Source organism: Solanum lycopersicum, chromosome 1 (genome assembly GCF_036512215.1).
Source record: "Solanum lycopersicum chromosome 1, SLM_r2.1".
Classification (NCBI taxonomy): Eukaryota; Viridiplantae; Streptophyta; class Magnoliopsida; order Solanales; family Solanaceae; genus Solanum; species Solanum lycopersicum.
In genome coordinates, this window is record NC_090800.1 from 57,711,386 (window position 1) to 57,783,474 (window position 72,089).

Sequence of the window (72,089 nt, forward strand, 5' to 3'; positions counted from 1 at the left end):
TCATGCACGAGAGGGCTTTCAAGGTCACCACTATTTACCCATTTCTGCGCATGGTATTTTCATTTTGCAGGTCCGCATGTGTGCCCATCTTGCACATTGATCAACTCAAGACTCAGGAGGGCAATGTTGATATCGGCCTCATCAGGGATGAGGCCAATGAGTTGGCTCCATGCAGAGGGCCCTGTCCAAAGGTGCCTCCACTTGGTGAGAATCTGGTTGATACTGTAGCGCATGCCCGAACGGCTACGTAGGCTACTTCAGCACCCACTGACACTACCCCGGTCAAGTTTGTCCTGGGTAGTAGCACGATCCCAAGCTCCTCTAGGTCAATCCCTTCCCCCGCTCTAGTCCCGCTTGCTAGGGTCCAGAAACTAGAGGCTCAGATGTCCAGACTTCTGTATCACATCCAACCTTGAATGCAGAGGTCTATTGTTGAGGCGGAGGAGCGCTTGCAGAGTAAGATGGAACAACACACAAATAGTAAGATCGTGGAGGTTCATCGGTGCTTAGACGCTTTTTGGTGCGGGTGCTAGCCCGGACAGACCCTGTGGTGGACGTGTCGACCCTTCAGGCTGCGGTTGAGAGTTTGTGAGCAAATCTTAATATAATCCTAGAGGCTAGGGTTCCTGAGTCTGAGGCCCCTTCTGCAGACCCTGCTGAGGACATAGTGTTGGCTGCTTTATTCGCCACTTTTGAGATTCCACCACCTCCCGCTCGAGAGCATGCCAAGAGGCGCATGGGTCGAGAGGAGGATGAGTCTAGGGCAAGGAAGAAGGAGCGCCATGAGATGGAGGCTGCAAGGAGAGCCTCGATTGCTGATGAGGAGGCACGTAAGATTAGCGCTGTAGAGTCAGCCGCCGGGGCATCTAGCTCCAGAGATGTGGAGACAATGGGAGGCACGACTGATAGTGATGTTGCTGATGAAGACACTATTGAGGGTGTCCATACTACAGAGGTAGTGGGTTTTGGGGAACCGGACCCACCAGCTTGCTGATCGCCGGCGCTTCGCGCCTCAAGTTTGCTTCACCTACAACTCTCGTATTTTTTTTGCATTGGGGACAATTGCATATCTTTTTGTTGGGGGTGGGGTAAATGGAAAGTGAGTTCTAGGGTGAAGTATGAGTAGCCCGATTCACGATCCTCTTTTGGGGTTTTCTTGCATGTGTTCTTTTTTCCCCAAAAGCTGATTACTTTTATAGTTGAACCGACATGTTATATCTTGTATACATAGTATAACTCTGAAGCATGATGGCTAAAACAAAATCATATCCCGATAGGAAAATGATGTATGACTAGGCATAGTAATTGATAATTGTGTGGCTCTAAACATGACATAGAGATACACTACTGCATGACCTTGAATCTAAGACTCGAACTAGGTGTCTAATGATCTGGCAATGTAAAGAATGTCAAGTGAGTGTGAGGAAAATTCGAATGATTCACCATTGAGACTGAGCTAGAACTTGCCTGGTTAGTCTTGCTAAAAGTAATCCCAAATGAATAATTAGGAAAGGATCATAGGCCTTTGTTTGAAATAGTCAATCTTGAGCCCCAAAAAAATAACAGAAAACCAAATGAAGTTAATCCCGTATTGATCCAAATGATTTGAGCCTAAAAGCAAATCTTTCTTTTTTACCCCAACTGATCTTCTCTAGGAACAATGTGTTGGCCCTGGTCCCTCCTTAGACATGTGCATCTGAGTTTTTGCCAAAATCATAAGTTGATGGTGGCTAATACAGAAAACAACCTTGTCCTGACCCTAACCCAACCGTGGGTATTGTGAACCTTGACTCATGGCAAAGTCATGAGATGAGTGTGGCTGTTACAAGGAATACTCCAGAAAGTGGGGTTGAAAGAATGAAGAGAAAGAAAGAACAAAATAGAAGTGACTAAAATATAAGAAAAGTCACTTACATACAAGGATAAGAAAGGGAAAACAACAAAATAAAAAGAAAATTGAGAAATTGGGCGAAATAAAACGATAAAAAGGTGGTTTCACGGTATTTTAAATGTTTTTTTCCTTAAGTTTAGTGTGTGTCCAAAAGCCTTTTTGTATTGATTTTTATGTAAGTTTCTCCTCATTTGCAGGAAATCTGTCCAAAGATGAAGGCGGAAGTTTTTGAGTGAGAAATGCAGAAGAGACCACCTATGGAGCTTATTACGGTTTGTTGAGTCTGTGACGGTCCGTAGGTGGCATCCTAGTGAGGAGAGAAGCTGCTGAAGGAAGATAGGGAAGTCTGACCTAGTGTGGGATTACAGAAGTCCATGACGGACCGTCATAGCCACGACAGTCTGTCTTGCTGGTTCATCGTTATGATCAGAGAGTAGTCCTAGTACCCAAATTCCAAAGAGTTAAAGTATTATGGAACGGAGACCCTCGACAAACCTTCGTCTTGGAATGGTCCGTCATACTTGTTCATTAAGGATAATGAAGAAAGCAGCAAAAGAATTTGTGAAGTAAGGGACGACGGAGGCCATGACGGCCCATCGTGACCATTACGGTCTGTCACGAGGTCCGTCGACTCAGACGCGTTTGGACAGATTTTCAGTAATTAGAATCCTTCTTATATTAGGTTTTTATTTTTGTTAAAAATAGTTCAAAAAACCTCATTTTTGGGGTTAGACTTATCGATAATTTTTAGTTCTCTTGTTCAAGTATTGAAGAATTAATTTCAGTAATTGATACGCTTTTTCTGGAATAGATTATTGGTGTTTTTGTTGATTAATCAAGTGAATTTCTGGATTTTATTTATTCTCATTAAAGTAAGTGCATGAATTCTTATATTAAATATGTGAATAGTGTGATTATTACCATGGGTAACTAAACTCTATAACTAGGGTTGTGGGAACCATGGGTGAATAATGAGGTAAAATCTAACTAATAGCAATTCTAGAATAGTGTCTTGCATGTATTGATAATTCTTACGTTTAGAAGTATTTTTAACGGATGGACAACGTTAGAACTCGCCTAAATGCTACTTGCCGGACCAAGGAGGTAGATAATAGGAAAAGAATTATCAACATAGATTTAGTGTACACTATCTAATAGGCTAGTGTCGATTGGTACGAGGTAATAACTTAGTCAAATATCGAATACAATGCTTAATATGAGGTAAAAGTAAGGGGTAGTATAGCAACACACGTAGCGGGACCAAGGTGCGGAGTGAAATTTTCTAGATGTCAGACCAAGGATTTAGAGATACATAACTTATCACTTTACATGCAAGATAACGGGAAAGAATTGTTATAGTTAGAATTATCAAGTTAGGAACCCGTGGGAAACACTTAAGCCCTAGTTACTTTTATTAATTGATTAAGCTCCGAGATTTGAATCTGTTAGTTGTTTACTTATAAATCTTAAGTATGAAGTCTAAGTATACTTAAAGTTTTTAATTGTCCGCAAAATTTAACTGTATAATTGTGATGAAACCTAAGAAAAGACTTGTCTGTGACCTCTGAGAGGTTAACGACATCGGTCTCATCTGGGTCTAGGATCCGGGTGTGACATATGCCCTATGGCAAGGCAAGTCAGGTTGCCATTCACTAACAACATGACTCATTCTAAGAATATATCGACCTTTTACACATTGATCTATGAGGACCTTATCAGGTTCCTATATATGATGATTACAAATACTTCATTGCTCTGGTGGACGATTACAGTAGGGCTACCTGGACATATATGTTGAGTACCAAAAGCAATGTCATACACATTCTTCAAACCTTTGTAAGCATGATAGAAAATCAGTTCCACACAACCCTGAAATGCATCAGGTCTTGACAAAGTACTAGAGTTCAACAACATTCAAACACACAAATTACTTCAAGCGAAAGGCATAACACATCAGAAAATTTGCCCTTATACACCATAACAAAACAACATAGTGGAATGAAAGCACAAATACTTGCTGAAAACAACCAGAGCTATATTTTTTTAATCCAAATTACCTGTATTGGGGTGATAGTATACTTACAGTCACATACCTTATAAATGGGTTTCCTTTCACGTTCCTCCAAAAGTATTGTCCTTATGAAATTCTTTACAAAGAAAAACCATAATATAACAAATTAAGATCATGTGGATGCCTTTGTTAACCTAAGGTGCCTAAAGTCCATATAGACAAACTAGAACCAAGAACCACACCCCATATGTTTATAGCATACCCCCTTGCTAACCAAAGGATACAAGGTAATGAGTCTTGCCCAAAGAAAATACAAATTTCTAGAGATGTGGTCTTTCATGAGAATATTTGTACATTTGCTCTCTCTTAAAAATATGCACTTTCCTTCTATTCTTAAATCTTGTTCTTGTGATTATACTGAACCTTGATATACATTTTTATACAATAATTTGGATCTAATTGGTTATATTAACTTGTCACTTAGTCCTAAATCGACATTCATGACCACCTCAGTCCACACATTCAACACTACATACTAAAATACCAGCTCCACCACTACCACTGATAAGATCTAAAAGGGAAATAAAGACACCTTCTCATTTAAAGGATGATGTCTTGTCTCTCCCTACTCTAAAAACCTCTACTAGTCCTATTTCCACTACCACTCCCAAAAATAACCAAAATAACATGTTACTTAATGCACTGTTTAATAAACACCATTATATCACTCATGATGTCATTGCTTCTAAAATTCAAGCCTTGGTTGAAATAATTTGTTGTGATAGTAAGCCATATTCTTATGAAGAAGCAACATTAAGTCCTGCCTGGCAGAAGTCTATGGAAAAAGAATTCGATGCATTGCATGCTAATAGAACTTGGGATCTGGTCAACTTACCTACAAATAAAAAAGCTATTAGATGTAAACGGAGTTATATAGTGAAGCACAAAGATGATGGTAGCACAGAGAGGTTCAAGGATAGACTGTTGGTTAAGGGCTACACTCAACATGCTAGAATAGATTACATAGAGACATATTCACCTGTTGTTAAAATAACCACTGTGAGAACCTTGGTGGCATGTGTTTTGAAAAAAGGGTTGGAAAATGTTCCAACTTGATCTCAATAATGCATTTATAGATGGTGATATTTGTGAAGAAGTGTATATGGCAGTGCCTGAAGTTCTTGATGTGAGTGAATTAGACTTAGCTTGTAAGCTTAATAATTCTCTCTATGGACTTAAACAAGCCAGCAAACAATGGTATGCTAAGATTACTAAAATTCTGTCCGTTAGAGGCTATATACATTCACACCATGATTACTCTTTGTTCTACAAGAAATCTGATTCATTGATGGTGTTTGTGGAAGTTTATGTTGATGACATAGTATTGAAAGGCACAGATACAACTAAATTAAACATTTAAAGACCCACCTAGACAAGACATTCAAAATTAAAGACCTTGGCAAACTACATTATTTATTGGGTATGGAAATTCTTGATACTGTAGGACTGGTACTTATTTCACAAAGGAAGTTTGTATTGGACTTATTAAAGAAGTATGCTTGTTTCAATTACACTTCCTTATTATCTCCCCTTGATCCTTATATCTAGCTCAGGGACGAGAAGGGAACTCTACTTTCTGATCCCACTTATTGCAGGAAACTTGTGGGGAAACTAAACTTCCTCACTAACACCAGATTGTACATAGCTTTAATGTTCAATTGTTGAGTCAGTTCATGGAAGACCCCAGAACTCCCCACTTACAGACATATTTTCACTTGCTTAGATACTTAAAACAAGATCCTACAATGGGAATTGACTTGTCAAATGACCCTGATTTTACTATGAAAGCAAATTGTGATTCAAACTGGGCCACATCCCCAGATTCCAGGAAATCTGTAAGTGGATAGTTGGAAGTCTAAGCAACAAAAAAAATATCATTTTCATCTGCAGAGGTAGAGTATATATCACTTGGGAATGTGGTAGGTGAATTGCTTTGGTTGCATAGGTGAATCACTGAGTTAACCATATCTCATTCTTCTCCAATTATTGTGTACCGTGACAGTCAAGCTGCTATACACATAGATCACAATCATGTCTTCTATGAGAGAACTAAGCACATTGAAGTTGATTGTCATTTTGTGCGTAATAAATTGCAGGAGGGGCTCATTTCCATTCACCATGTGACCACCAATGAACAACTGACGGATATTCTCACTAAGTGCCTCACCGGTATCAAACATGCTGCAATTTGAACAAGTTGGCTGTGAGATCATCCCTACCAACTTGAGGAGGGGTTTGAGAATTAAAACTAAACTTAATATCTAGCTTAATTACAATAGTTAGTTAGTTAGTCATGATGTAATAGTTGTTAATATGTCAGTTAGTTAGTTAGAAGTTACTTGCATAGTTGGTTCATCTCAAAAGTTCTTAGTCACATGTATATAATGTAACAGTGATCAATGAAACAATTACAATTTTTCATTCACCCAAAATACGCTTCCTCACAGTTCTCTCCTTCTCCCTTTTAATTGCCATACATGGCTTGCTTGTTATTGTTTGATTGAATACTCACCATTACTGTGAGGTTTGATAGTTATGTACTAGAGTTATCGGAAGCATTAACTTCCTTTAAAAATACAGATGGTCGTGTGTGCAGCTAGGCCATAACTATGCCTAGCGTAAAAGTAGGAAACTTATTGAATCTAATAACTTTTATGTAACAGGTAGGGTATATTCTTTTCATACAATGTTTGCAAAATAGTCTGTTAAATTACTACACTATTATTAGTTTTTTTTTTGTGTGAATGATAATAATAAACAGTCCTCGGATTAAATTATAGTATCTCTTAATTAATTGTTTGTTTGGCAAGTTTGGGATAACTTATATCGAAACTAATAATTAGTATCGGGATAAGTTATCCCTCCCTTTGAATGGTAGAGTAATCTTGGGATAACTTTTTCGGAATAAAATAAGTAAATGACAAAAATGTTTCTTTTTCAATCCTTTTGCTACATAACTTTTTACATTCATGCACATTTTTGTAAACAAAAACATTATTCTTAAAATTTATTATTTTGAATACAACAATTCAACACTCAATTAAAAAAAAGTCCCATAATAACTACTCCCATTACAATTTATTCCAATCATTATTAATCCTATCATAACTCAGAATTTATTAGACAAACAGAGAAACTTTAGAATAGACACCCAAGATCACACCTGTAATACAGAACTTAAACTTCTACTTTTGGCAAGTAATTACGGGATTCTAAAATTCTTTTAAAAACTGTTTACCTATTTAGTAGCATATAGTAGCATACTCCTTTTTTTTTTTTACAAAATCAAGAAAGACGAGTTGAACAAAACATAGAATACGACATAAACAGTACACGTGACATATCCTAACTATGTTCTCTCAAGTTAAAAACCTGCTATATTTTTTTTCTTATAACAGTCGATTATTGAAAATATAGTTTAACAGCTTAGAAAATTATTTATGTCCACTCAAAGCGTGGATATATTACCTAGTATAGAGACCAACTGAAAATCTATGTATGATTTGTATTACTTTGTCGATTACTACAATAAAGTATTAAGTTATGATTTCACGTCTAAACAAAACAAAGAAAAAACAAAAAGCAAAAAATTGAAACAGAGAACAAAAATGTATAGTTAAAAACTTATGTTATCATGTTTGTATGTACGTGTTACTTTATTACATTACAAGTGTTCTTAATGAATAACAGAAGTTAACTAATAAGGCATAAAATAATTGATAATTATAATATTACCTTTCGGCATATTTTAAATCTACTTTCAATAAATAGTTGAATGCATCTTTTTTTTTTTTTAGGGAAAAGGGTGATATACCCCTCAACTTTGTCATTTGGAGCTGATATATCCCTCGTTATAAAAGTGGCTCATATATGCCCTTATCGTTATACAAACGGCTCACATATACCCCTGCCATTACAAAATGGCTCACATATACCCTTCATTTAACGGAAGTTAAAAGATTAGTTTTAAATTTATATTTATTACTTCTAATTTTTATAAAAAATTTATTTAGGGGTATATAAGATTCTTCTATCAAAGTTCAAGGTATATTTTAATTTTTTTCATACATAAATTATTTTTTGACTTCTTTTATTATTATTATTTGAGTTTCTTATTCTTATTTAGTTTTTTTCTTTCATTTCTTAGTTTAAAGAAAAAGGTGTATTGTAATTTAATTTCGTTTTCGAAGAAAAAATTTGGTCATCTATAATAAGTTTTACAAGAATATTTGTGAAACATAAATAAATTTGATTATCAAAATAATAATTATAAATTAGTCATTGAAACAAAAAAAAAGTCAAAAAAATATGTTTGACGAGGATTAAATTTACTCATATGGAATTATATTTTTTAGAAAAAAATAATAAAAATTTAGATTAAAATTATTTTTTTTTCATTTCCGTTAGAGGAAAAGGGTATATGTGAGCCATTTCTTTACAAGTAGGGGTATATATGAGTCACTTTCATAACAAGAGGTATATCAGCTCTAAATAACAAAGTTGAGGGGTATATCAGACTCTTTTTCCTTTTTTTTTTTTTAAAAAAAAGACAAAGTCATTTCAATTTGATGTAAAATATTATTTTTATTGTTATCTGTATCTATATATAAAATGAAAATCATTAACATAAAAAAGTTGAAAGTAATATATTATCTAAATTTCATTTCTTTCATTTTTAAACATTAATTAGGATAAGAAAAGAAGATTTGATCATTGGTTCATATGTAAAATTTTATATTGTGTGACTATTAATACGAATTGAAACGCATGTTTCTCTGCTAAAATAACTATTAGCATTGTTATATACGTGAAATTTATTGTCGTTGTACATTGTTGAAGATTTGCCTTGAATTTAAATTTCATTCATTACTTATGTATATTGATTCTGTTATTACAAAAAATTACTTATATGATAGTCACTTAATTTATTACATTTAATTCATGAATGCAGAATGTTTTCTCTAGCTATCAATGAGCAACCCCCTAAACTAAGCATAATTTTATGAAAGAAAATCAAGTGGTTAATCTACCAGTAGGAATTGACAACAACGTACACCATTAAAATATTTTTCTTAGAGACAATTAATATTAAAATTGAATTGCAAGATTCTTTGCAAAAATAATTATGAACTGTGTTATATATATATATATATATATATATATATATATATATATTCCAGATTAGTGAAGAGATGTATCAAATTTAAATACGAGTTTATTGCTCGTGTATACTGATACTATTATAACAAATTACATATATGCGACTATTTATTTTGTTACAATTTTAGTTTATGAATGTGGAGAGTTTCTCCATCGACGAGGAACCCTCAAATTTAGCATGATTTTATGGGGGAAAAATATGATAGTCGACCTGCTAATAAAAATTGATAACAAGGTTCCGCATCAAAATATTTTTCTTGGAGACACTTAATATGAAAATCGAATTACAGTTTCTCTGCTAAAATAATTACAAATTTGGTTGAATCTGTAAAATATATTGGTGTTCTACTTATTGAAGAATTGCATCAAATTTAGATATCAAGTCACTGTTTATGCTATTGATTTTTTTATTGCACGAATTACACACACCGATCACTTAATTTATTACATTTTGATTGATGAATGTAAGAAGCTTCTTGAACTCGCAAAGTAAGCATAGTTTATGAAGAAAAATATAGTGATGGTAAAAAAATTGACAATGAACCCCATCAGAATGTTTTTCTTGTTGAATGCATAATTTTCTCTCTACCTGCATTAAAAATAATTGAGCAGAAAGCTTGGAAATTTTTGTATAGAATTAATCATATATAACAAAGAAAATTAACAGCTTTACTATTTCAATTACTACTGTCAACTGTTCTACTAATTTTCCTTTTTCTGATAGTATAGATAACCCCCCCCCCCCCCCCCCAACTCAAGAAATGTGGTATTCTGATTAAAAAAAACAAACTTGTTTATTTAAATAAGGGAAAATGCACAGGTACCCCCTCAACATATGCCCGAAATCCCAGACACACACTTATACTATACTAAGGTCCTATTACCCTCCTGAACTTATTTTATATGTAATATTCTACCCCTTTTTAGCTTACGTGGCACTGGTTTGAAAAAAAAAGTCAACCATCGTTGGGTCCACAAGATAGTGCCACGTAGGCTAAAAAGGGGTAAAGAATTATTAATAAAATAAGTTCAGGGGGTAATAGGACCTTAGTATAGTATAAGTGTGTCTCTGAGATTTCGGACATAGGTTGAGGGGGTACTTGAGCATTATCCCTTTAAATAACTCACGCAATGAAAAGTTTATCCCTTTCATCGCTATTCAAATCAATACTAAAAAACTGCCAAAAAGAGACGAATAAAAGCGAATGGTCCGTTGCTTTTTTGGCCAAAAGCGATGCAATTACGTCAGTTGCTTTTTAGCTCGACGCTTTTCCAAAAGCGACGGATTGTGTCGCCACTTGATAAAAAAAAATTTGTGAATTTTTTTTTAACAAAAGCGACGGACTCCGTTTCTATGTTTTAGTTTTCATTTTTTTAAATTTTCATAATGCTGTGCAATTCAACGCTTTTATTCAAATTTGATTTGATAAATCCCAGAACAGTGATGGACAAAAGGAAGTTGTCCGTCACTTATTTGAAAATTTTAATTTTGCGAATCCAGAAAAGCGACGGACTAAACCACGCTATCCGTCACTTTTTTGGATTTTTAAAAAAGAATTAAAACCCAGGAAAGCGATGGACAAAACCACATTGTCCGTCTCTTTGTTTGCAATTTTTTTGACAGTCTACTACCACCTGCAAATTCAATTCAATCCAATTCATATATACTATTCAGTCCAATCAAACACACAATTATATAAACAATCCACACAACATAAAAGAAGAAACTTAAAATAACATTAAAAAATATCTAAATCAAAATTTAATGCCTTATAGAGTCTTTCAAAATTTGATTCAAAATATGTTCAAATTAACAAAAAAAATTATAACTGTCCACAAATGTAAACTAGCCAGGGAGTGACTCCTACAGAATCATCGTCATCATCAGAACCGTCATCGTAGATGTCATCGGGAGCCAATGTAGTAGGTCCACGAGGGAGATTTATCACTTGTTCTTTGATTTGCTAAACGGTCGCACTCATGCATTCTTGCTAAGCTGCTCTTTTCTGCTCCGACGCTGCCAATGCCATTGTAAATTTAACTATTTGATCCGACATAACAGAAATCTGAACATCGTCAAGGACCTCGGCTTGACTAGATGATCCAATTCCTTGAAAGCCTGGCTGGAGTCGTCTTACATCGTTCAGAGAGCCTAGACCATAGACTCTACCCTTTTTGTGTCTCCATATAACTTCTTTTGCCCAATTTGGGTAAAAAGTTGAGGTGTCAATTTGATCTAACTATCTAAATTCTCAGCGATGTAATGCTGAAACTGATTATGTGTGTGTGTGTGGATATATATATATATATATATATATATATATATATATATATATATATATATATATATATATATATATATATATATATATAGACACACACACACATACATATCATAAATATATTCACTATTAGTATATATTATTCATATTAAATAACTTACAAAAGTTTTTTCAGCTCTTTCCTCCACCAAGACATCTGGATCCGACCATTTTCTTTCTTCCTGACACGTGTCTTCTTGAAAACCTCCGATGCAATGGGAGTGCACCCTTTTTCTTTTTCCTCTAAATAAAATACTGAAATTATAGAGATGTATATCAATCAACTAATTATTTACTTAGAAGTTTGAATTAGAACTTACCGTATTTCTTACAATTGTTTCACGTACTTTGCACATCCAGTGTGCAACCAGCCACCTTTAAGATTGCCTCTAGCCTTTTTGGCTTGGTCTGAAAGTGCCTGAATTTTGTCTCTGTTTCAATACAGACCTAGTTCATCATGAACATGTGTCAACATCCAATCCGTACATTCACCATCACCCTGAACTTTCTTTAGCCGGACAGACAGTCTAGAAGATGCCTTTCTCTCAAATGTGGTTAAAATGACTTGATTATGTCTCGACTTTCAAGTACACACAGTATGAATAAAAAAATTTATAACGTTAATTAAATAGTAAAAAAAAAAGCAAAGTATACTAAACTTAACTAAAAATGTATACCTTAAAGTTATTAAACATTATCTGGTATATACTTTTTAGGATCTCAGCCAAGAGTGATAAGAATGTGTATAGAGTATCCTAACACTTTAGCTTAAAGCCCAGACAAATATCTTTGCCAGTTGCCACCTACAAAATGGATAATAAATATGTTAGTTCATAATAATATATTAAAGTATAAGAAACAAATAGAATAAACTAATAAATAGATAACAAAACAAACTTACGATTATCCATCCGGCTCAATCATGACTCTTCCAAGTCTGTCCTTCTAGCCAAGAACTAGAGGAGGACTCTCATCATCTAGAGTAGCACTAAGTGTAGCTGTAGCTGAGACTGACACATACTAATAACGCTGAGTCAATGGAGGCGTACCGACCATAGCATTTGACAACTCTCTACTAAAATCTCTAATCCACATGGAAAAAAACTGAGGAGATGCACCTGTGGGAGATGGAGTACTTGTCAATAAGGGTCGTCGTCGACAAATATCCCATAAAAGTAGGTCCTCGTAGCATACTGAAGGCAATGCCTGTGAAGTAGAGAAAGCACTGACTGATCGACGGAAATTAGGATAATATTTTTGAGGATCTGATGTACCAAACGGAACATCAAGTACATGTGTATCATGACTAATGCACTTTGGCACGAAAGAAATAGATCCTACAATATCCTCAAGATCTATGAGTCTCCTAAACTTCTTCTTTTTAGCGTGTTTAGTCTTGCTAACTCCAAGATGATCGCGATGTCTATCATTGTCACCGCTTGATGACATTTGTATGCAAATTTACATGTATAATATATAACAAAATCATAAATTCAATAAAATTAGGAAAATACATTAGATTACCTATATATACTATTCCTCCCCACTCGTTTCAATTCCACCAGTCTCCCATTCCTCTTTCTCAATTGTTTCATTTATATTTTCATCCCATTCTTTGTCATCAAAGGATTCATTTTCCTCATTCTCATACATTTCTTCCTCAACATTCAATATCTCATCATCATATACTTCTTCTAATATGTGTTGAAGATGTTGTAGTGTGGCTTCCAATTCAACATCAACTTGTTGTTGAACAATTGCAACATCATTTTTGTAAGTCACATCTAAGACATTGTCAATTTCAATTCTTCCCACATGCTTACTTTTCATAACGATCCACCAGTTAGCTTTGTCTCTACGCAATGGATAGAAAGTGTAATACACTTGTTTGACATTTCGCGCAATGTGATGAAAGGATCATAATTTCTGTATTTTCTAGTGTTTTTAACTTCAATTATATTAAAGTTATGGTCCACCTTTGCGCCTCTATGTGATGCATCAAACCACTCACACAAAAACAATAAAATCTTTGTTTTAGGCAAATTTAAATATCTCACTGCAATAATCTCATGAATGACATCATAATATTCAATAGCTTTCCAGTACCATCAATATCACCTTGTATGCATATACCGCTATTATTTGTTTTCTTGTACCTAAAAACTTCTTATGTTTAAAACTTAAACCCATTGACACAGTACTTATTCATTGTTAGTAATTGAGATTGCTATCCAAGTGCTCTTCTTTCACTAATAGCAAATGTTGGACACTTGAGGATTCAATGTAAACCTACGTCATTGTTATTTAAAGTAATATAATTTAGTATAAAATCAATATTATTAAATATTTAGTGATTGCACACTTACATAGTTGTATAGCCATTTGGAAAATTCTATATAGATGACTTCATTGTTCCATGTACTTACGAACAAGCTAATCATTTTGCATTCAAGTATTTAGTTAGTTATTCAACACTTATTATTATGTAATTTGATAACATATTTTTAACACTCACTTGAGATATGGTCGAATCTCTGAATCTAAGCACATATCACCATCCTCCACTGCCCTACGAGTGAAATGGTATCGCCTTCTGATGTGCTTTCTCTTCGAATGATAGAAAGAATTTTTCACCAATTGTATGGCACTCTGGCTATCTGAGTAATGAATATTCTCGCTCTGCTTCTTGCCCAATTCCTCAAGATAATCTGCCAGCCATATCATCTCTTTCCCAGCTTCAGCTATTGCCACATACTCAGCTTCAGTAGATGAAAGAGAAACACACTTCTGAAGCCTGGACATCCAAATCACTGCTGTTCCACCTATGGTGTAAATGTACCCGGATGTACTCTTGCTCGAGCCAACATCCCCACCAAGATCAGCATCCACAAAACTCTATAGAGTCACCTTGCCTTTGCCAAAACAAAGTGAAGTACTGGATGTACCTCTCAGATATCTCAGAAGCCACTTCACAGCTTCCCAATGCTCTTTCCCAAGGTTCGCCATGTACCTGCTAACTACTCCCACTGCATGTGCTATATCAGGTCTAGTACAGACCATAGCATACATCAAACTACCAACTGCTGAAGCATATGGAACAAGTGTCATGTGATCACGCTCATCGACAGTCTTGGGTCACTGCTCCTTTGACAATTTAAAGTGATTTGCCAATGGAGTAGTCCTGGGTTTAGCATCATTAACCCTGAATCTGCTCAGCACCTTCTCAATGTACAACTTCTGAGATAGATTTAAAGTGCCAACAAATCTATCCCGAGAAATCTTCATCCCCAAAATCTGCTTTGCTGGACCCAAATCTTTCATCTAAAATGTTGCAGACAACCTTGTCTTCAGATTGTTAATCTCCCTCATACTAGATCCTGCAATCAACATATCATCCACATACAAGAGTAGAAAGACATATGAATCAGTGTATTTCTTGAAGTAACAACAAAGATCCTTTTCAGCTTTGCACAATCCACTCTTGGTCATGAAGGAGTCAAACTTCTTGTACCACTGCCTTGGTGCTTGCTTTAGTCCATACAAGCTCCTAGTGAGCTTGCACACCATGCGTTCCTTGCCTGGAACCACAAATCCTTCCGGTTGCTGCATATAGATCTCTTTGTCCAGATCTCCATGTAAAAATGCTGTTTTTACATCCATTTGCTCTAGATGCGAATTTTCCGATGCAACAATACTCAATAGAATCCGAATAGAGGTTAACTTCACAACAAGAGAGAATATTTCAACATAATCAATACCTTTTCTTTGTGAATATCCTTTAACCACTAAATGAGCCTTGAACCTTCTTTTGTCATCTGGTTCAGTCTTGATTCTGAACACCCACTTGTTCAACAAAGCTCTCTTCCCTGCAGGTAAATCAGTCAACACCCATGTGTCGTTCTTCTCAAGTGACCTCATCTCATCATCCATGGCTTGCTCCCACTTGATCGAATCCTCCACCTGTAGGGCCTCATCAAAAGACTCTGGTTTCCCCTCATCAGTCAGCAATAGATAGTGTAATGAAGGTGAATACCTATCTGGTGCCCTGATGGATCTGGATGATCTCCTTAAAACCTGCTCATGTGTAACTTGCTCCACTTCAGATTCTTCAGTAGGAGTTTGTTGAGTATCTGCTTCGACATCTCTGGGGTTACTCTTCTCCAACTCAACCTCAACTCCCACTTGCTTTGTAATCTCTAGAACCTTCTGCTCTCTGTCCTTGTACAGGACAGACTCATCAAATGTCACATCACAATGTCTCAGAATCTTTCTGTTCTTGTCATCCCAAAACCTGTAACCAAACAAATCAGAACCATATCCTATGAAGTAACACTTCACAGCCTTGGCATCAAGCTTGTCTCTCTTTTCTGGATCAACATGAACATAAGCAGTGCACCGCCCTACCCTTAAACGCCCATTCCCCTAGAGTTCCGAAGTGATTCTCATTCTCATCGCAGCCTTCTAAAGCTGAAAAAAAGCGCTTAAAAGAATAACTTTAAAGCCACGTTTAGAATGGTCAGCACCTTTTGAGAAGAATTGCTCTTTGGAGAGCTAAATATAAGGGCGATGAAAGTTGTAAGCTGTAGAAAGGAGATTTTTCATATTCATAGACACTTTGCCAAAAGTCCTCAAGTGTGAGTACTTGAGTTCTTTTCCTGTCCACACCTCCTCTGGAATCTTGAACCCTAAAGGAACTGATGGTCCCCTGTTGATCAAGTATGCAATTGTGCTCACAGCATCCGCCCAAAGTGTTTTGGGCAGCCCACAGTGTATCCTCATACTCCTTGCACGCTCATTCAATGTTCTGTTCATCCTCTCAGCAATTTCATTCTATCTTGCCTTACCAGGAACTGTTCTCATCAATCTGATTCCCTCAGCTGCATAGAATGCCTTGAACTCTAATTTGTCATACTCTCCTCCATTGTCAGACCTTAGGCATTTCTTTTAAACCGGTCTGATTCTCAACTTCATCTTTCCACTTCTTGAAAGTTTCAAACACATCTGACTTATGCTTCAAGAAGTAAACCCATACCTTCCTGCTGAAATCATCAATGAAGGTAACATAGAATCTGGATCCTCCAAGTGATGATACTTGAGATGGTCCCCAAACATCTGTATGGACCATTTCCAACCGCACTTTCTTTGGCTCTCTAGGAGTCTTTGTGAAGCTTACTCTTTTCTGTTTGCCCATAACACAGCTCTCGCAAAGACCCATATCAACAGACTTCAGACCCTCTAATGCTCCTTTTGCAACCAGCATCTTCATTCCTTTAGTACTCATGTGTCCAAGTCTGTTATGCCACACACATGAACCAGAAGCACCTTCAGCAACAGCGGCCATGTTTATACACCCTACAGTGGTGTAGAAGGTTCCAGATTTGGTGCCACGAGCTACTACCATAGCACCTTTCACGATCTTCCATGAACCTTTCCCAAACTATGCTGCATATCCCGTGCTATCCAACTGTCCAACAGAGATAAGATTTTTCTTTATCCCAGGAATATATCTGACATACTCCAATGTCCACTGGTTTCCTGAGGTGGTCTTTATGCAAACATCCTCCTTTCCTTCAATCTCTAAGGCTTTATTGTCAGCAAGATATACTTTTCCAAAATTTCCAGATTTGAAGTTTTGGAACAACTCCTTGCTTGGAGACGAATGGAAAGATGCACAGGAATCCAAAATCCATGATTCAACCGGGCTGTTCACACTAAGGATTAGAGCATCTCCAATGTCCTCTGCTGAATTTACAGAATCATTGTCATCTCCAAATTTCTGATTCTGTTTCTTGTTTGGCTTTGTACAGTTCGTCCGAAAGTGCCCTTTTTCTCCACAGTTCCAACAAGTCACGTTTGATCTGTTCAGGGATTTTCCTCGATTCTTTGATTTTGATCGACCATGTTGATTTTGACCTTTCGTCTTACTTCTCCCCCTTCGATCAACGCTGATAGCACTACCCGATGAATCTCCCACTTCTCGTTTACGAATACTTTCGCTAAGAACAACATCACGGATTTCATCAAACTTCAGTTTCTCAGATCCACGGGAACTGCTAATCGCAGCAACAACAATATCCCAAGACTCGGGCAGAGATGACATCAAAATCAACGCCTTAATTTCATCTTCGAAATTAATATCCACAGAGTTGAGTTGACTCACAATCATATTGAACTCGTTTATATGATCAGAAACGGATCCAGTTTCAGACATGTGTAAATTGAACAATCTACGCATCAAATATACCTTGTTCATAGCCGATGGTTTTTCATACATGTTTGACAGTGCCTTCAACAGACCGGACGTAGTCTTCTCCTTCACGATGTTGAATGCCACATTTCTTGACAAAGTCAACCTGATCAACCCTAGAGCCTGGCGATCCTTGAGTTTCCACTTCTCCTCCGTCATGGATTCCGGCTTCACCCTGATCAACGGTTCGTGAAGATCTTTCTGGTACAGATAATCTTCGATCTGCATCTTCCAGAAACTGAAATCGGATCCATCAAACTTCTCGATTCCAAGCTTCGAACTATTCATCTTCTGTGATCGTGTTGAATCTCCTTAGCTCTGATACCAGTTGTTAGGATCGAATTCACGCACACACAGTAGATGAATGAAGAACACAAGAACTTTCAAGAGAAAGAGATGAGAGATCTAGAGAGAGAAAGAGAAAACCCAATATTTCGTGGTAAAACCCCGTGAGTAAACTTCCACGGCGGTGAGGTATATTTATATTAATAAATCAGAGTATTTTTGGTTACAGAGAATAAATAGGAAAACCTAAAATAGAGAATAAATAGGAAAACCTAAAATTAATCAGGCTCCACTACCTAACAAGAAAATCAATTTTGGCATCAATAGGATCAACTAGTGTTTGTACTTGTGCTAAACAAACACATTATTCCTAAATTAAAGCTAAGTATCAACACAAGATGAATGCAAATTGATCTTGCAAGAAAATCAATTTTGTCATTAATAGGATCAACTAGTGTTAGTACTCATAATAAACAAACACATTATTCCGAAATTAATGTTTAAATGTCAACACTATGTGGACACAAATCGATCTTGAAAGAAAATCAATTTTGTCATCAATAGGATCAACTAATGTTGGTACTTATGTTAAACAAACACATTATTCCTAAATTTAAGCTTAAGTGTTAATACTAGATGGACACAAATCGATGTTTCAAAAATGAATTTGTCATGAATAGGATCAACTAGTGTTGGTATTTATTATTTACAAACACTCGATTGACACAAATTAATGAATGGCATAATACATATATTGGACCCTTAACTTGATTTCAAATTTTAAGTTTGACCTCCAACTTTCACAATGCACAAACAGACATTTTAATGATCAAACTAGTCCTAAAAACGATAGAGAGGATGGGGAGAGAATAAGGGTTGATAGAGAGGGGTTAATGAGGAAAATTTGATCTGTCCATCAAATATTTAATAAAAAGCGACAGACTACGTCTCCATGTCCGCCACTTTTATTTTAAAGATATTTGACTAAATTTTTGACCAAAAAGAGATGGACAAAGAGACATTGTCCGACACATTTTAAAAATAATTTACCAGATATTTGACCAAAAAGCGACCGACTTAAAGATGTTATCTGTCACTTATTTAAGAAATAATGAAAATAAATAAAAAGTGACGGACGGCGTGACTTTTTCTTAATTTATAAATAATTATTTTAAATCAAAATCGACAGAATATCTGTATTCAATAATTAATTATTGATTATATATATATGTGTGTGTGTGTGTGTGATATATATATATATACATACATACATACATACATACATACATACATACATACATATATATATATATATATATATATATATATATATATATATATATATATATATATAAATGCGTGTGTGTGCGCGCGCGTGTGTGTATATATATATATTTGGCGCAAAATGTCGTACGCCACTTTTTTTTTAAAAAAAAATATTTTATAGAAAAGCGATAGGCAACACTTTTGTATCCGTTGTTTTTTAGTCGTGAATCATTATAAAATTTATTTAAAAAACTTCTTATATAACGATAACTATATTATAGAAGCGACTGTTGAGGAGCTTAGGGTCAGCCGGTCAATTGACCGATTTTCCCTTCTCCTCAACTTCTTCTATTTATATTTTGTATTTTATTATTCTAATTTATTTTATTTTAATATTTATTTTTTACTTACTATGTATTTATAATAATAGTACTAAGAATTAACTTATAATATTACAAATTTAATGACATCTCAGAATTTCATATATATGACCTAATTAGGATAATTAACAACTTAAAGTATTTGAAAATCATATTAAGATGTGATTAAATCTCAAAATTTCACATGTGGCAAACGATATTATACAAACTAACGTTGAGGAGCTTAGGTTCAGCCGGTCAATTGACCGATTTACCCTTCTCCTCAATTTCTTCTATTTATATTTTGTATTTTATCTATTTTATTTTATTTAATTTTAATATTTTCTTTTTTATATACTATGTATTTATAATAATAGTATTAAAAACTAACTTAAAATATTACAAATTTTTACTATGTATTTATAATAATAGTATTGAAAACTGACTTAAAATATTACAAATTTCATTAACTCTCAAAATTTCACATGTACAACATAATTAGGACTGAGAGAATACCATGTATAATTTGTAAATCACATTAAGAATTCTATAAATCATAATAATTAACAACTTAAAATATTTGAAAATCTTACTAAAATGTGGTTAACTCTCAAAATTTCACATATGCCAAATAAATTGGCACAAAGGGAGTAAAATATATTGTCACGTTAAGATTACTATTAATCACAATTTAAAATATTTAAAAACACATAAAAACTATAGTTAAATCTCACAATTTAATATGTGACATATTAATTCGGACAGGGAAATAACATGTAGTATTTAAAATTACATACTTGAAATACTATTTTAAAAATATAATTAAAATTTAGTTGACTCTTAAAATTTTACATGTGATACATAAATCATAATAGTTTACAACTTAAAATATTTTAAAATTATGTTAAAAATTAATTCACTCTCTAATTATCACATGTGCCAAAGATATTATTTGAAAAGTTCTTAAAAACATAATAAAAATAGTAAACAATAATACTAATTAAAACTATTCTAATTTTATGTGTTTCACAAGAATTAAAATAACTAATATATATATATATATATTGGGCCCTGCCCATACTTTTATATCTAGTTACTATAGAGAGGACGAATAAAATGACTATATTAAACATATTTCTTAAAATAGCATAAACTTGTTCACTAGTAAATGGGCAGAGGCTTTGAGTCAATGGCGGCTGGACAAATTGGTAATTAGTCAAATATTATCATGTATTATTATTTTATTACTATACATATATATTAAGACTAAGTTCTATTTCTTATTTATACCCCTTGAATCTAGGTGTAATGGTAATTTTTCATCGAAAATTGGAATTTTTTTCTTCTTTTGATCGAAGCCAGAAATTGTTATAATCGATTGTGGATTAAGGACTGTGGAATTGAAATGGATTCTGATGATTGGAGAACTCAACTTTTTCCCGAATCGCGTCAAAGGATTGTCAACAAGATGTAAGCTTTTTTCTTCTTTTTGTTTTGCGATGTGTTCTTATTTTTCATTTGTTAAAGGATTTGGAATTTAGAATTTAGGTTTTTTTTGTGCGCGTGTGTTTTATGGATTATCTTAAGAAACCACATTTTGCTAGAGGTATTGATTAATCAATCTGATAGTTGGAGATTTATGTCATAGTTATTTCCAATTTCATATGGGTACAATCTGACCCCATGTGTGGGATTACAGTAAGAATGTTTTTAGTGTTGGGGGTGGGGGTGGAATCAGTCAAGGAACTAAGTCAAAAGGGAAAAGCTAGTTTTACTCGTTGTGCTTTATCTATTGTTTAAGATATGTCGAAATGGTAAGTTGTTGTTGGTGATTTTGAATTTCTTTTAATAGATTTGAGAAGTATATATCTAGATTGTACTTATATCAAGAGTTTATGTTGATATGTTTGTATAGAATGGAGACCTTGAAGAGGCATCTTCCTGTTTCTGGGCAACAAGGAGTAGAGGAGCTTAAGAAAATTGCTGTAAACTTTGAAGAAAAGATCTATTCGGCTGCTACAAGTCAGGTATGCAGTCTAAACTTGTTTCTTATTTGTTCGAATTGTAAAGCTAGCTCATAAACTACCCCTGCCTTTTTTTTATCCGATATGAGGCTTTTAATGCAATGTGTTCTTCAATACCATATAAGGGAACCACTCATCCCTTTTTCTCATTGGATGTGTTTCAATTTGTTCTCCGAGACCATATAAACCAATCAATTTTCATCCGATTAGGAACTTTTGATGTAATTTGTTCTCCAAAACCATTCAAGGTAAGTAGGTAACCATCCATTTATCCAATGTGGGATTTTTCTACGTGAATGATGCAATTTGTTCTCCTCTTCATTGACCTTATTCCTGCCATTATATAATTCTATTCGTCTTTCCAGTAATCTAGACACATTATATTATGGATGGCAAGGGGACCTGTATAAACCTGCGAAGATTTTGATCCCCCACCCGTATCATTATGTCTAAATTTGCTCTCATCAAGGTTCTTATAACAGGGAAATGGAAGAGCCTGATACTATATATCAGTTCATCTTAAGCATGAGATCAGTAATTTATTTAATTGATAATTTGTTTACCTATTTCAGTGGTGTCAAGAACAAAAAAAAACAGGGTTAATTCTGCATATTGACATGTTCTTCTCACACGTAAATACTATAGTATCATAATAATTATTATTCCCCAAGAGTGCTCACTATATAATTGTCAACACAAAATGATTAGAATCAATTTATATGTAATTTAATTATTTTCATATTTGAGTTATACTCTGAACTAATTTTTAAACTGATTGCCAAAGAAAAATAGTTAATTAGATCTAATTTGAACGTCTTATTACGCCTAGAAGGTTTAGTACTGAGAACTTAATTTCTTTGTTTTGCTTGTTCAAACCGCTGCTTGGAGATGCTTTATTTCAACCGAGGCCTGAGGGTCTATCGGAAACAATCTATCTATCTTTATAAAGTAGTCGTAAGATTTGTGTATACTTCTCACCCTCCCCAGACCCACTTGTGGGGTTACAGTGGATCGTTGTTGCTTAAACCCTGCATAGTTTTGCAACCCGACCGACAGTGCATCAATTTTTTTTAGAAAAATATTTGAACTCGCCCCTACCCTCAGTTTACCAACCCTATGTTGTATGTATTTTAACTTACATCTATCTAATGCAGCAAGATTATCTTAGGAAGATATCTTTAAAGATGCTGACCATGGAGACAAAATCTCAAAATTCTGGGAGTAGTGGTCATAATGCCCTTAGTCCAGGTGAACAATGAAGTCTCATGTGCTGTATTTTAATAGGGAAATATCTTGTTTGACAGGATGTTTTGTATAAACTTAATGACTTCATAGATTATGTTTTCGTAGAACTTGATAAATTATGTTTTTATATGATTGATTATAATTTTATGACATTCTATTTATAATATTAATATTTTTGTCAAGCAAACATTTCATGATGTTCATAAAAAATTGTGCTTTTAGTTTTTATGATTTATTTAATTAAAATATACTATATTGAAAAATATAAATTAATTATTTTTATAATATTAATTAAGGACATGACCCCAACTAACAATTTATGGTTGTTTCCACCATAGAATTTATACCAAATCCCTTCCCCATCATTCTTAACCCATTCTATTACGTTCTACCGTTCGAAAACTGAATTAGCTAACCTTTAGCCTCAAGAATGGTGAAAAAAGAGTACTTAGCTCTAAATGTCAAAAAAGTGCCAAATAAGGTCGTTTAGGGGTTTATTAACGAACTTAACTTGCGTCCTTCCTGCCACAGCAGCGGCGCCAGAGCGTCAGAATCCCCCACTAGGGCGTGACTCTTGAACCAGTGAGCTCCTTCAAGAATTTCCAAAATTCCATTACACAATACACCACTAAGCCATGACACTCAGAAAATATCTTTTACGCTAAGTTCGGTTCATGGAGTTCTACTTACTCAAATTCAATTCTGAAAAGTCATACGAGTTCGTGAACATATTATCTAACACCTTATGTGATAAAATTCATCATTAAGTCACCCAATTGCTACCAGCTTTCCCAAAACCTTTAAGAACTCGATTTTCTCTAAATCTGGACAAGGTTGGAAAAAATCAAATACTACTAGAATGTTTGTTGAGCCAAATTTTCGCCTATTGGCATTTCTATAATGATGGTACCATGTCGTTAAATTTTTTCAAGCCTGGTTTATTCAACGCATCACTTTAATAGAACAACTTTAAAATTATGAATTTCGCGGTCTTGGGATTACAGACCAATTAAAACAACACATAATCATTCAGACTACAATAATTAAGTACATAGAAAATATCACAGTATTATCAATGACTATAAATCACTATTAAGAGTCTCTGTCACAAAGAGTAATCTATAACCTACCTCAACCAAAGAACCTAAGTCAAGCAACCTAATTACCCAACAAGTTTCTTCTCTGCAATGCCTTAGAACGTTCTAAATTTATCAAGCATGAATAATGCATAAGTACATGAGTCCATCGACATCAATATTGCTATACCTGTAGCCTAGGTATAAAAAAGAAAAAATTCACCCTACATATATATTTAAAGCGCAATATTATGAATTTTAAATCTACTCTTAAAATAATATTACTTATAACATTTTAATTGCTGGTAATACAATATCATTTTTAATTTATAAATCAATTTGATTTAATTTTATTAAACAATTAAAATTTATAATTATATTTATATTATTAAGTAATATAATTAAAGAATCAATCATAATTATCTTTTACCCGATTTTAGGGATTTTACCTTGATTCATGTTCCTTTTTATTGCCACACGTCAAACAAAAAATGGGTATGACAAATAATGAAAAAAATCATTTTTTCATACCAAAATACAGCATTATACATTTAAAAAAATGTCATGTTAAAATTATTAAACAAGAAATGTGAAATCAGTATACTAATTTAATGCAATTTTTGTGAACACTTTTCATATACATTTCATACTAAAATTATAACTATTTCATCACATAAGCTGTCATTCTCACAAAAGAATCATGTCAATATAATACAAATTTTTACTAACCATAACTATTAATCGTCATTTATTAGATAATGAGTGCATAAAATTCATTCCAATATAATGTCAAAATTGTAACAACATGGTATAACTAGTGTACCAACTTCAAATAAATTTATGTAACTTTTTAAACCATTAACATACAGAAAAAATGAATGTTCATACCAAATCTATACCATTTTCAAACAAATTTTATGTAGTTTCAAAAAATAAACGTTCATTACAATAATGCCATAATTCAACATTATACACAAACAAAATCTGAATATTTTTTTTCCAATATCACTGTGTTTAAGGTTTTTTTATATTTTGTTAGTGTACCAATACAAATAATAAATCGTAAGGAACACTGACATGAAGGATCCCATTTACCACCATATTTTATTAATACCAATAAGAAGTGGTGCATTACAAGAAAATGAAGATTATCGAATGAAAACGAGAAGAGAGAAATGTTTGAAAAAAAGAAGAAATATGTTTTAAACGAATTTAATTATTCTGAGTTAAACATAGAAAACAAATATTTCTTTTTTTATGAATCTCCTATTTTTATGTCACATTCAGTGTTGAATTCAAATCATTTACTGTTGTAACAACCTGAATCGTTATTATTTGAGAGGGAAAAAAATACGTGAAAAACCCGGACTCTATCGTGCTAAAACGGGATAGATGTCGTTGGTGCGGCAGTGCTAGTTGCCGCTGTAGTGGTATTGGCGAGGCATAAACCTTAATTACAATTTTCCATCTATCTAAAAATACCCCATAGGTCATAAATTATGCTAGAAACCTATGAAAAGTTTTTCATAGTTTGGAAAGAAGGAAAAGGAGCTTTCTAGCATGGGGATGACGAAATCTTGCAAATCCATGGACAAATTCATCGTAACAAATTCGAAAAAGCTAGAAATGGAATCAAAACTCCATGCAATTTCTTGGTGCCCATGTATGTTAGGTTTTATGCATTGAGTAGTTGTAAATCTATGCTTACCTTGTAGTATACGGAATCAGGGAGAGATGCGAAGATGTTCATGCACTGAGTAAATTTCGTTGAAAAATTCCTATAATGCAACATATTTGGTTAGTGCTTTATGTAAAGAATTGATGACTAGTTGAGTTGTGTAAAATGTTTTCTTGAGTAGATTTCCTTCATCAAAAAATGATATTCGATAGAACGGAATAAATTTGGTCTATGTTAGGTTCGACCTATCGAAGTAACAAGTTGATGAATGTTAGAAATTTAGGTTTAAAACCCAAATGACGAACCCTTATGAAGAACTAGGGTTGAACTTGGTCGAAAATTCTTAGGTGATGAGTGTGATCTATGCTCGTGCGTTCATCAATTTGATATGTATATATGTATGCATTTTAAGATGTTGTTCACACTTGTCAAAAATGACATGTATGAATTGTTAATACCATGAAATCATGACTTGAATGTATGATCTTGATGATGTGTTGTGATTGTTATTATGGTGTGCGATTGGGATCAGATTCCGGAAAGCTAACTATTGGATCGAGTTGCCACATTCTGGCACATCTATTTGATTGAGTTGTCACATTACGACATAAGCATTGGATTGGGTTACCATGTTCTGGCAAAACTTGGGATTGGATTGCCACGTTCTAACAAGCTAACTATTTGAGTTTGGGTTCTGTAAGAGAACCAACTACTTGTGGCAAGAGTATAGGGTAAATCATGTTATATTTTGGAATTGTGATATGCATATACTTGTGATGATTACTTTCATATCGAATTATGACAGGGTTTAGGTGGAACTATGTGTCGGTATGTGAGTATGTGGTAATGTGTAGATGTTTTATGAGGTGTACTTGTTGGAAAAAAGTGAATTGTCGAATTGTTGTGTGGGTAAGTACCCAAGAGGGATGGAATACGACTATAGATTGGGGTAAGGAAAAAAACTATATGACTTGGGGTAGATAAGGTGACAATAATTTAAGAGTGTGACTTGATCGATTGGTAGGAAGGGATGTTAGTGGTGTTTGGGATTAGCCAATAGGGTTAGAATGTTTAGACTATGATTTAATAGAACTAGAGATGTTAGCGGTTGGGAAAGAAAATTTTTAGTAGTCAGAGAACTGGTGTAACTTGAAGGTGTTCTAAGAAAGGGCAAGGGTGGAGAAATGAGTGGTACATGCATGATCCTATTATTCTTTTCTTATATTATGAGGTGGTCGTCGAGTTTAATGATGATGCCTAACAGTACGTGTGGTTGTACTAATATTACTCTTGGTATGTATTTTTTGACATAGTTTTGATGTAGGACTGGTGATGTTTTAATAGGTGAAGATGAAAAATCCTCCAGCAGCTTCAACTCTTATTTCTGCATTGTAGACGTTGTGTTCTTTTATTATTTATTGTCCAATCGTTACTCTTAGTAGATCTTGTACCTGTAAAACTAGGTCCTTGGGGTTGTTGAATTATTACAAGTTTAGAAGGAATGTATTTGAAAAGTGTTATTTATTAAATCTACTTAACTTTGTTATTCCGTCTTCTTTAATTTCCGCATATTTTCTCTATTAAGATGTGAGGGTTCTCTTAGTTAGGTGTTAGAGTGGGTGCTCGAATGGACCGGTTGGATGAGTCATGACAAATTGGTATCATAGCTTAAGTTATTGGTCTCCTTGTACAAGAGCAAAATTTAAACTAGACTTTGGTGGATTGGTGTGTTGGCATCCACATTAATCTAAAAGAGGCTAGGAATCATTCTAGGAAGTCGTTCCACTCCTTTTGCTACTATCGTGCGAAGCGTCGTTTGTGGCATAAGTTTAGTCCAATCGGTATCACCCGATTCCAATTGGTATCTTGACGATGTAGACTGACATCATGGATATGATCGAAAAACACCAAATAGTTAACTGAAACTGGAGGGTTCCAATTGTTATCTAGTCCTAGGGGCTATAAAGAGCATGGATGACCAGTAATGATCATCTACACAACGAACTAAATAATACATTTAAACTTCGTGTGCTTTGTAAGTGGAAAACTATGAATGTGTGCCTTGTTAATTTAACTTAGCTATAATTGTGTATTGCTTGTTGAATTAATTAATTATGTATGTGGCAATATTCTCAGATGGACTAAATTATTGACGATGGGAAAGAATATAGTAGGTATGGGCAACATCACCAACGATACCGTGTGGAGTGTTTGAAGTCAAGTAAAACTCTGACTGAATTGTTAAAATTGTGCAAGTCGTAATGTCTGGGTGTATCTTGGGGATGTGTACAATAGTGTTGAGTTGTCTTAAAGCATTAGGAAACAAACCTCGTGCATCATAGTTGGATAAATCTAGAAGCCCCATGGGATGGTGAAAATAGAGACCTAGAGAATCGTGGGAAGTGGAAAAAGAACCCTCTAAAATTTTGGCCTTGGTTCTACTCTCTTCAGAGCCGCTACAATGGGATTTATCCCGCTAGAGATGGACAAATGAAGGCACAATCCTCACCAGTTTTTTCCTGAACTCCCTTATTTCAAAATAAAAACTCGTAAGGGATTCAAACCAATCCTTGGAACTTCTATACCAGTGTTCAATAAGAGTAGTAGCGTAATTTAACATAAGATTTAAAAGGCGATGCCTCAGACAACCAAAAACAAGCATCCTTGTGCTACAAAAACATAAAAACTATCGAAAAGGTAAAGACAAAAACAAACTTGTTCTAAAAATCCATAAGCAATAAGAAAAAGGAATACAAGTCAGGGACACTCGGACTGGGTAGTTCAATGTATGAATCAAGGTTCTCCGGAGGTTTCACACCATTCCAAGCCTTATTTAGCATGTAGAAATCCTGAAATGCGGTGGCTCGAGTCTACGAAGAGCCTTTTCAAGAACCACGCAAGTGAATATGGCCTTAACCATTTTCCACATTCTCAACATTAGGCGATCTCTGACCACACCCTTCCTTCTCTCCTTGCACAGCTGACGGCATAGTATCTCAACCTCAAGGGTAGTTCTGTTTGGGGTAGGATTAAAATCAGTGTAAGCACTCCTCGTCCTCTTCCGTACAGTTGCATAGTCCTCCTCAACCCTTGAACGTGAGAGTAGGTCCGCGTCATCAAAACCTGAGGTCGCTCTGCTGCTGCTAGACTTACTCGTCCTCCTCATTTTTACCTTAGAAGTAAAACCTAATCGAATCAAAAGAGGGTGAATATGGTATCCATATGTAATACATGGTCAGTATCCAACGATTGCACTCCTTCCCGCTTGCATAGGGAAGTGATAAGTCAGGGAAGGAAGAATGTCTTCATGTTGCCCCTTAGAACTTCTTGCACTCGGAGATAATCTGCACCCCTATATTTAGTGAAATTACATGTATAGCATACGCCAGCACTAGAGCCCGAGGAAAGATAACATATGTATGGTTGCCCGACGGGCGAAGCTCCTAGACACCAAGTGTATCCATCACTTAGCATCAGGTAACAAACCTTCAATAGTAGTGCCATCCACAATAGCCCAATAAACCTCTCCCGCTGCGAAGGATCCACTAGGGTATAACTTAGTCATCCCAGGTCCATCTCCCTTAGCCCGTCCTCAAATACATGGCTTGGGACCTCTAGAACCACTAGTGACTCATTTATAAAAGCACCAGTCAAAGGGATTCCGACACCTCAAACGCGAATGACCTGATAGGGGTCATCCGAGTCGACGGTAGGAAGATGGCATTGAACTGCCTCACCCAAGTAGAGCGTGCATCTAAGGGAGTCTTAGACAGTAATAACCATCCAAACTCCACCAGACAAGCATAAAAGGCAAGAGCCTCTCCTCCACCTTATGTAATATCTGCCCTCTCGCAGTAGAACCGATGTTGTTATAATGTTGGTGCATGTCCCGACTAGCGGCATCTGGGAACCGGAAAAAGGGTAAGCTCTCGTCATTTTGACCAGCCAATTGAGAGAACCTGCAAGAAAAAAGATAAGTTAGAAAAAACATAGACCAGGCAGGGAAGACTAGACAAAAAGAGAGAATTTTTAGGGTAGGGGAGTCAGGCCATTAGTCTGGATCATCCCGCTATAGCGGTTTCAATCCCGCTTAGTTTGATGATGCAGGCTGCTATAGTGGGATTCATGCCGCTGAAGAGGCCTTCATCTGGGATAAAACATCAGACACAAAAAGGGCGTCTTTCATTCTAAAATCCCCATTTTCATCAATTTTTAGCAGATAAGGGAATATTAACTACCTAGAATACAAATTAACAATTTTTTCAACCGAATAATTCCTAAATAGTGTCCAACTTTTGAGTTCATGGCAAGGTGACATTTGAACTTCCTTCATCAATTTCTGTATTGATTATACCATGTTTTTACGGAATCCTTACGCCTATGACGTAGTACAAACATTGGGGACGTAAGGGAAGTAATCATGCTACGTTTTTCTACCACTTTAGCACCTTGGTAAATTTTCAAAGTAACTAGCCGAAAACTATTCTAATTCGATTATATAGTCATCATGCAACCATTGTAACCAAAGCAATGAAGTAATGGGAGTAAAAAAATGAGAAAACATACCTTAAATTCGACATTTAAGGGAGAGTGATTTGAGAGAGTTTTGGTGTTTCTGGGAAAGAACGATTGCCTAATCTCCCGTTGTAGTGATGTCCTTACAGAGGCAAATTTTCCTCTTCAGCAGGCAGGTCTTGAGGAAAGCTTGAAGTTAATTTGACCTTTGCATGTTGCATGTCAAACACCGCTAGCATAGAAGCCTAGTACTATTTATGAGTTGGTCATTTTAGCCCCTCTGTTCTAGCCTGTATATACCCTTTCATGTTTTTGAATGGTTAGAGATCTCCAACTTTCGTTGTTTTGTGTAATAGTCGTTTGTCTTAAAGGGGGCGTTCTATAGTGAGAGCATGTGATGAACGGGCTCTAGTTGCTGAGGGACAAAATAATGGTAAATTGATATCTATTGTAATGACCCGAACCATCTTTATTTGAGAAGAGCAACAATCTGTGAAATACCTTTACCCTGTCCCGCTACAGCAGATAGATGCCGCTGGCGCGACAACTCTTCAGCGGGCTACGTTGTTGTTGTAGCGATATCGACAAGCATAAACCTTAACTACGAGAAATCCTTATATTTTCATCTTTTTAAAAATACCCATAGGTCCTAAAGACCCTAGAAACCTTAGAAAAGTTTTTTCAAGTTTGAGAAAGAAGACGAAGGAGCATTCTAGAATAGAGATGGCGGGATCGTGTGGATCTTGGCCAAATTCACCGTAGCAAATCCGAAAAAGCTTGAAAAGAAATAAAAATTTTGGGCAATTACTTGGTACCCAGGTTGGTAAGGTTTTATGCATTGAGTAGTTTTAAATCTATGCTTACCATTTAGTATATAGAATCAATCATAGGAGATATGCGTAGACCTTCATGCACCGTTTAAATTTCGTGAAAAAATTCCTATAATGTAATGTATTTGGGTTAGTGATTGATGTAGAGAATTGATGACACGTCGAGTGTTGTTAGTTGTTATCTTGAGTAGATTTCCTTCATTAAACAAAGGTATCCGGTAGAAGGGAACAAGTTTTGGTCTAAGATACCTATCGAAGTAACAAGTTGATGAATGTTAGCAATTTAGGTATAAAACCGTAATGAAGAAATAAGGTTGAACTTGATCTATTGTGTGATAAGAATTGGGGGAAATTCTTAGGTGATGGTTGTGATTCAACGTTGTTTGTGTTATATGCTCGTTCGTTTTTCATTATGATCTGTCTATTTGTATGCATGTTAAATTATTGATCACACTTGTTAAAAATGAGATGTATGAACTTTTATACCATGAAATAGTGGCTCGAATGTATGATCTTGATGATGTGTTGTGATTCTGATTGTGGTATGTGATTAGGGATCAGATTGCCACATTCCTGTAAGCTAACAATTGGCTCGAGTTTCCATGTTTTGGCACAACTATTGGATCGAGGCATTCCAGAAAAACTATTCGATCGGTTTGTCATGTTCCACACAACTTAGGATCGGGTCTTCACGTTACGTCAAGCTAACAGTTTTAGTTTGGGTTCCGTGAGAGAACTAACTACTTGTGACAAGAGTATATGGTAAATCATGTTATATTTTCGTATTGTGATGTGCATATACTTGTAATGATTAAGTTCATATCTAATGATGATAGTATGTAGGTGGATCTATGTGTCGGTATGTGAGTATGGGGTGATGTGTTTATTTTATGAGGTATACTTTTCAGGAAAGAGTAAATTGTTGAAGTGTTGTTTGGGTAAGTACCCAAGGAGGATGGAATAGGGCTAAAATTTGTGGTAAAGAGAAACTATATGCCGTGGGGTAGATAAGGTGACAATAATTTAAGAGTATGATATGATCGATTGATAGGAAGGGATGTTAGTGATGTTTGGGATTATCCAATGGGGTTAGCATGTTTAGGCTATGATTTAATAAAATTAGAGATGTTAGGGGTTGGGAAAAAATAGTTATTAGCCAGAGAAATTGTGTAACTTGAAGGTGTTATAAGAAAGGGCAATGGTGGTGGAAGAGTGGTACATGCATGATCCTATTATTTTTTTCTTCTATTATGAGGTGGGTGTCAGGTTACTCGATGATGCCCATCAATGCGTGTGGTTGAACTAATACTACTCTTGCTATGTCTTTTTTGACATAGTTTGGATGCAGGATTGGTGATGTTTCATTCGGTAAAGACGAAGAAATACTCCAGCAGATTTAACTCTTCGTTCTACACGGTGGAAGTTGTGTTCTTCTATTATTTATTGTGCAATCGCTACTCTTAGTAGCTCTTCTACCTGTTAGACTAGGTCCTTGGGGTTGTTAAATTATTTAACAAGTTTAGCAAGGAGTGTATTTTGAAAGTATTATCTATTAAATCTCCTTAACTTTCTTATTTAATTATTTTAATTTCCGCATGTTTTCTCTATTAAAATATGAGGGATCTCCTATTTAGGTGTTATAGTGGGTGCCTGCACAGCCCGATGGGCTGGGTCGTTACAACTACTAATATATCTGTTTTTTCCTTATTTACATTTTCACACTAATTAATTTTTACTGTTATTTCAAATCATTTTTTTAATTTTAATAAAATGTTACAACCTGCAATTTCCTATTGTTATAACTTGAAAGAAAAAAATATTGTCCTAACTTATAATTATTAGTTCTATGTATGTTAATTATAAGATTATTCATTCTAAAAAGTTACCCAAAATTGTAGAACAGAAATTTGAAATCATCTTCGTAATCCTGAGGTCATTGCATATGCAAAATCTCATATTTCCTAAATTTCAAAATTAGGATTAAATCTCACTTCCTCAATTTGACATAACCATAATGGAATTCCTAATATTTAGTTATCTATCTCAATACACCAAAATATAAATGATGATAATATAATGAGATAAAATTATTTTAAAATGAAGCCACTAATTACGAAACCAGTGGCAACAACCATGTGAATAATCGCAATCAATGTCTACCCTTTTAAATCCTACACTCAGTTATTACTGGTTGCACATATAATAAAGTTGAAAAAACATATGTTATTTGATACAAAAGCTTAACCACGTCTTTATCTATTTTTTCCTATTCCTCTTATCTCCAAATAATTGAAAGTATATTAACAACTGGGAACCTAAATAATTAATCCGTAATCATAGACATATAACAAACCTTCCATTAACTCTTTTCTAATCATAACACCACCAACATATACTGAACCACTATTCAAGCTTCTACACATAATACAATAAATTAATATTACTTGTAGACATTTTTGAGTTATATCTCAATGTAATAATCCTAGTTATTATTCATTAAGTTTTACTCATGGGTCAAGTGACATAGGGTAATGAATAATAAATTATGGGTTTGACCCATGAACTATCAATTAATAAAAATTAATTATTTAGTAAATACCCGTCAACTAAATAATCAAAGTTAATGAATATTCAAAATACTTAGTTAGAATTTATTTAAAGAGTCTTTTATGAAATAAGATGCTCTTGTAACCAAAATGACCTAATGGGCTGTTACAACAGGTCATACCTCCCCTACATATTGCAATTGACTGAACCTACAGCTATACACAAATTTTCATGGACACCAACTTATCTTTACATGTGTCCTATTACCCCCAAATTTTTTATTCAAACCATGCTAAGTGTTGATGTGGTTTAGAGAAATAAATTATTGGTAGGTAGAGAAATATATGCACTACCACATGTTATGTCACATTTTCTTAAGGTCCATTTCATTTATTCATTTTTTTTGTTTGATTCAAAATATCATGAACCAAAACCTAAGGTCATGATAACACCTAGTAACACCCCATCAGTATGTAAGGCGATCAAATAGCCTAAAAGTAGAAGTAACAAGCTATCACGCAGAAGAGAAACATATAGAAAGTGAAGTGTGTATCTTCTCTTATACAAAAGTGAATTACTATTTTATTCTACAGTAAAACAAAAAAAACATATAATTTCAAGACATGTCATCATGACGAGATGTTTACTATAATTACAAAACAAAAGTGAGAACAAACATAGTCAAACCAAAAAAGGCACATATTTGTTTTTTCTTTTACGTTTATCAATACATATCTATAACAACTCTTTATATTCTTCATTTTTCATTCTACCTCTATTAGAAAACATCAGAGATAAATTTATCAAAAATATTTTGGTTTTATTTCGTCAATACAATCATATCAATCTTCAAAATCAGGTAAACTTATCTTTTTTTCTCTATTACTTATGCATTCTTTCACAAGTTGTGATGTACACAAATTTTCCTTTATAACTTGGACATAAAATGTTAGTCAACTACACTTCATCATCTTATGATTCTTATGTAATTTTTTAATCATAGGTTATTATTCTTTCTTATTCTGATTAATATAATGCTTTGTTTAACCTTTTTCTTTATGCATATGATGACATGTATATATATATTTCTTAAATTTTGGATTGATATTACAAATGTTTTCCATATATGAGTAAGGTCTATATAAATTTTATATAATAATAAAGGTCAAACGTGAGTTATGCAAAACTTCAATGCATGAATTCTGTCATTGCCTTTTTCTATCTGAGAAAAGGGGAGCAATAAAATTGAAAATACAACATTTCAGGAAGTAAATTCCAAACATTGGGGTTGAAGAAACTGAATTTTTTGAATTGGAATTATAGTTTCTTTTTTTTCATATGGAATTTTTCTCACTTTCTTTAAACATAACCTATATTTTTATTACTATCAAAATAGTTAAGAATCATTGATCTCAAAAATCATATACAACTTAGATCATTGGATTTTTAACCTTTGATAAATTATCTTAATTTATCTTGCTCTTGATGTTGATACTAAAATTTTTAAGGTTCACTTCTAAGTAAAATTCAGTACAAAGTATATTTTATTAATTAGGAAACTAACATTGTACGCTACATGTATGCAATCGATCTTTCATCAAATCAATTAAGTGATTAAATTCTTATTAGGCTTGGAAACGTAATTGTTATATAAGTTTAATCTTTTACATGATAACCTCATTGGAAAATTTTCAAAATGTTAATTAATTTATATGAAATTGAATGCATTTATTTCCTACATTAAAGATCCTATAACGACTTTCATAGTTCCTCCTTCATATATGTACTTGTAGCCTTATTGCCCAGGGAGATCAAATTCTTCTTCATAAAAGAAACATGATGAACTTGTGTAATAGTTCTCACAGTGCCATCATGCCACCGAGCCCGGACTAAACCAATGCCAACTATTCTACAAGTTCTATTATTGCCCATTAATACGGTTCCTCCCCTTGTCTCATAACTGTTGACCAATCTCTTTGAATGTCATATGCAAAGTACAACTAGAGTCTAACTCTTGATACCTGTTGACCGACTCTTAGTGCTTTACTGGATCAATGAGGTTCTGGATGATGATGATCCTGCTTACCTGTACTTTATCATAAGACGATGCATGTCAACTGATATCATTACATTGAGTGTATTGAGTATGCAAGTTGGAATTCTAACAAAAACTTAATCTTGAAAAAGAGTAAGAAGGAACACTTACTTTAGATCTGCACAACTCATGAATAATTTGACTTAATTAAATCAATAAGACAAATGCAATATGTAAAAGCTTATAAAACAATAAAAACACTTAGTTCATTAAAGAAATGCAATAACACACCCAACTTTACATATTATGAAGTAATATAGTTTCTGTAAGAGATTCTCTAACTAACAACCATCACTATGAGCGTAAGTGATGGTACAACATCTTACCTCACGTTGCAAGAAGGCCGTCCTATGCCTTGCCGTCGGTATAGAACCTAAACTATTAAGTGGATCGACTAGTCTATTCTAAAAAACACTGAGTAATCATCTAAAAAGTATGACCCTTCTTAGCTCAGTAGTAATCCCAACAATACTTATCTCATATGTGTTTAAAACAACTACATCTGTAGTTTGAGGAAATCGCTCAAACTTAGATGTAAAAGATCTCTTGGAATTTTCTCTTTACTAAAACTAGCCCAAAGGCTCTGTTGAAAGTTCAACTTCCTTTCTTACTTAAAATGCGGAAACATGTGTAAATCTTTAAGGAATTCTTAATTCCCTTATAACTTTTGAGAAATGAACTCTACTCTTTACTTTTTGCTTAATTTGCAACTTGAGCCTTAAAAAGAAGTAAAAATGTTTCTGAAAGACTCTTGAAAACTTTAAGAACTTACTCTAACTTGCTTCTTAGGTTTTAGACTTTACTCTTAACTCATTTGACTTTGATCTTAACTTTCGTTGAGTTGAAATATGGATTCAAGGTTATGACTTCATGTTTATGGATGTTTAGATGTACCTTAGAGTGTTGCAATCAACAAAGAAACATGGGTACATCAATTAAGAACTAGAACAAAAAGGTGTGGGGGGGGGGGGATGGGGAGAACTGGAGTCCCTGACACTCTGAGATGAGTGGGGCACCAACCTTCAAAGTTTAGAGTGAAAGTGAAAGAAGGGGGAGAATTGCTGTTTTTTCGTCTTTCTTTGAGTAGTCGACATAATGTGTATCTTATTCGATCGTAGCTAGCAGAGAATAATAAGTAAAAACTGGAAAGTAAACTTTATACGAAAAAGTTTTTATACTTGCTAGGATCCAATATGGCTCTTATGTCTAGTCCCCTTGGGTTGCAAGGGTGTTCTCTTCAAGCCTTCGTAACCTTTGGTGTGAATACGTAGATCAGTGTAGACAGATTACACTCAGTTATTAGTTTTACTCTTTTTGTTTGATACAAAAGTTTTATCAACAATATTTTTCTCTTCTCTCGTTTTGTTTACACAAAAAAAATAAGTAATACAATGTTTGTTAAAAATAGAGTAGAGAATGTAAGATGATTCAGGCTTCGTATACACTTTCTTCTGTCAATCGAGCCTCCATTTATAGTTTTTGAAGTCTTGAAACTTTTCTTTGAAGAGATAGCAAGCCAAGAGATTTGATCCTTGAAAAAAAGGCAAATGATCCTAGATCTTGATTGCCTGTTTGATTATAGCAGTTGTATCTTCCTTAATTGATTATAGTTTGTAGCGGTTGTGTTGTTCAGTTTCGTAGATAGAGTGTAAGCTTGATATATTCAGATTTCTTGAATATTTATTTGAATATAGTTGATGTATTTTACATTGCTAGCTAGTTGTCAAGATATTCTGCTTCTTAATTTTTTGTGATTTTTGTCTTCTGAAAATCTCTTCGTGAATTTTTGATTGATTGCATTTAAATCAGAATCTATTGATTGGTAATCTTCTCTTGATTTGTGGGAATGCAAGATTGATCCTACTGTGATCTTTCTTAATTTGATGTTTTTGATATCTTTCTTGGTTTGAGCTTTCTGATATTATTCATTTGAGTCAAGGTCATTCATTCACACTCTTTAATTTTCCTTGATTCTTTCGTTTTTGATGACGATTATTTTTCAGAAGAGATGGGTTGTTTAGTATTAAAACTTTACACTAACAATCTCCCCTTTTTTGACGATAACAATATGTATTAGAAATACTTCCCTGTTATAGTCGGCTTAGATAGTTGATTTTGGATTTGCTCCACCTGAATGCAGTGCATGGTGGTTGACTAGTGGGGTTGATTTTTAATTTCTCCCCTCAACATATGCAAGACTGTTCTCTTCTATGTAGAGAGATCTAGTTGCATAACAATATCTCAATAGAGAGATAATGAAATCAAGCACGATAGAAAACATTTAGAACCATTTAAACAATAGTTCTCCCCCTTTTGCATTAGCAAAAAGGAAATAACATGGATTTTAACAAAGATTAACCACAATAAAGAGTCAACGGAAACCCAAACACACCAACGTAGAAATCCAAAAGAAGAGATAACAAAGATATTAACGAGGACACATGAAAAATTTGAACGTAGAAAGATAATTAAAGCAGGCACTAATATCAACAATTTATGGATTCTCAATAATAACCAAAGATTTACGAAGAGAACAAAACCTTCGTCTAAAAGAAGTTTTGTAAAAATATTAGCTAGATGAAAATCAGTACTAATAAAGGATACTTCACTATCACTTTTTAAAACATGATCTCTAATAAAATAATGTTTGATATCAATATGCTTAGATCGAGAATGATGCACAAAAATTTTTTACAAAAAAATAGTACTAGAATTATCACACATAATTTTAACAGGTTTAGCAGAAAAGGCATAATCACTTAATTGATGAACCATCCATTGTATTTGCGCAAATCATTGACTGATGGCAATATATTCATCCTCTGTAGTAGAGAGATACACAACCCTGTTTTTTGTTGTTCCATTAAATCAATGATTCTCCCAGAATCTGACATATACCACTAGTACTTTTCCATTTGTCAAGAGATATTATCATCTTTGTCATGAGAACAAGTGGAATTCATGGGAGTGCCTAATGACTTGGAGTTTTCTCTGCCAAATTTTTGAATGATCTCTTTGCATTACTTTATTTGAGAAAGGAATGTACTTTTCCCACATTGATATATTTGTAGTCCGAGAAAAAAAGTTAACTCGCCCATCATTACTCATTTCAAATTTCACTTTGCATAAGTACGAAAATTCTTCAAATAAGGAGATATTATCACTTCCAAAACTAATGTCATCAACATAAATCTGAATAATAAGATTCTCAAAAGAAGATCTTTTCATAAAAAAGAGTTGTATAAACTTTTCTACGAGTAAATCATGATTTAAAAGAAAGTTGCTGAGACGATCATGCAAAGCTTTTAAGAGCTTTAAAACATGATAGGGAAAATTTGGGTTTTTAAACCCAGGAGGTTGTTTTACAAAAACTTCTTCTCCAATAAAACCATTTAGGAAAGCACTTTTCACTTCCATTTGAAACAATTTAAAACCTTTTTGGGTAGCAAAAGCTAGAAGTAAGAGAATTGATACTAACCTTTCTACAGGAGTAAATTTTTCATCCTAGTCGATTCCTTCTTGTTGAGAATAACCTTGAACCACTAAACGGGCTATGTTGCAGATCACTTCTCCAGATTCATTCAATTTATTTCTGTAAACCAATTATGTTCCAATAATGGACTTATCATCGGGTTTAGGGACTAGAGTTCAAACTTGAATTTTGTCGAAATAGATCTAATTTCTCTTTCATGTCCTTGAACCAATGTTCATATGAGAGATCATCTTTTAGTTTCTTTGGTTCTACTTGAGAGATGAGTGCGACATGTGTCTCATTTATTCTTTATGCTCGAGTATTCATACCTTCACTTGGATTTTCAATAATAAATTTTTTTTGGATAATTTGATTTGCTTCTTTATTCATTTGGAACATATTTGAGTAATGGATTGATTGAAGGTTCTATTGCACTCGACTAATCAATATTACTTATCCCCTTTTGAATTGATACACACGGTTTATCATCTTCATCATCTATGTTTACTCTTACCTCAAAAGATTTGTTAGAATCATCAAAAACAACATGAATAGATTTTTCAATATTTAAAGTATGCTTGTTAAAAACTCGATAAGATCTACTATATATTGAGTAGCCAAGAAATATATCTTCATCTTTCATGCATAAAACTTACATATATTATCCTTGCATTGTTATGAATTAAACATTTCCATCCAACTGGATGAAAGTAACCAATATTAGGTCTCTTACAATTCCACAATTCACAGGATGTCTTTTTCTGAATGGTCTGATTTAGAGTCATTCAACACAGGAAAAGTTCTACTTATAGCTTCTGCGCAAAATTTGTGCGGAAGAAAGTATTCAATGATCATCTTTCTTGCCATATCTTTGCAATGTCCTATTCTTTTGTTCCATAACTCCACTTTTTTGAGGTGATCGAGGTGAAGAGAAGGTCGGAGTATAGCCTTTCTCATAACAATACCTTTCAAACAAATTATTCTCGAATTCTCCTCCATGGTCTCTTCTTATAGATGAAATGTAATAACTTTTTTATCTTTAAATTGTCTCATAGAAAATCTCATTTTTTTTCAAAGTATCATCCATGTTAGATAAAATCACAACCGAAGTAAAACAAGAATAATAATCAACTGTTACAAAAGTGTACCTTTTACCTCTGATGTTGGTTGTTCTTGTAGGTCCAAATAAGTCCATGTGTATGAGTTGTAGGAGTTTATTTGTGGGGACAGTATCCTTGCAAAAAAATGAGTTTCTTTTTTGCTTATCAATTTGACACGCGTCGTAGATGTGATATTTTGAATAGTTTAGCTTGGGTAATCCAATTGCAAGCTCATTTTTAGCCAGCTTCTCTATCAGCCTCATGCTTGCATGACCAAGTTTCTTATAACAAATCCAGGGATCATCACTAATTAAAGATAGACTTATATGTTCTCCATTGTCTTTTACAGAGTCAAGAATGTATATATTCTCTTCTCTGCTTCCTTGTAGTAAATTATTTCCAGATTAAATTTTTAACAAGCATCAATTCTTTTGAAAATGGATATCTAGATATGAGTTTCATAGTTGACTAATACTCAAGATATTGTATTTAAGTCCAGTCACTAAATAAACATTTGAGATATCACATGAACCATTAAAAGAAACTATACCAATAACAATTACCGTTTATTTAAGTTATCACCAAAACAAATGTTTCCTCCCTTGTATTCAACAACAAATTTAAACAGATTTTTATCTCATGTCATGTGATTTGAACATCCGCTATACAGGTACTATTTTCTTTTTGTTTTCTTGCGGTGTTCCTGTAAAACAAGATTATTATATCTTCTTAGGTACCCAAACCTTTTTGGGTCTTTCAAGGCTAAGGTTATCTGGAGTTCAATTGGGTCTCCAAACCAATTTAAATGATTTGTGATTTCGAAACAAGAAGTTATATGACACTTGTCTAGACTTCCACAATAATTGCAACATTTACAAGTATATTCTTTTGAAATGGAATCATTACTGTTAGTTCTTGAACCATTCGACTTATAGGCCTGGTTGCAGCTAAAGTAATTTCCGTTAAATGAATTTTTGCTTCTAGAGACCTTTTTAGAGAAATTTTGGAAAAGTTTTATTTGTTTAGGAAATTCTCAAGAGCAATTTTTAATTCGTGAATTTCTTCATAAAGGAGATCCATTTCAACTTCACCAATTTCTAGTTTTATTTCCAAATAATTTTTTTTCAGTTTGAAGATTTCGGAAGTCAGAAAAAATTCTATTAAGATATGTCACAAAACGATCTAGAAAATTTTTAAATAATTATAATTATTACATACCTCTGTGCTTGGTTCTCGAATAGCCATGAAGCAAATATTACCGATTTCTTCATGTTCATTTTCAGAGCTGTCTTCATAACTCCAGCTGCTGAGTTCTTTGTTATTTTTATTTCCTTTAGAGTAGATCTTCTTTGCTTCTAGACATTCACTGGCAATGAGACCATATTCTCCACATTCATAACATTTTCAATCATTTCTAGACTGATCGCTGAATACACTTTCCCTTTCCAAAGTTTCTTCCTCTTCTGTTGTTTGTGGATTTTCTAAAGGAATCCATCACTGATTTGGTAATTAAGGCAATTTCCTCTTTTGCTAGTTCTTCTTGTCCTTTGTCTTCTTGATTTTCTTTGAATGCCACAACCTTCTTTTTGGACTCTTCTTGGCCTTTTTTAAAAGTGAATTTTATCAAAATCTATTTAATCTCCTCTCACCTCATCATATGTTAGGGTGTTTAAATTCATGATTTCAAGAGCAACTACTTTGGCGTGCCATTGTGGTGGCAAGCTTCGTAGAACTCTTCATATATGTTCTATGAGAGGATATATTTTTCTTGAAGCTTTTACTTCTATAATGATCTTACTCAGTCGAACAAACATGCTCTCGATTGTTTCTCCTTCCTTCATTTGAAAGAGTTCATATTCATATACTAGAAAGTTGATAATGGTTTCTTTGACTTTATCGGTTCCTTTCGCAGTGTTACAACAAGATACTTTTTCATATTCCTTACTGATGATAGCATTATATAGAACATTTTTTGCTTTTGAGTGTATTTGAATAATCTCAATTTGTTCATTTGAGTAGTTCTCCAAGCTTGGAATAGTGGATGATTGACTTTCGTCTTAAATTTTAGTGATAGGAATAGGAACATCACCTAGCTTAATCAATCTCCAAACTTTCACATCATAGGATTTCATGAAGGTTTCCATTCTCACTTTTCAATGAGAAAAGTGTTTTCTATTAAAGTAGGGAGGCCTTGTTTGAGAGGTTTCTTCTTGAAATAGTGCGCCCATGATTTGTTGTGAAATGAACTTTTTCTCAAATGTTGTTAGACAGATTTTTGTGAGACGAGACTCTACTACCAATTGAAAGTGCAAAGGGGGAGGGGGGAGAATTGTTGTTTTTTTTTTATAATTTTTCTTTTAATAGTCTACTTAAGGTGTCTCTTAGTCGATGTAGCTAGTAGAAAAGAATAAGTAACATTGGAAAGTAAACTTGACACAAAGAGTTCTTATACTGGTTTGGATCCAATGTTGATCTTACGTCCAGTCCCCTTGGGTTGAAAGGGTGTTCTCTTCAAGCCTTTGTAACCTTTGGTGTGAGTATATAGATGAGTGTAGACATATTACACTTAGTGATTAGGGCTTGTTTGGATGTGCTTAATAAAAGTAGCTTTAAAAAAGTACTTTTGAAAGTGCTGAAACTTATTTTTAAAATAAGCAGTTATGTGTTTGGATAAAAGTGCTGAAGTTGCTATGCCAAACGTGAAAAGGGAAAAATGGAAGAAAGAGATGTTAGGGTTATGTGGGTAATTTGGAGATTGTATAAAAGTATTAAGGGCAAAAAGATAAAAATGTGGTCAACTTAAAACAGCTTATAAGCTAAAAATAAAAAAGCACCCCTACCCCAGCTTTTAACTTTTGGATTAAAATAAGTTTTTTTTAACTTAAAATAAGTTATTTTGAGTATTGCCAAACAGCTAAATAAGTCAAAAATCAGCTTTTAAGTCAGTTTGACCAGCTTTTAAGCTGAGCCAAACAGGCTCTTAGTTTCACTCTTTTTGTTTTGTTACAAAAGCCTTACAAACAATATTTTTATCTTCTCTCTTTTTTACACAGTAAAACTAAGTAATATAATGTTTGTTAAAAGTAGAGTAGCGAATGTAAGATGATTCATAATTCTCGTACACTTTCTTCTATCAATCGAGCCTCCATTTATAGAGTTTGACCTCTTTAAATTTTTCTTTGAAGAGATAGGATTCCAAGACATTTGATCTTTGGAAAAGAAGGCAAGTGATCCTAATCTTCTTTCTATAAAGCTCAACGCTAGTTTCCAATCTTGGTTCTTGATTGCCTGTTTGATTACAGTTGTTGTATCTTCCTTAATTGATTGTAGTTTGTAGCCGTTGTGTTTGTTAGTTGTCTTTCAAATATTCAGTTTCCTTGATCGAGTGTAATATTGATATCTTCAGCTTTCCTTGAATATTTATTTGAATATAGCCGTTGTATTTTTCATTGCTAGTTGTCAAGATATTCTGGTTTTTTATTTTTGTGATTTAAGTCTTCTGAAAATCTTAACTTGAATCCTTGATTGATTGCGTCTCAATCAGGATCCTTTGATTGATAATCTTCTCTTGATTTGCGGGGATCCAAGATTGATCATTTTGTGATCTTTTTTTTATTCGATATTTCTGATATTCTCCTTGATTTGAGATTTGTGGCTCGTGGTAACAAACGTCATGATCTATAATGGCCTACGACCTCTACTTGTGTTGATATGGTGAATGCGCTTGAGAGTGATAGCTCTTCAACGTTATGACACAAGAGACTTAGCCACATCAGCGAGAAAGGACTTAATGTTCTAACTAAGAAGAATTTTTTGTCAAATTTCAAAAGTGCTAAATTAGAAAAGTGTGAGAAGTGCTTGGCTGGTAAACAAAATAGACTTTCCTTTAAGTCATACCCTCCTTCAAGAAAGACAGAGTTTCTTGAGTTGGTGCATTCTGATTTATGTGGTCCAATGAAGACAAACACATTAGGTGGTGCACTCTACTTTGTCACCTTCATTGATGATTGCTTGAGAAAACTTTGGGTCTATGTCTTGAAGACTAAAGGTCAAGTGTTAGTTGTCTTCAAGCAGTTTCAGGCTTCAGTTGAAAGAGAAACAGGAAAGAAACTGAAATATATTTGTACTGATAATGATGGTGAATATTGTGGACCATTTGACGAATACTGCAAGTATCATGGTATTATACACCAGAAGACTCCTCCCAAGACTCCTTGGCTGAGAGAATAAACATGACCTTGATAGAAAGATTTAGATGTTTGCTTTCTCAAGCAAAGTTGCCGAACTCATTTTGGGGTGAGGCTTTATTGACTGCTACACATGTTATTAATCTATTTATGGTTTTTGATTTGCAAAGTGATGTACCAAATAGTGTTTGGTACAGAAAGAATGTTTTCTATGACCATTTGAGAGTATTGGTTGAAAAGCTTTTGACATGTGCCAAAAGATGAGAGGTCAAAGTTAGATGCCAATACAAGGCAGTGCATCTTCATTGGATATGGACTTGATGAATTCGGTTACAGGCTATATGATCCTATTGAAAAGAAACTTGTGAGAAGCCGTGATATTATTTTCATGGAGAATCAAACAATTGAAGATATCGACAAAGCAGAGAAGCTAGAATCTTCAACTTTTGATGGTATAGTTCATCATGATGAAGTTCCTCACACAAGTGTGCGTGATATTGTTGGGTTTGATAATCATCGTGATGCCCAAAATCATGTATGGAATCAACCTATTGATGTTGGTAATACCAATGATATTGTTATTGATGGTCCTGTTACTTATGAAGTTGTGGACAAATCAAACATTCCGCTTCGAAGGTCCACAAGACAACGGTTTCCTTCCTCCCGTTATTCATCCAATGAGTATGTGTTACTCACTGACGGGGGAGAACCAGAATTTTATGAGGAGGCCATTGAAGATAAGCATAAGAATCAATGGATTGAAGTCATGCAAGATGAGATGAAGTCTCTGCATGAGAACCACACTTATGAGTTGATAAAATTGCCTAAGGGCATGAGAGCTTTGAAGAACAAGTGAGTGTTCAAAGTTAAAGTTGAAGAACACAACTTGAAGCCCAGGTACAAAGCTAGATTGTTTGTTAATGGATTTGGTCAAAGAAAAGGTACTGACTTTGACGAAATATTTGTAAAAATGTTCTCGATTCGCACAGTTTTAGGTTTGGTTGCTAGTATTAATTTATAGATTGAGCAGATGGATGTGAAGACGACTTTCCTTCACGGTAAACTAGAAGAAGAGATTTATATGGAACAACCTGAGGGCTTCAAAGTAGATGGTAAAGAAAATTTTGTGTGCAAACTCAGAAAGAATCTATATGGCCTAAATGAAGCTCCTAGACAGTGGTACAAGAAGTTTTAATTTGTTATGGGGGAGCAAGGCTATAAGAAGACTTCTTCACATCATTGTGTATTTGTACAAAAAATTTCTAACAATGATTTTATCATCCTTTTGTTGTATGTGGATGATATGTTGGTTGTGGGCAAGAATATTTCCAAGATTGAGGAGCTGAAAAAAGAGTTATTTAAGTCTTTTTCTATGAAAGACTTGGGTCATGCCAAGAAAATTTTGAGCATGAGAATTACTCTTCTCAGAGATGAAATGAAGATTTATTTGTCCCAGAAGAAGTACATTGAACGTGTACAGGAGAACATTAATATGAAGAATGCTAAGCTTGTTAGTACACCTCTTGCTGGTCATATGAAGTAGAGCAAGAAGATGTGTCCTACAGCTAGGGAGGAAAAAGAGAACATGGCCAAAGTTCCATATTCCTCCATCGTCGGAAGTCTAATGTATGTAATGGTGTGCACTAAACCTGATGTTGCTCATGCAGTTGGCGTTGTCAGAAGATTTCTCGACAATTCGGGAAAAGAGCATTGAAAAGCTGTGAAGTGGATACTCAGGTATTTTAGAGGAAGCTCAGATGAATGCTTGTGTTTTGGAGCATCAAATCCAATCTTGAAAGGATATACAGATTCTGATACGGCATGTGACCTTGATAATAGAAAATCCATTATTGGATATTTGTTTACTTTTTCAGGGGGAGCTATATCATGGCAGTTGAAGTTGCAGAAGTTTGTTGCACTATCTACAACTGAAGCTCAGTATATTGCGGCTAATGAATACGGCAAGGAGACAATAATTTCTTCAAGAGCTTGGTTTGAATCAGATGGAGTATATTATCTATTGTTACAGCCAGAGTGCAATAGACTTGAGTAAGAACTACATGTACCATTCTAGAACAAAAAACATTGACGTCAGATATCATTTGATTCGTGAGGAACTGGAGAGTGAATCATTTCACATAAAAAGATCCACACAAGTAAACATCCAACAGATACACTGACCAAGACGATAGCGAAAGACAAGTTCTAGTTATGCAAAGAACATGTGGGCATGATCTCTCTCTAAAGAAAATGAAGATACCTCTCTCTAGTGAATGGGACTGGAGGGGGACATTTATTGATTCCATCCCATTTTTTGGTCAACTTTTGTTATTCAATTGATACAAGTAATTGTTAAAAAGGTATAGTGATAAGAGTTGAAAATTAAGATTTGATAGTTGGCAAATGGGTAAGATTTCCAACCTATTTTTGACTTTGCTATATTTGCCTATGTCATTAGTGGCATAGGCATGATTTTATCCTTTTATAAATAGAGCACTCTTTCTCATTTGTAGAACACACCAATTTAGAGAGAAAATACCATTTTGAGAGCAAAGTGAGGTATTCTATAGACTATACAAGAAAAATAGTTTGTGAGCGATATTTTAGTAAGGTGGAAACCAAAAGAGTGTTGTTACTTTTGAGTGTATAGTAGTCACTTTGAGTATTGTATTCGTAACTACACAGTGTTTGTAAAATTCCTTATTATAGAAATACCAGTTGCTCCTCTTGGCCCGTGGTTTTTCCCTTATTTAGAAGGGTTTTCATGTAAAATACTTGTCGTTATTTTTCCATTTTATTCCCATTTCATTTACCATATATATTTTGTGTTTATACGCATTTTACCTACATATATATCATTATAAACCAAGTTGTAGCCTAATAAAAATATATAAGGAAGTGAGTTGTTGTCACTGTCACCACATTTCAAAAGTCAACCAAGTTAGGGAGGTAGGGCATGTATGGGAAGTAATAGGGAAGAACAGTGATAAGGTAAACAGGAGATAATAGTGTAATAAAACATAAGACATTTGTTCCGCAACCGTTTTTAATTAGCTCATGATGGTTCTTGCAGGTTTGTGGAATGAATAAAGGCCATTATGTGGGCGTCTTACCTCCGCTTTACGATTTAATGGGTGATGAAACTTAGGGGAAGGGTGTGAGAATGAGACATCCAACGAATGATGAAAGGGATAAACTTATGTATGTATACGAGAATTGGACGGGTTTTTTGGAATCCTCTGTTGGGTCCATAGCAGTCAGTTGATTTGCGTCCATAACGGGCGTTCAGTTGAGCGACAAAGTGGAATACTGCTGTTGTTAAAAATTGGTCAAAATATCATATCCGTCGGCCAGCCACCCATAGTGGTTGGTAAACATCCCTCTAACCAACTTCGTTCCCTTGTTGAGCACTGATACCAGCGTTGAATCCAAAACACTTGAATTATGTTCTTACTTCTGCATTTTCCTTTGTAGTGGGTTGATTAAGTTGACATGTCCAGGTGGGATAAGACATGTGTCATTACTTTTGATGTTTGGATCGTGATACTAGTTATAAAAAAATGAATTTTATTAATCTTCTTTGAAGATATTAAATTTATAATTAAAATTGTAAGGGAGCGATTGAGAGAAATTATACTATATATTATCAATAATTATTTACAAATTGTGTAATAAATTAATTGAATACCAATTATTTTTTTGTCATGACTCCCTAATTGAGTTTTCTCTCTTCATTTAAAGGAGATATGTTTTGTATATAATCCATGAAATATAATAACTTAGTCTCATAAGAAGTGAATCAAAACTAAGAGGCTAAACATTTCCAAATCGTCGTTTGTGGTGCTTTGGGGGTTGGGCGGAGTTGTAAGCGGTTATGAAATCTAGTGTTTTAGTTTTTTTTCCATGAATTAATGCATCACAAATCAAATATACATTTTATATATATACTATTTTAAAATAAATTTGGTCAACTTTTATACTTTTCGACAAACTTTAATAATAAGAATTTGATATACTTTATGCCATAAATATCCATATATTCTATTGTATGTTCATACTATGGCACAATAACTAGAAAATTTATAATTAATTTACCATATTTATCATGCAATGTTTTTGATTTGTTAGACTTAATGTTTAGATTAGATCGTCTTATATTTAATTTAAGACATTGATTAATAACTATGTCTTCTATAGTATTTTATTAATAATTAATATATATATATATATATATATGAAAACCTTCAATCCGGTGATGTAGCGCAACCACAAGCCTGAATTCCCTTCAATTTATTTATCACCATAAATACCCGTGCTCTCGAAACAGTCGTATCTCTAACTAAGCAACATTTCCTTTGCCTTACCATCACGCCTCTTCCTGTACCATCACCGCTGTATTACAAATAGCGCCTTAACCAAAACTCCTTCCTTACATTGTTGCGTTGCGTCATGCACACAACATTCAATTCTCTCCTTTGCTTCCAACACCCATCTGCAAATATACAAGCACTTTCACTGCGTGTCTTTATGTACCCAAAGGATATCAACGAAAACCCCCGTCAAACCAGGTAATCATTCTTACTTTTTTAATTATCACGTTACGTTCCCCTTAACGTTGCATAATATTTTCAACCCCTATTGTTTAACTAAACAACTGTATTGTTCTAATTGTCTCTAGCCTTTGATGTTGTAATAAGCAAATTCCTTTTCCATTCTATTTATCTCCTGCCAGGGCTGCTTATATGGATGAAAATGTAGACACTGATTATATGGACACAAATGATTTAACACAAGCCCATGCCCATGCAGGTTTGCATTCATGCATTTTCCACTTACCTTTACGGATGGGATATCGTTCCTCTGTACAAATTATTTGTGATGCATAAAAATTGAGGGCATGTAGAGAGTGGTTGGCCGGGTTGGTAGTGATTGTATTTGGTAACTTATCTATGAGTTAGAATTGTCAAGTTATGAATAAAGAGTAGAGCGAGCAAGATATGGAGTTAGAGTCAAGGGTATTATATGCTTAAGGTGTATAGAAAAGAGAAAGGCAAGTGGATAAAGGTTGAGGAGTGTACTTTCTTATTGCATATTTTGTGCTAGTTTGATTTAGTTATATTATGTGGTGGGTATTGGGTTGATCGATGATGCTTGCCAGTACGTGTGATTTGTACTAATACTTCTCTTTCTATGTCTTTTGGCATAGTCTGATTGCAAGGTCACTGATGTTTCATAGGTGAAGACCAAGACAATCTCCAACAACTTTTACTCTTCCTTCTTTGTGGTGGAAGCTGTGTCATTGGTTACTGTATTTTATACCTTGTAATCTTAGAATCTCTTGTACCTGTTTAGACTAGATCGCCAGGGGAATTATTTATTTTACAAATTTAACTTTGGATTGTTGAAACTCTTTATAATATAAAAATCTCATGGATTTCCTTTTATCTCTAGTTTTCTTAATCTTCTACATGTTTTTAACCATATGGGGATCAAGGGTCCTCTACTTCGGTGTTAGAGTAAATGTGCGCACGGTCCGCTGGTTTGGGTCTTGATCAGGAGCGTGATACCAACATATCCATGCTACTAAAAAAGATGGTAGTAAACCGTCACTTAAGATAGCTACAAGTCATCATTTCAAAAAACCTACAATCCTTATCAGATAGGTGCATCTCAATGTATCTCAATCTCAATCTATTAAGAACTCTTATTACATTATGCTCAATACCCCTTGCCATCACCAAAAAGTCAACCTTATCATCAACATGACACCTCAAACCCATTATAACAACCAAATCCAAAGGACTAACTCAATTTTATACGCATTTCTTACTAAAATCCTCAATGGCCATCACACAAATGTTGTCACAACCCAAAAACGGATATGATGGTACTCATCTTATTCCACCAAGTCAAGTTAGCCTAAGACCAAATATCTAACAAAGCAATCCAACAATAATTTCTAATATGAAAACAATTCCACTTAATTTAATCCCCAAAAACAGGTTGTCACGTGCACAAGCCTCTAATGTAAATATTAGAATTGAAATAAAATACGAGTCTAAAATGAAGTTGTCTTCCAAGTAAAAATAAAATCATAAACTGGAGTAGGAAAGTTCGCTGAGATGACAAACAACTACCTCATAATCCTCCACAAGATGCCTCGGAAACGAAGAGAATGGAAGGTATCACCAAAATCAGGGCTCGTAACCTACAAAAATTGTAGAAGCAAGGGGTGAATACCAAACCAGCGGTACCCAACAAGCAAACCTCTAAACACAAGTTAAGGGAACAAAATACAGGTACTCCTTACCCCCTATCTGAACCTCCACGCTATAAACAACTCACAGTTTACAAAACACACAACTCAATAACCACACTTTATTAGTTTACATATTCTCAATAACAGCTCAATATTCAACAATCACAATTTTCACAGAGAAACACTACTAAGATCAGCAAAACACGTATTCAAGTTCATCAATAATAAAAATGTGTTATGTCATGAGATGCAATGTCAAGTATAGTGATTCATGTCTTCCCTAATGATACACACATGTTGTCTCTCAGTCTGGGACCCATGGGGGACATATCTTTCCATGCATCTGTCGCGGCACACGACACGATCCTCGATTATTGTAAACGTCGCGGTGTGCGATACATCCCTAAAAATATAATATCCATCGCGGCACACGATACAACCCTCGAAATGGTACATCCTCTTATCATCTAACTTTTATTAAAACCATGTCTCAGATGCAAAATGACATGCTCAAATGAAAATGAGGAGATAACCATTTTGATATCAAAACACAATTTACAACAAGGAATACAATACCAACAAATAAGCAACAAGTCTCCAAATCATTCTCGACACCACACAAGGAAATACATGAATTTCATATGCTTAACAAGAGTTTAGAAATCCACTTGCCTTAGTCAATCAAATAATTATTCTTGGACTTGAGCCTTCCCTGTCCTTTGAGCTTCCGAATCTATGGAATCTATTCAAGTATATATTCACAATAAGGTTTCAGAACTAACAACACTCACACTTTTATGTGTTTAATCTTAACCTTAAAAATCCACCCAAATTTATAATCAGGTTTGTAGTTCTTGATGCCAATTAACATTTCAACTATCAAAACCCCAAATGATATTTATATAATACTATAGATCTAATATTTAATTTCCGATCTCAATATATTAAAACTTAACTCATAATGTGATAAGATTAAGAAATTAAATTAAATTATCTATCATCCACGGAAAAACACCGCCTTGAGCCTAAGACTACTTCTGTCCTCACTGTACTAACCACACATAATGTAGCAATCACTACCAAAGTATTTGCATTAAATTTAGTCATAAAATTTTCCCAGGAGACACGTTCATGAACAAACCATTATTTTCCTCACATTATAGCATGTATGACATTTTTTTTTTCTTTGATTGTTTTTTTTCTTTGTTCAGCAATACACACTAAATTATCTATATAATCAAAGAAACCAAATGATCACAATTAAGCATTAAATACCTATTAACAACTGATTCAAATATTTTCAAAATTTTCAACTATTCACGTGATTTGTTATTCAATTTTTTAGACTCAAATATGCAATCTATCACTTGTTATTATACACATATATATAATTACCTATATAACATTGCTATATACACACATATATGTGCGGCAATCAAGGAACTAGAAGCAAAGGAAACTTACATGAAGTAGTTCGTAAGCTGCAAGTGCAGAAACCCTTCGCCCTTTTTTTCCCTATTTATTTCTGAATTATTTATGTACTAAAAGTGGTGAATTTTACCCACTTATTTTATTAAATATAGGCTAAAGGGTATAAGGTCTTGAAAAAATTATCACTTTAGCCCATAAACTATTAATTTAATCATTTATCTATAATTATTCATCCATTAATTAACTCAAGTTAAACAAATATTCAAAATTTCCAAAAATGACCTTCTGGGTCATTACATTATCCACCACTAAAAATCATGTTCGTCCTCGAACATAAAGTAAAAGAAAGTACCTAAAGCTTCAAAAAGTTGAGGATATCTGGAATGCATGTCAGACTCTGTCTCCCAAGTTGCTTCCCTTACTGAACGGTGCTTCCATTGCACCTTCACTAAAACAAGCTCCTTGGTCCTAAGCTTTCGGGCATGCCTATCCAATATAGCTATATGCTCCTCCTCATATGTCAAGTCTAGATCCAACTCTACAGAGTCAAGTGAAAGCACATGAGATTCATCCGGAATATACTTCCAAAGCATAGAGACATGGAAAACAGGATGAACTCCCAACAAACTAGGTGGAAAGGCCAACTTATAGGCCACCTCTCCCACTCGGCTCAAAATCTCAAAAGGTCCAATGCACCTAGATCTAAGCTTGCCTTCTTTCCAATCCTCATCACACCCTTCATGGGTGATACTCGGAGCCAAACATGATCACCCTCCATAAACACTAAGGCTCTAACTCTCCGGTCTGCGTAACTCTTCTGTCGACTCTGAGCTGTCAATAATCTATACTGAATCATACAGACTTGCTCCATAGCATCTCTAAGAAAGTCTGTATCCAAAAAGTCCATCTCCACCGAATCAAACCAACCAATCGGAGACCTACACTGTCTTCCATACAACGCCTCAAATGGGGACATCTGGATACTAGAGTGATAATTGTTATCATAGGTAAACTCCGCTAAGGGTAAATGTCGATCCCATCTATCTGCGATGTCGATCCCATCTATCTCTGAAATCGATCACACACGCTTGGAGAATATCTTCCAAAACCTGAATCATCCGCTCAGACTGACCAACTGTCTGAGCGTGAAAGTCTATACTCATATCTAACTGAGTACCCAGACCATGTTGTAATGCCTTCCAAAAGTGAGAAGTAAATAGTGAATCTCGATCTGATATGATAGAAATAGGAACTCCATGTAGTCGCACAATTTGACTGATATATAGCTCGACTAACTTTTCTGTCGTATACTTCATCCGAACCGGAATGAAGTGGGCATACTTGGTCAACCTATCAACAACAACCCAAATAGAGTCATAACCACCCACTGTGGTAGGCAAACCCACAACAAAGTTCATAGTAATCCGCTCCCACTTCCAAGTAGGAATAGGCATCCTCTGAGATACACCCCCGGGCCGCTGGTGCTCACACTTAACCTGCTGGCAAGTCAAACACCTAGAAACAAAGTTTGAAATATCTCTCGTCATCCCACACAACCAGTAATGCTGACTCAAATCATGATACATTTTCGCCGCCCTCGGATGGATGGAAAATCGAGAACAATGGGCCTCCTCAAGAATTAATCTAATCAAATCGCCTGTTTTAGGCACACAAATCCTGCCTCCGATCCTTAAGACGCCATTAGGATCAAGGACAACCTCCTTGGCTTCCCATCTCAATACTTTGTCTCGAATGATACATAACTTCTCATCATCAAAATGGTGTGCACGGATCTGCTCGACTAAAGAAGATCGAGCCTCAATAAAAACAATCATCCCATCACTGTCCTCTGAAATCTGCAATCGGACAAGACTGTTAGCTAACATCAGAACATCTCTAGCCAATGGTCTCTCCTTAATACTAAGAGATGCAAGACTCCCCATGCTATGAGTCTTCCTACTCAAAGCATAGGCCACAACATTGGCCTTCCCCGGATGATACAAAATGGTCACATCATAGTCCTTCAGCAACTCAATTATATGTTGCTTTATCTCGAGCTAAAAAATCTAACTCCGTCAAAGTATTGATCAGACCGACTACGGTTCAAGACGAAGACCATACAACTTATAATATTGTTTACAATGAAATTATGCAAAAAGCCTTCTCATGACATCCAAGTATGTTGCATACATTTTTAATATTCTCTATCTTCTCATACCTTAGATATTAGGTCTTTCTCTGATGACTTATACGAATATATATAATTCTATTCTTATTTAATTTTTTGGTCATTACAGATTATTCCCATATGGCACATAGACTTACCATAAACTCTATCACTCCAAATACACAAGATTGGCTATGCAAAATCCAGGTTGTTGATAAATTTCCTCCCAGGGACACCAAAGATAAAATGAAGAAATATCAGCTGCTTCTCTTACAGGATGAAAAGGTTAATTCTATCATGTGTACCTCTTTGTTTAATCAACATTCTTTACTATTTTGGCTGCCTATAATGTTTAACTAATGTTTATCTGTATGTGGTTTCTATTGAAATACAAGATAAAATGTCATTTACTAATTTACTTCGATGTTATCTGTACAGAATCTGATAGTTTTTGTTTGACATTTGCTTATGTATGTGCACATAACCTCTGCTTCTTTAACCTGTCATAACCTTCACGTTCTACCAACTGTTTCACCCTTCTGTATTTCTGTTTACCAGTGAACATCAGCATATACAAAACTCCCATTTTTACATATCTCCAATCCATCTGTGCTTCTGTATGCACACTATTTACATATTCTTACAAAAGTTTGTTTCTATATGTAGCAGTTATCGTACCATTCTTAATTGATATTGTCCCTATGCGATATTGTAATGAAAAAAAAAACCTTGACGTCGCTAAAATTTCAGACAAGGATATGTACATACTACACCTGTTATTGGCAAAACTGATTGAAATTTGTGGAGGCATTTCGCATTACATTTTCTGTATTAATATAAAATATGTATTATTGTTGTTAAAATACGTAAACAAAGAGAATAGTTTTTGGTTAATTTTCTGTGTATTGCTCTTGTGAAATAACTTTTACATTTATACAGGTAAGATGGAAAGAAATACGGAACCAGATAAGGAAAATGGTTGTATTCAATTTGCTGAAATACACCTCTATTGTGTCTATCCCTTGTTTCATAGAGGTTGCTTTTGTGTTCAGATCATAGATCTGCAATTCATCTCTGCCGCTACTGAGTAGAGTTTCGATGCCTTTCCATAAGTCTCGGGCAGTTTTGTAGTCCAAGAATTGATTCACGAGGTCTCCGTCAATATTCTCGATGATCCATGAAATGACCATCGAATCTTTTTGAGCCCATTGCTGGTATTCTGGATTATCTGGTGAAATGGGGTTGACGATGATGTGATTGAGTCTTCCCCGGCCACCAATTGCTATCTGCATCAGTTTACACCATTTGGTGTAGTTGGTGAAGTTCAATTTTTCCGCGACTCGCACTGTTTGTGAAGTCCCTGGTTCGATGTTGGTTGAATTTTTGTTGAGTGTTTGGAACATTTGAAACAGTTGCTGCATATGTTCCATAGAAATAAGCTGGTTTGGATTTTCCGGTGGGTTTTCCGATGGGTCTTCCATTTCGGTAGATCCCGGTAGATGATGAGTACGGAAAAAAAAACGTCGAAGATCGACCTTATGGCTCTGATACCATGTTAAAATACGTAAACAAAGAGAATAGTTTTTGGTTAATTTTCTGTGTATTGCTCTTGTGAAATAACTTTTACATTTATACAGGTAAGATGGAAAGAAATACGGAACCAGATAAGGAAAATGGTTGTACCGAATATATTACTAACATAATTAGTCTATTTTGTTTCTATAATTATTTTGCTAAATATGGATATTTTCTACAATTGTTTCTGTTGAAATTTAGTCATACGAATAGCTGAATGGTCTGTTATCTTAATAGAGATGGTTGTACTTCATCTGATATTTATTGTCTTATCTGCCACAAAATAGCACAAAAAGAAAACTATTCTCTTAATATCAGTCGTATATTAGGTAAGACGTCATTATCTGTCTAAACATATTTTAAAATCCCCTTTATATTTTAACGTAAAAAAAAACTCCCCTAGCAAGTACAGCTCCTGGATGTAGTCATCCTTTCTTTTCATTACTTATCAATTTTCATTAGTTAAATTATTTTGACCTTTTGCAAAGCATTAATTGAATAAAAACTCTTCATGCAGGAACATCAAATTTTGGCAACCATATGGAATGCTGATATAACACAATTTGCAAATCATTTTAAGCCCTTCCAAACGTACTTGCTGTCAGTGGTACGTGTTAAAGAGTCAACTTACGAATATGCTGCTTCTTTCAACAATTCACCTGGACAATCGATAAAAATGCTATTCTTGAACCAATTGAAAAAGTCAGCCCCCCCAGAAAGTCCACTGCCTCCTCCTGCTCGATTAGTTGTCACACCTTTTGATGCTTTTGATCAACAAGCAAAAGACGCTGAATTCGGTACTTACAAAATTGTCATCACTATATTTTCTGCAATCATGCTCAACTCATTAATTACAATCTCTAATTATATGCAGATGTTCTTGCGCTACTGATCAATGCCGCCCTCCAAGTTTTGCGGCCAATGGACAGAGAATCCTAGAATTTATCATCATGGATAGTCTGTAAGTTCATACATTCAAATGTACACAATTGTAATGTTGTTAACAAAATCAATCCTGCGAATCTTATAACAAAATTTGAACAGGCGGAAGATAGAAGGCTTTTGTTCTTTTTTTTTCCGTAGTGCATGTCATCAATTTTGATATCTCTGTTCCGCTTTCTATCAACCCATTAATTATGCTGTAAACGTGAGAACAGAGATTGTTTTGGCCTAAAATCTTTAGCAGGAGTAAAAGATGTTCATGACCTGCATGTTTGGGCCATCAATACAGGGAAAATTGTTTTATCCTGTCACGTTGTAACTGAGCCAGGAGTCAACCAGTATGAAACTATTCAGAATGTTAGGGAATATTGTGACACCACATACAGAATTAACCGTTCAAGTTGAACAGGTTCATTGTAGATTGTATATATTGCCCGCTTAATCTCTCTTTCCTCTATATCTCTCTCTTGTGAGTATAGCATAGATGTGAATGTACTTTGTAGTCTTTGTTTTCTTGATAGCATAATTATTTTAGTAAACCTTTAGCTAGAGTGCTGACTGCCAAAACATAATTTGAGAATTTAGATGTTTTTTTACCCCAGATTTCTGCTATGCTTTCGAGTTTTCTAAGGTCCAAGACATTAAAGTTCTAATTTTTTCCCATATCATTTCCATTTTAAGGATGACTCTATAGTGCCTTTTGCAATTTTGAGAGGCCACACCTTTTAACCAAGTTGTCAGCCGTCCACTATGTGACTTTCAACTTCTCCCTCGTAGGGGAATATTTTTGTTTCTGCTTTCTTTCTTCAATTTTTTTAATCGGACAAAATACCCATTGGTATTACCTGGTTGTCCACTTTACAAATTAGTGCTTTAGTTCTACTGTATGTACTAAGCTTAGAAAATGTCTTCTATAGATGTTTGTTTCCGAGCAAGCTCCCTCATATTACTCTTACCACTCCGATGTTAGCACGTCCATGATAAGCATTGTGAATCATTCGAAGCCTAGAGTTACAAATCAATTCAGCGTTTTAAAAAAATATAAAATTAAGCTCTCCATATGATGAATGCTGTGAGGAAATGGCGCCTACAAACTCCAGATACAATAGGTGCTAAGACAGAGAATTAGTTATCACATAAATCCATCAACACCTTAATGAACTTATCATCCATTCTATAAGTTTTCCTCTTCATGATGTTGGAGTTTTTGCTGTCAATTCTCTAACTAAGCTTGAAACCACTCAGTTAATATTTCCCTGTATAGGGTAAGGTGTAACACATGAATCATAATATTTAATTTGCTCTGTTTTTTCCAGCCAAGTGTTTCCCCGAGTAATCTAACAGTGTTGGACATAAAGTTCCGTGCTTCCTGCTTTTCCTTCCGATTAAAGTATTTGCAGGAGAATCACAGATTTAACTTAGATGTCAACTAAGGAATATGTTAAAGTAAAATAAAACAATTTAACATTTTTTTTCTTATCAAAAGATGTTGAAGTAATTTATTTTAGGAATTTCCCTCATGGATGGGCTTGACAGAAGAACTGGGAGCTATTCTTTTTTATTGAAGAGAGCACTTCATATAGTACTTACAGAAAAATTGAGAGATGGCCAGTAGTAGACAAGTACTTCTTGTCTATCCAGGAAAAATGGAACGAGAGGTTTTTTTCTCGATAGAAGGATGAATTTCCTAAGCTATTACTACTTGTCTTTTGTTTGATTGGGATGTACTATCTATTTACTGATTAACATTGTAATCATTTAAAATTTATTAAATATAAATTTATAAAATGATTCAGATAATATTGAATTCATAAATATATTAATCCAAATAAATATTATGGATTGATATAATTGACTTAAATATTTAAGTCCAATAAATATGAATTTAATTAAAGTCTAAAGTAATTGATTTGGGCTACAATGGATGAACCCAATTTGTTAAACTCAATCTCATCTCATTCTAGAGCCCATCTTGGCGCCACGTGTGCAGATGATGTGGCATGCCAAGTCAAATAAGAAAACCAATAGAATCATGACATGTGTCAAAGATGACAAGCCCGCTCCATAAAGCCCAAATGTCATGTCACTTCAATCTGATTGGCTGAACGGAATCCTATTCTAATCGCAACTCCTCTATTCTAAAACTATAAATAAGGGTCCTCATAATTCAAAAAAGGGACAGAAAATTCTAAACAAGAAGCTAGAGAAACTCTGTGGTACAAACGCCATTTAATTCTCTACAAAGCTACAAGTTTAAGAATTCAAGCATTCAAGTTCAAGAACGATCAAGATCAAGACCACCGAATTCAAGAACAAGCTCGAAGCCCTTGAGTTCAAATAAAAGTCAAGATCAAGATAAAGTTCAAGTTCAAGTTCATCATAGATTCAAGAACAAGCTTTAAAGCCCTTGAATTTATATTTGAAAAGGCGAATTCAGAGGAATTATAGAGATTGTAACACTCGCATTTGAAATAATAAAATCGATTGTTGCTATAATTTTCCGTTCTTGATTATTGTTTTCTCGACGCGAATTTTATTGTCTACAAACATGGCCGAGCTCTTTTCCTCTTAAGCTCTTTTATTTTGTGAATATGTTTCAGATGTTCGAAGCCTATCTTTGATCTTAATTTCATTTTATCTATTCTACATCCGCAAGTACTTATTTGAATACCCCTCCTTCCATACTTTTGCTTTCACTTTGATTTGCAACAATTGTGATACTGCCATCTTTTTTCCACTTAAAACAGAAAAAAAAAAAAAAACTCACACTTTGGGAAGAGTATGTTCTGTATTAATGGAAACAGCCTCATAGAAACACTCGATGACTATCCAGTCATTTTAGCTAAAAGGATAGTTAAATCTACAACAGGTAAAAAAACAGTAATACTCTTCTCAACATATATACTCCTAAATATAAGTAATTACCCAATTAACTTCTTCTTATCTACACAGGCTTGTCAAATAGATACAATACATTGACGGTCAACTCACACTAGCAAATCAGGACCAACTTTTCCGCACCATGGCCTGCCTGGGTTGCAACATTACATTCCCAAGAAGTACTTCCTCGAGACCATTCTGCTGCATACATTGCGATAGATCTTCTATGCTCATCCCAAGGTATAATCAACATTTACACTTTTAAGCTATTATCATCTGCACCTACTCTTTTACGGTATTCTCAAAATAATAACCATCACCCTCCCCTTCTACACATAGAGTGCAATTTGACATCACAGTTACCGACAATACTGGTTCGGCAACGGCTTGCATTTCTGATAAAATCGCTGAAAAAATGTTATCTCTCAACAGAAGAGATTTACAAAATTTGTCAGGCGAAGATATTTCTCAAATTGCACTTAAATCTGATAAACCAATCATATAATTAATCACTCACTTTTTCCTTACAGAACCACCTGTTGAATCCATCCCATTTTTTAGTCAACTTTAGCTATTCAATTGGTACAAACAATTGTTAAAAAGGAATATTAATTAGAGTTGAAAAGAAAAGATTTGGTAGTTGGCAAATTGATAAGATTTGCAACCATTCTTGACTTTGCTATATTTACATATGTCATTAGTGACATAGGCATGGTTTTATCCTTTTATAAATAGAGCATTTTTGCTCATTTGTAAAACACACCAAGTTAGAGAGAAAAACCATTTTGAGAGCAACGTGAGGTATTCCATAGACTACATAAGAAAATAGTCTGTGAAGAAAAATAGAGTGTAAGCGATATTTTAATAAGATGGAAACCAAAAGAGTGTTGTTCCTTTTGAGTATGTAGTAGTCACTTTGAGTATTATATTCGTGACTACACAGTGTAAAATTCCTTACTATAGTAATATCAATTGCTCCTCTTGGCCCGTGGATTTTTCCCTTATTCAGAACGGTTTCCACGTAAAATTTTTGGTGTCGTTATTTTCTCATTTTATTTTTATTACTTTTACCATATATATTTTTGCGCTCGTCCGCGTTTTCCCAACACCACCAACAGCTTCACCAACAGTTGTGCAACAACCTAGGAGAACTGACATACAGAATTCAAATGAAAAAACTGTTCTCCAGAAATCGCGAAACATCAGCTGCAAAATTGACTGTTCTCAATTATGAAGAAAAATGCAACCCCACTCAATCAGCACCAACGGTCATAGCCGAAGCAACAAAGCGCAAACCGATGGAAACGAGCACCAAACCGTCCAGCAGTAAACAGAAGACCGCCATCGCAGCCCCTTCAAAAAGGGACTTAAAGATAAAGCTCTCTTCCTCAACTTGCCACTCTTCACCTTCTCTTCTTCTTCTTCCTTCTACTAAAACAACTACTCTCACACATGCTTTTGCAGGAAGTTTTTGCATCAAAGTGAACTTAAGCTTTTATCAATGCACTGCTTTCACATGAAGTTTTGGTCAATGCACTGCCAAAAAAGCAACAAACTACTTCCAACACAAAGGTAATCTACTATGTCACTATCTAAATGTGCTTTATACTTTCTTGTCACTTCTTATACAATCTGCTTTCAACATTTTTCACCCCACCTATTCATACAGTACATATTTACATTATTTTTTTTAGTATTCATTTGCACTTATTTGAAGCTTTCCAGCTCCATTCTTATTAAAACCTCCACAATCGAAACCCCTCTTCTTCGCAATTGCAGATATTTTGTGAACTACGACGCATCAACATCACTTGCTAAGTATGACACACAGCTGAATCGTGCACAGGGTTCCCTTTTTCTTCGCAAATATGTAAATAACTATGAAACATGGCCGAATCGTGCACAGGAAGTGCAATAACAAGTATGATAATGCTTATATATGTATTGCCAATCCATGATATAAACTACCTTCAGCAACAGTCCCCTGTACAGCCCGTGCTCGCACGGGCATCACCATCTAGTATATATATATAAGAAGAGTAAATAGCACACTACTTTCCATCAACACGTGTGCTTAATTGAAATTACGTAAAATTTTGAAGGGTACTTTTGTCCTTCTCTCTTTGTCTTCACACGTGGTTCCTTATCTTCTCTCCATCAATAGTAACGTCACCGCCAAACTTTACCATCTAGCTCTTCGTCTCCAAACGTTTATGCTCGCTTCATACTTTCTTCTTCTCGAAGTTACTTCGGTGGAGCTTATAACTACCCATTACCTCAGGCAAGCATACTCTACAATGATTTTATTTTGCAATCCTTTTTAATGTGTTTGTATCCCACAATTTTTTTGGGTTTTTTCACCCCTTCCGCTTCAGAGATTTGAATTGTTAAGGGCCTCTAGGATTAGTTGAGCTTTCCAGTTGAAGTACTGAACATCACACGCCGCCTCAAGCCGTTAATTGTACTTTCGCCGCCAAACTTTACCTTATTGATTAGGTGCTCCGCTGAAGTTTGCAGCTATCTATTACCTTACGTAAGCATATTCCACAATGTTTTTCCATTATTTTGGTTCCTTAGCTATACTTCAGCGATTTCGTTTTCTCATCCTTTTTTGATTTGTTTATATTCACGGGTTTTGTGGGTTTTTTCACTCTTCCTGTTTCAGTCGCTATTTGTTGTTGTTTGTATCACTGCCCTTTGCCTCATCTTAGCGAGCGTGGTATGCAAGATTTTAACTGCTATATTTGCCATGATCAACTGATTTTCTCAGAGTAGTTCTCCCTCTGAAAAATTCTGTTTAAGACTGAATTCATAATGTTCAGTTCTTTCTCATCCCTTCGACCATGATTTGAGCCATAATTGTAAAGTGATTTTTGCTTGTCTGTATAGGTAGTACCAGAGTTCTATTCACATTCACAAAAATGGATAAGTAAAGAAGGAACTTCAACTCGCTGAAAACTGTATTTATGCTTACCAGTTCCCCTAAGATAAAGTGATTTTATGTAGCATTCTCACTCACATTTCAAAAGAAGAAAAAAGTGTTCCTTTGCCTCCTCTATTCTAACCCTCCTGCCATTATACATGGTGAAAAGTTTGAGTGCTGTCACACTTTCACCTAAACCACCAATATAGATTCTTATGGTTTCGGTGATGCATTGCCTCCTTCGTCCGTCGCCATCTCTTCCGGTGCTGTTATGTTCAACTCAATGAAGCTCTTTGGTTGAAGTTATGCTGCCAGCGAATTGATGTCCACTAATCGGGGTAGCAATTGGGTGTGAAATAGAAATGTTATGAGATTTCTTCAAGAATCTGAAATTTTATATACTTCAATATATTGTCGATTCAAATTCATTGTCTGCCTTTTAGTATTTTAAATGCAGATAATTTCCTACAAAAAGCTTGCGGAGAAATGTCTCCAACAAACCAAATAAACTATCTACATACAGAAGAACAAATTTATCAAATGAAACTCAAAAGGCGTGATGCTTATATAAAGATAAAAGCTGATAAAAAAAACAGGCGATATTAGCAGAGAGGCGCACCAGAGAATTACGAAAAAGGTAAATCACGTGTTCTCCGTCCAACTGAAGAAACAAAGCGTTATTGCGCCCCTATATTATCAAGGCAAACTGGTCTTACTATAAAAGAGCCCTCTTCTATTAATATCAAGGTTGGAATGAAAAATTTCTGCTTGTTCACTTTTACTAATATCAAATTACAAAGATCCAATTATGTGCTAACCTAATCGATAATGTTTTTTATATACCGTCCAGAAAAAGGATGCTATGAAATTAGTTCTTCTAACAAAAGAGAACAAGTCCTCCCATCTTTCTATGTATTTGAAAAAGGTAAATATATAATTTCTATCTTTTAGCTTTTTAGTTGCATCATGTGTTAGATATGCATCTAAATTTTTCCGATTTATATGTTATGCTCAATATCCGGCACATGTAGGGAACAACAAAATGTCACTCCTGAGGTCATTTCTATCTCAAACTCAACATCCAACGCATGTACAGAACAACAAAATGTCTCTTCTAAAAAGTCGCTACAGAGAAAGGTTGGTATTCATTTTATATGGAAGTAATTTCTCCTATTACTTTATTAGAATGTCAGATTATACTCAGTTTTGACAGTACTTGTGACATACAGGTAATAGGCTAAAAGCAGACTCCCATAAAAAATTAATGATAATCGATCTGCTTATACATGCTTAAAAGATGTTCCCAACTGTAAGTTTTGTCAGGCAAAAAGATTTCAGTATGAATCGCCTGACTTTTGTTGTGGTAATGACTCAATTAAATTAGTTTCATACCAACTACCTGATGACTTATCTGATCTGTATATGGAAAAAACTGAAGAATCTATGCACTTCCGAACTTACATTAGAACATATAATAATATGTTTGCCTTCACATCACTTGGCGTAACTTATTACAAAGTTTTAGCTAAGAGATATCATGGTATATACAAATTTGGCGTGCAAGGACAAATGTATCATTTTATACCTGATTTACTCTCCTCCGATGACAAACCAAAGAACCTCCAACTATATGTTTATGATAATGAAAGTGAACTAGCAAAAAGAATGGCCTATTCAACACATATGAGTGAATCAATTGTCAGGAAACTTATGAACATGCTGTCAAAAAATCCATATTCTATCTTTATAAAATCCTTGATGAACATCCCAACAATATCTGATTTTTGTATTGCACTTAAATGTGATTTAGGTTTAGATCAACGTGTTTATAATTTACCGTCTGCATCTGAGGTTGCTAGAATATTGGGTTGAACATGATTCACCTGAAATTGTTTCTGTGCCGGCACATATTCGTATATACACGCATAGTAATAGTAGTAAATTATTATTATGGTTGTTATGATCATTTACAGTATCCGTTATTATTTTCATATGGTCAAAATGGATGGCATTGTGGTATAAAAAAAATTTCCCGGCGGAATCAATCTTACTGTGAACACGAAGAATTACCAAGTGTAAATAATATATGCTCTATTTGATGAAGTTCTTCATATGGGGGTCGAAGTCTTTAATAAAAAAAAATGAAAAAGAGATATGGTTTCTTGCCGTGAATATTACTGTTACAAAATTCAGATAAGAGAAGATGATAAAAATGGAGTATTACATTGTGGTAGATTATTTCAACAATTTATATTAGATGTTTTCATTAAACTTGAAACACAAAGATTGGATTTTTTTCACTTAAACCAGACTTATTTAGAATAGATGTGTTAAAAAGGAATTATAGATTTTTTGAGAGTTGGTGAAACAGAGGCTTCCACAATTGGGAAAAAACATTCCTTCCTGTTACTTTCATAGGCGGACCAAGAGATATGCATCGTAGGCATATGGATGCTTTCGACTTGGTATAACATTTTGCAAAACCTGATCTTTTTGTGACTATGACATGTAATCCATCTTGGCCAGAAATAAAACATCATATGTTATCGACTGATGAAGCTCAAAATAGACCTGATTTGGTGTCCCATGTATTCCGAGCTAAAATAGAAGAACTAAAAGTGGATATTTTGAAAAGATACATATTTGGAAAAGTTGCTGCTTTTATGTACGCTATAGAACTCATTTCCTTATTATTCTTACTAATGAATACAAATTGTTGACACCTGAATCATATGATAAATTTTTTTCTGCTGAATTACCCGATTCTAATGAGCAATATCTTTATTCACGTGTCCCCAACATATGGTGCAGGGTCTATGTGGTGATATAAACCCTACAAATTCATGTATGGGAAAAAAGGGCTTTTGTAAATTTCAATATCCAAAAGACTATTGAACAAACATCAAATGGAAAGAATTCATATCCACTTTATAAGAGGCGTAATACTGGGAAAACTGTATACATGAGAAAACATCATATGGACAATTCGTGGGTTGTCCCATATAACCCAATACTTACTTTGTAAATTTGATTGTCATATAAATGTTGAAGTTTGTTCTGATATTAAAGTTGTGAAATATATTTGCAAATATTTTTGCAAAGGCCATGATAAAATTGCATATTCTATACATGACAATGTAGAAATAGACGAAATAAAAGAATATCGGTATGCAAGATAGGTTTCCCCACCCAAAGCAGCATGGCGTTTAATTGGTTTTCCTATTAGTGAAATGACTTCAAGTGTGTATCATCTTCAATTTCATTTAGAAGGACAACAATTTGTCTCGTTTAGAAGTACTGAAAGCGTTAATATAATCTTAAATAATCCACTAATAAAAAGAACCATGTTGACCGAATTTTTCTCTATGAATAGAACAAATGAGCATGCTATGAATATGAAATTATTATACAAGGAATTCTCGCAGCACTTTGTTTGGTGTCCAAGAGACAAAATGTGGACACGTAGAAAAGAACGTGATGTAATTGGACGTGTTGCCACATGTCATGTGACTGAAGGGGAAAGATATTACCTCAGGCTGTTGTTAATGAACGTAAGAGGACCAAAATCATATAGAGATCTTCTCACTGTTAATGGAGTACCTTGTAGCACATTTCGTGAATCTGCAGAAAAAAGAGGACTACTCTATTGCAACAGTAGTCTAATTGAATGTATGTTAGAGGCTGTGAATTATCAGATGCCATATAGTTTAAGGTGTTTATTCGCTACATATTATGGGAAATGTTTGAGGATTCACTATCAGAAGACTTCAAAAAGCTTCTCCAATACTGAACCAAAATGTATTCAATACAAAGTTTTAAATCACATCAATCATATCTTACATTCCATGAGACACGACACAAATGAGTGCGGACTTATCTTAGAGAATATTAAATCTTCTGAAACTACTAAGGACACAAAAGACATCCATTTTGAGAAAAACATAATTGTCAGTGAAGACGACTTGCTCTTGCCAAAAAGATAAAATGTCAAACAACTTATTTCATATAATACAATTATTGATAGAATTTCTTGCAAGAATCCAGGAGCTCTTTTTATTGATGGTCCCGGAGGAACAGGTAAAACTTTCTTATACCGTGCTTTATTAGCAACTGTTCGATCTCACGGACAAATAGCTTTAGCAACTGCAACTTCAGGAGTAGCAACTTCTGTTCTTCCTGGAGGACGGACTGTTCATTCACATTTTAAAATGCCTATTGACATAGATGATAATTTTTGTTGTAATATAAGTAAACAGAGTCCACTTGCTTGCTTGTTTCAAGAAGCAAAATTAATTGTATGGGATGAAGCATCCATGGCCAAAAAACATGATTGAAGCTCTTGATGTACTTTAAGAGATATTATGGATGTGAAGACACTTTTTGGTGGTAAAGTTATTGTATTTGGAGGTGACTTTCGACAGACTCTTTCAGTAGTGCGAAACGGCAAAAACTAAGATTTTATTCATCAAAGCTTATTATATTCCAATATTTGAAATGATCTTAAGAAATTGAATCTATCTGAAAATATCGTGCAAGAACAGATCCATTCTTTTGTGAATATCTACTTAGAATTGGAAATGGAAATGAAACACCTAATTGTGAAAACAAAATTGAGATTCCTGATTCTCTTATTATACCTTTTACAACTGAAGAACATTCGTTAGATGCTTTATTTAACATAACATATCCTAATTTATATGTGTTTTCTTCTGAATCAACTGCAATATCTTCTCATGTTATTCTAACAACAAAAAATTACTTTGTAGATGAAATAAATGATATGTTAATTGTAAAATTTCCAGAAAGAGCTAGAACATATGTCGCAACGGACGAAACTGTTGAACCAAATGATCAAAGCCAATTTGAAGATTTCCTACATACTCTACACACTCCTGGATTACCTCCTTATAGGTTAACATTAAAGGAGAACTTTCCAGTTATATTATTACGAAATTTGAATCCTTCAGAAGGTTTATGTAATGGCACAAGGTTAACATGTTGAAGCTTTAAAACACATATCATAAGTGCTAAAATTGAAAGTGGCGACTTCAAAAATACACATGTATTTATTCCAAGAATTCCATTACTAACATCTCAAGATGAGAAAATCCCAGTACAATTTAAAAGAACAAAGTTTCCTCTGCGATTGTGTTATGCTATGACTATAAATAAAGCTCAAGGTCAAACATTAGATTTTGTTGGAATTTACTTACGAGAACTTGTTTTTTCACATAGTCAACTATATGTGGCTTTATCAAGAGCAAAAAGTTCAAAGTGTTTAAAAATATTAATCCGTCCACCTACAGCAGACAGTACTGATGATCATTCAACATATAATATAGTCTATGATGAAATTATTCACAGAGCTTTCCCATTAATGAGGTAACAATCGACTCTAATTCTGTCAATTTCATCAAACTTCTCGCTGTAATTTTTAGTTGCCTGCATATACTTCTGAAAATATTTGTTATACAAATTCATACTTTGTTTCTTGTTATGAAATACTACTGATTGACTTGAGTAGCTGAACGAGTAAGGTTTACCAAGATGTCTGCTATGACCCTCAGCCACCTGATTTGCTGCTCAGAATTGAAGAATCGTAAGTCGGACTACCTCTTCTAACTTCAACATATCTCTAATGAATCATTTTAATTTACACATTCATTTTGCATGCATACTGTATGTTTTTCCTTTTTCCTTCCGCTTTTCCTTTACCAAAATACTTTGGTTGATATAGTGGCGTATCCATGTTGTTTCACAGGTTATTTCACCGACATAACAAACTCCATGAATGACCTCTAACCACTCAGCAGCAACAGTGAACTTGACTACGCAATGATCTGAGAAAAATCAAATGAGGCACAAAAAAAAAAAACTCTTTCTGATTATTCTGTATTTATTTTGATTCTAAGAGTCATAATCAATCTGCTCTATAGTGCAGACATTGATAGTTCAGCAAACTCAAATCCTCAACAAACATTGCTCCCAAAAGCGTCCCAGTGAGTATTATTCTTCATTCCTGTATTTTTCATAGGAAAAACTCTGATGTAACTGCCGTACTTCTTTGCGCCTACATGCATCCAACACATTCATAATTCGATAATGAATTGGGCGGTTCTAAGATTTGGATGATTGAGATATTAGACAATGGAAACTGATCTGTTATGTGCACTCAAGAAACCCCAGTTGTTGGCAATTTTTAAACGAGCAAAACATTAGCTCAAACTTTTAGACTACTAAAATTTAATGGCGTTAATCCCATTAGCTTCTTCCCTATTTCTATCTATTTTTGGCTTTAGATATTCAATCAATTATTTCATTTACTTTATTTTCTTTAGATTGTGCTGTCTTTCTGACTGTAACGCGTGCTACTCCTTTCTAACCCAGTAAGTTGCTCCAGGATTTCATAGCTCTCAAAGTTCCTGTGCATTTTCTCTGTTGTTCTTCGGTTGTGCAGATTGTCTCTACGTTATTAGGTGAGTTTTTGATGTAGTTCATCCAGATTCGCTTGGGTTTGGCAATTTCTGCCTTTTAAAATGTTCTCTGGGTTATTTCAACCCCAAATTTGGTCAATTCTTCAAATGGATATGTGAGATCTGACAAAATTAATGCTTATGTTGTTATGTGGAGCCCTTTTTGTAATTTGTTTGTACACAACAACTCTGGTTCCTCTAATTCTTCCTCTCTTTTGATTTCAACTCTTCCTATATTTAAACCAGGGTTTTTTGTGTGTGTGTGTTTTTGGATTTCTAACTTTCCGCTTTTTTAAAGTAAATGAACCAACGAAATGAATTATGCATTGGAGTTGTTCAGGGAAATGCAGATGGCGGGTGTAAAGCCTAATGAAGTTACGGTTGTCTATAATTTTATCTGCTTTTGTGCAGTTGGGAGCATTAGAGGCTCGGTAAATGGGTTCATTTGTACGTGGAGAAGTACAACATTGAAATTAATCATATAGTTGGTTCAGCTTTGGTGAATATGTATTTGACGTATGGAGATATTGATATCCCCTTTAATGTAATCTCTCTCTTCCACTCATACAGATTATGCCATAAACTTCAACAAGAAGTGCAACGTAAACATTACAAATTTCAACAAGAAGGAATGCCTGAATCATTCAACATACTCAGAATTTCTCCTTCTTGCATAAAGTCAACATTGTAATACTGTTGTTTCCGCTTAGTTACAGACAAACTTTCTGGTTAATCTTAAATTTAAGTAATTCATTGTTCGGCCCCGGCAACGCCCGGGCTACCTTTACTAATATATATATATATATATATTATTTTTCAACGAAGTGGGTTCATATGAACCCACTTGACACACTATATGACTTTAGACGTACAAAACCTCATGAATATGACTTTGTAAATCGTAATATCTATTTACCGATGATCCTGACATTTCTATCTTTTTATGAAATAGTTTAGACTTTAGTGCTCCTAATTTCTAATTTAAATTAATGATATACCTTGATTTTTTTTATGATGTAACAAATTTGCTCTTGAACAGAGTTAGTCTGCTGATAAGAAAATGGCAATTAGTTTTAGCCAAGAGTAACCTTGAAAAGCTTCTACTTTACGAAGAAAGATAGAGAATAAACACTTTAAACCAAATTCAGAACTTGTCTCTGTATGGCAGGAAGCTCTCAATTTTTTTCATACATTACTTTCTTCTAAAGGTTCGATGCTTGAATATGAGATCCTTGAGAGACCATCCCATCTCTAGTCACACAGAAAGATTATAAGAACCCTCCTTATATAGAAGAAATTCAAAAGGTAATTTTAGCAATGTCGACGAGCACTAACCCAAAAAAAGGTCTCCCCAATCCTTTAAAATCATCAGGCTTTCTAGATTCTTTTTATATAGAAAATATTGTTGAGATTTCAAAAATTTCCAATTGATCCTTATTTCTTCACTGAAGATGCGATCTCACATTCCATCAATGCTACTTTCCTTACCTTGACCTCTATTTAAATCTAAAAAAAATATTCTCATCTTTTAGAGAAAATATAAAATAAATTGATAGAAGATGAACTCATTGTTATCTAGTGGATTTAAGTGGTAAAAGTATACCACCAAATCAAATACTTATTTAAGTTCAATACTTTTAACTTTTGTGTGTCAGCTAGAATGACACGGAGAATATTATTGGACACATAAAATAGAAGTCGAACCATTTCGTTAAAAAACAATTTGCAATTAAACAATCACATTTAATATAATAAATTTACTTGCGTCTTTTAACAAACATATGTAACAAACATATGTAATTTCCCTATAGGTTTTTCTTAATTAGACACCTTAGATTCTTTGACCATCTTAATTAAGCACATAAATTTATTTGTTAACAATATTAATCAGTTTTATTTATTTTTGGATCACCATAAGGTAATAAATTGTTATGTTACACGTTTCATTCAAGGAAAGCATATTATATAGGAAAGTTTAAGGTAAAATTGGAAAACAAATTGTATAATTGATAACCCTCAAAATCTGCCTTCTTTTTTCAATTGAACATTGAACAACATAAAAGTTAAATATATTCTACAAACGTTGATGTGGAACCCTCAAATATTCAACACTTACAATTATCTATTTTTACCTATTTATTTTTTGACTTTTAAAATTTATTTTATGCTTTTAAGTTTATACTTTAAAAAATGAAAGTGTTTAAATGCATTACTCAGTTAATAACATTTAAGTAAATAGAAGATGAAAAGGTTAAAAAAAAATTGTTTTCCATAAGTGTTTATATTTAGCCTATAAAATAGAAAAATTTGATCATCCATAAGCAACAACCATAGACTCCTCTGCCTTTTCTTCTTCTTCACATCAATCAATTTTCGTTTTTATAAATGAAAGGTCATGCATGCCACAAGTGTACGTACCTCTGCAAAATAAAGACTTTTTGAGAAAATGTTGCACTTGTTATAAATCTATTGTGTTATGTGGATGATCCATTAGAGTTATCCAACAATTAATTGAATTCATGTATTAGTGTTTCAAATGTGATAAGATTCCAAGGTGATATGAACCTTGATGATAACTACGTATAATTCCAAGGTGATCTTTGACTATGATATCTCAAAACTATAAATAGAGATATCATTCACCATTGTATGAAACACTTGAATAAGAAGAAAGTTTTCTCCTACATCTACTTCTCTTATCTTCTTTCTTTTATACTTATATTATTCTGAGCTTAGATTTTATAACACGTTTTCAGCACGAGTATGCTCTAAAGGTTGTAGCACTTCGCAAAAGTGTTATAGTTGAAAAACTTGTGAGCAGGAACATGTTTTATTTATTTTTTCTTGTTACATATTTATATTTTCAAAAGTTCCTCTTATACTAATAATTTATTTTAGTATATATGTATGATATGAAAACGTAGAACATATTGGTTCGTTTTACTTTAATAATTTTATTATAGTATATATGTATTATATGAAAACGTAGAACATATTGATTTGTTTCAGAAAAGAATTGAAGGATAAAAAAGTAATTTTTCATGTTGATTTTCTAAATGTTAATTATGAA

The 72,089-nt window shown here is 34.2% G+C and overlaps 2 protein-coding genes and 4 long non-coding RNA genes across 11 annotated transcripts; 5 read left to right on the forward strand and 1 right to left on the reverse strand.

Moving 5' to 3' along the window:
- Positions 1–20,745: 20,745 nt before the first annotated feature.
- LOC101250919 (mediator of RNA polymerase II transcription subunit 15a) lies at positions 20,746–23,056 on the forward strand. The gene is made up of 3 exons (XM_010321080.3): positions 20,746–21,070; positions 21,516–21,627; positions 22,779–23,056. Exons 1-3 carry the CDS (start codon positions 21,006–21,008, stop codon positions 22,881–22,883), a joined length of 282 nt encoding a protein of 93 aa, XP_010319382.2. The 5' UTR covers positions 20,746–21,005; the 3' UTR covers positions 22,884–23,056.
- A 25,615-nt stretch (positions 23,057–48,671) lies between these two features.
- LOC109120539 (uncharacterized) lies at positions 48,672–49,813 on the forward strand. 2 transcript variants are annotated; one of them, XR_002028036.3, is made up of 3 exons: positions 48,673–48,937; positions 49,102–49,178; positions 49,576–49,813. It is a non-coding gene; the product is annotated as an uncharacterized lncRNA (long non-coding RNA). The 2 variants fall into 2 exon arrangements; XR_002028035.3 differs by having other exon boundaries at positions 48,672–48,937; positions 49,102–49,813.
- A 2,554-nt stretch (positions 49,814–52,367) lies between these two features.
- On the reverse strand, positions 52,368–53,035 carry LOC138343230 (uncharacterized). Its single transcript, XM_069294689.1, has 2 exons — positions 52,918–53,035; positions 52,368–52,795 (listed from the first exon to the last, which is right to left on the reverse strand). The coding sequence occupies exons 1-2, from the start codon at positions 53,033–53,035 to the stop codon at positions 52,368–52,370; spliced, it is 546 nt and encodes a 181-aa protein (XP_069150790.1).
- Positions 53,036–61,062: 8,027 nt separating this feature from the next.
- Positions 61,063–61,729, forward strand: LOC138348501 (uncharacterized). The gene is made up of 2 exons (XR_011221133.1): positions 61,063–61,195; positions 61,403–61,729. It is a non-coding gene; the product is annotated as an uncharacterized lncRNA (long non-coding RNA).
- A 62-nt stretch (positions 61,730–61,791) lies between these two features.
- LOC101250727 (uncharacterized) lies at positions 61,792–65,614 on the forward strand. 4 transcript variants are annotated; one of them, XR_011221127.1, is made up of 5 exons: positions 61,792–61,904; positions 62,513–63,293; positions 63,397–63,471; positions 63,578–63,683; positions 65,358–65,614. It is a non-coding gene; the product is annotated as an uncharacterized lncRNA (long non-coding RNA). The 4 variants fall into 4 exon arrangements; XR_011221129.1 differs by having other exon boundaries at positions 62,990–63,293; XR_003246205.2 differs by having other exon boundaries at positions 61,798–62,156.
- A 2,795-nt stretch (positions 65,615–68,409) lies between these two features.
- Positions 68,410–69,812, forward strand: LOC138348500 (uncharacterized). 2 transcript variants are annotated; one of them, XR_011221130.1, is made up of 3 exons: positions 68,410–68,545; positions 68,934–69,022; positions 69,431–69,568. It is a non-coding gene; the product is annotated as an uncharacterized lncRNA (long non-coding RNA). The 2 variants fall into 2 exon arrangements; XR_011221131.1 differs by having other exon boundaries at positions 68,423–68,545; positions 68,947–69,022; positions 69,431–69,812.
- Positions 69,813–72,089: the final 2,277 nt, after the last annotated feature.

Bases quoted from the DNA above. Each gene is read 5' to 3' on its own strand.
- LOC138343230 (XM_069294689.1), bottom strand. From the start codon at position 53,035: ATGTCCCCATTTGAGGCGTTGTATGGAAGACAGTGTAGGTCTCCGATT. The intron at 52,796-52,917 runs GTATGATTCAGT...TCACCCATGAAG, and splicing joins AGATGCTATGGAGCAAGTCT to GGTGTGATGAGGATTGGAAA.
- LOC101250919 (XM_010321080.3), top strand. From the start codon at position 21,006: ATGGATTCTGATGATTGGAGAACTCAACTTTTTCCCGAATCGCGTCAA. The intron at 21,071-21,515 runs GTAAGCTTTTTT...ATGTTTGTATAG, and splicing joins CAAAGGATTGTCAACAAGAT to AATGGAGACCTTGAAGAGGC. The intron at 21,628-22,778 runs GTATGCAGTCTA...TATCTAATGCAG, and splicing joins ATTCGGCTGCTACAAGTCAG to CAAGATTATCTTAGGAAGAT.